The 72,089-nt window shown below is 46.8% G+C and overlaps 2 protein-coding genes and 2 pseudogenes across 3 annotated transcripts; 3 read left to right on the top strand and 1 right to left on the bottom strand.

Annotated features, from left to right (window-relative positions):
• Positions 1–19,212: 19,212 nt before the first annotated feature.
• LOC125554344 (uncharacterized) lies at positions 19,213–22,774 on the top strand. Its single transcript, XM_048717920.2, has 2 exons — positions 19,213–20,608; positions 20,695–22,774. The coding sequence occupies exons 1-2, from the start codon at positions 19,339–19,341 to the stop codon at positions 20,799–20,801; spliced, it is 1,377 nt and encodes a 458-aa protein (XP_048573877.1). The 5' UTR covers positions 19,213–19,338; the 3' UTR covers positions 20,802–22,774.
• A 1,527-nt stretch (positions 22,775–24,301) lies between these two features.
• Positions 24,302–27,732, top strand: LOC147976881 (uncharacterized; annotated as a pseudogene).
• A 2,766-nt stretch (positions 27,733–30,498) lies between these two features.
• On the top strand, positions 30,499–32,869 carry LOC147976880 (uncharacterized; annotated as a pseudogene). The gene is made up of 2 exons (XR_015602184.1): positions 30,499–31,750; positions 31,996–32,869. The product of XR_015602184.1 is annotated as an uncharacterized LOC147976880 (transcript).
• Positions 32,870–35,051: 2,182 nt separating this feature from the next.
• LOC125553004 (putative linoleate 9S-lipoxygenase 3) lies at positions 35,052–39,207 on the bottom strand. The gene is made up of 7 exons (XM_048716733.2): positions 38,981–39,207; positions 38,007–38,308; positions 37,616–37,838; positions 37,164–37,520; positions 36,935–37,020; positions 36,137–36,816; positions 35,052–36,038 (listed from the first exon to the last, which is right to left on the bottom strand). Exons 1-7 carry the CDS (start codon positions 39,171–39,173, stop codon positions 35,267–35,269), a joined length of 2,613 nt encoding a protein of 870 aa, XP_048572690.2. The 5' UTR covers positions 39,174–39,207; the 3' UTR covers positions 35,052–35,266.
• Between the last annotated feature and the right edge of the window lie 32,882 nt (positions 39,208–72,089).

Raw genomic sequence — 72,089 nt, 5'->3', positions numbered from 1 at the left:
AAGCGAGCGAAAGCTTCGCGTCCCAGTAGTGCTTGATAGCGACTTGAGAACGGGACGATATGGAAGGTCAGATTTTCGCGGCGGAGGTTATCGGCAGAGCCGAATGTGACTGTGAGCCGGAGAAAACCCGTACAATGGGTGTCCGGACCAGGTATTACCCCTTGAAAGGAGGTTTTGCTGCGGTGGATTCTTGCTAGGTTTATCCCCATGTGCTGGATTGTATCATGATATATCAGGTTTAGTCCACTGCCGCCGTCCATAAGAACATTTGAAAACTGCAGTCCGCCAATTATTGGATCGAGTATCAAGGCAGTCCAGCCTACATTCTTGATATTCCTAGAATAATCTAGCTGATTGAAGATGATCGGTTTTGACAACCAGTGGCGGGACCCTTTGGGGATGGGCCGTGTGGTGCGTACCTTTACGGGTACCGCACGTTTTGTTATGTGAAGTGAGTTCACTGTTTTTACTTCTTGTGGGAAGTTCTTTTGTTTCCTGGTGCTTTGCTTTTGGGTTCGTCCTCGTCTTCGCTTGGTGTGTCGAGCCCCTTGTGTTCGGCATTGAGTCTGCCGGATTGTTTGAAAACCCAACAGTCTCTGTGGGTATGGTTAGCAGGCTTTCCGGGAGTACTGTGTATCTGACATATCCTGTCCAGGATTTTATTTAGGTTGGATGGATCATCCCTATTATCCTGGGGGGGGGGGGGGCGATTTTTCCTGATTTTTTCGTGAGCCTTTGAATCCGGCATTGACTGCCGTGCTCTTCGGATTTTTGTCCTTAGTCCAGCGACGGTCCTTGTTGCGTCGCGGTTTTCCGTTTCCATCCCTAGTTTCGGATGTACTTGGGTCGCTGGGGCTGCACCTTGCCAACCAGCTGTCCTCTCCTGCACAAAAGCGGGTCATGAGGCTTGTTAGTGCGGCCATTGTTCTTGGCTTTTCTTGGCCGAGGTGTTTGGCGAGCCATTCGTCTCGGACGTTATGCCTAAAAGCTGCTAAGGCTTCGGCGTCCGGACAGTCGACTATCTGATTCTTTTTAGTGAGGAATCTATTCCAGAACTGCCGAGTTGATTCTCCGGGTTGTTGAGTTATGTGACTAAGATCGTCTGCATCCGGAGGGCGGACATAGGTCCCTTGAAAGTTTGCTCGGAAAGCATCCTCGAGCTCTTCCCAGCTTCCAATTGTGTTCTCGGGAAGGCTTTTAAGCCAATGCCGGGCTGGCCCTTTAAGCTTAAGGGGTAGATATTTTATGGCGTGGAGATCATCTCCTCTAGCCATGTGTATGTGGAGGATATAATCCTCGATCCAGACTCCAGGGTCTGTTGTTCCATCATATGCCTCTATGTTTACGGGTTTGAATCCTTCTGGGAATTCATAGTTCAGGACCTCATCAGTGAAACATAGGGGGTGTGCGGCGCCCCTGTATTTGGGTGTGCCAGATTCTGATGATGGCTTCGTAGCGTTGTGTACGAGAGCTTGCTTTCTTGGCCCATAGATGGACCTGACTGGGCCATGATGCGAATCCTTAAGTGGGTCGCATGCCGATTTAGGTGCGGCGCCGCTTGCCGCTTTATGGGGTCGTCTATCCGACCGTGTGGCTTTTTCATTTTTTGAATGCGAGGGCTCTAGGGCCTCTTCATCGAATTCAGGCAGTAGCTTTCTTTTCGGATAGCTTTTAGTGCGGCGACTGTCGCCGTACTTATCTGTGGTATTGATTACTTTGCTCCATCTAATCCGGAGTGCGTCTTTCGCTGTTTTTAGCTTCCGCTTCTGCTTCTTTAGGCTGCGTGCAGTTGCAACGAGCCTCTCGTGGAGATTCTTCTGCGCCATAAGTTTATTCGGCGTGAGGTCGTCTGAAATGCCGTTTTCGCCAGAGGAGGGATGTTCGGTTTCTCTATCCGTGTTTCCTTGTTTGGACGGTTGCTCTAAGGCCTGCTCGTCGTCTACCGGCTCGTCCTGCTCTATGGCTGGGTTTTTGTCAAGGCGGGGCTTGGGTCGGCGTTTACGCCGACGCTTTGATTGCTTTCCGGGGGGTCGATCTCCCGTCCCATCCCCCTTTTCCTCGTTGTCGCTTCCTTTAGGGGTATCCACCATGTATACATCGTGAGATGAGGTGGCTGTCCAATGCCCTATGGGCGTTGGTTCGTCGGTATCTCCTGCATCGTCATCCATGCTGTCGATGTCTCCGGAGTCGAAGTTGAGCACGTCGTTTAAATTGTCGACAGTGGCTACCAAGTGGGTGGTGGGTGGGCTTTGAATTTCTTCATCGTCCGTATCCCACCTTCGCTGACCGTAGTTCGGCCGGGGCTCTCCTGATAAGGTGAGAGACTTGAGAGATTTCAGGATATCGCCACAAGGCGAGTGCTGAAAGATGTCTGCGGCGGTGAACTCCATTATCGGCGCCCAATTGGATTCGATTGGCAGGGGCGCGGGGGGTTCGGAGTCCGGGGAGGAGTCCGGATCCTCGGAGTCACGGGTCGTGCAGAGTGTGGGGCTAGCGTTCGGCTCGATCGCTTTCGGGATCGCAGCCCCCGAGGTGACGTCCAACCGCTCATCCTCAATTGGTGCAATAGGCTCCGCGTTAGGGGTCAGAACCGATGCGTGTGCGGCCTCCAGGACACTGTCCGGGGGCAGAACTATATCATGCCCATCGAGACAGTACGGCGCGCTTGGCTGTGGCTCGGATCCATCGAAGATCAAGTCCCCGTGGATGTCAGCCGTGTAGTTTAGGCTACCAAACCTGACCTGATGGCCAGGGGCGTAGCTTTCGATCTGCTCCAGGTGGCCGAGCGAATTGGCCCGCAGAGCGAAGCCGCCAAAGACGAAGATCGGTCCGGGGAGAAAAGTCTCACCTTGGACCGTATCGTTGTTGATGATCAAAGGAGCCATCGGGCCTAAAGGCGACGACACAGAGGAACTCTCAATGAAAGCACCAATGTCGGTGTCAAAACCGGCGGATCTCGGGTAGGGGGTCCCGAACTGTGCATCAAGGCCGGATGGTAACAGGAGACAAGGGACACGATGTTTTTTACCCAGGTTTGGGCCCTCTTGATGGAGGTAATACCCTACTCCTGCTTGATTAATATTGATGATATGGGTAGTACAAGAGTAGATCTACCACGAGATCAAGGAGGCTAAACCCTAGAAGCTAGCCTATGGTATGATTGTTGTATATGGAGTTGATTGCCTACGGACTACAACCCTCCGGTTTATATAGACACCGGATAGGGTTAGGGTTACATAAAGTCGGTTACAATGGTAGGAGATCTTGAATATCCGCATCGCCAAGCTTGCCTTCCACGCCAAGGAAAGTCCCATCCGGACACGGGACGAAGTCTTCAATCTTGTATCTTCATAGTCCAGGAGTCCGGCTGAAGGTATAGTCCGGCTACCCGAACACCCCCTAATCCAGGACTCCCTCACCCACCATCCTCAGAAGTAATCATCACACACTGAGATTTGCATTCTCTCACAAAATGTCCTCTTCCCTTACAACAACGACAAATAATATCATTTGTGTGCCCTGTTGATGCCATGGAAGAAGAAGAGCTCTGCGCAGGCCCGACAGGTGTGTTCTTGGTAGATAGTGGTGATTGTGCCTGCTTTCTTGTATCACGGCTGGAGGTGGCACCTGATGGAGGTGCTGGTGCAGTGGAAGTAGAGGATGCACGTGGTGTCCATGATGAAGATCGACCTGCAGAAAGGTTAGTTCGCACCAATGCCTGTCGACCCTGCACTTTACGTTCAGCTTTACAAGCAAGATGGAATAAACAAGTGATATTATTATACTCCTTATACTCTAGAATGGTCTGAATCTCTCTATTTAATCCACCCATAAAACGTGCAAGCATAGCTTCATTCTCCTCAACAATACCACATCTAATCATGCCAGTTTGTAATTCCTGATAATATTCTTGTACATAATTTTTTCCTTGTCTTAAATGCTGCAATTTTTGAAGTAATTCACGTTGATAATATGGTGGAACCCAACGAGTACGCATAACAGTTTTCAAAGCAGCCCAAGTAGCTGGAATATGATATAATCTACAATGTTCAGACCACCAAACACATGCAAAACTAGTGAAAGCACAAACAACAGCAGGAACACGTCTCTCCTCGGGATATTGTAAACATGTAAAACGTTGCTCAGTTTCTAACTCTCAAGTAAGATATATATCAGGAACATATCTACCCTCAAATGGTGGAATATTCAACTTCAGTTTAGGAAAAAGGTCATGATCTCATACCTCAGGTGGTGGTGCACCCCTACTGTTGCGATGATATACCTGAGGACGACCTGGTGGTGGTGGTGTTGGTGGTTGCACGTAGTTCTGATTTTGATCAACCTCATCCTCGTAATGGTCCTCCACCTCTGCAATAGCAGAAGGAGCTACCGAAGCATCCACAGCGGCACCAGAATTTTGCCCAGGGTCAATGCAATCTATCTTCTCCATGGCCTTTTCAAATCTGTTTAGCACATTTTCTACTTGTCCACTCATCATTTGCTGAAACTTACCATGTAACTCTTTGTTCGTCATGTTCTCCCAGTCAGTCTTGTCGGCTTGTGATCCTACCATGGTTAGCAGCAATAGAAACACACAAGAATATGATCCTACAGACTACTAATAAGAGGTGGTGGTGGGTGTCACAAATCCGTCAAGCAAATCTCAAATTCTTACCAGTTCTTACCCAGCAGCAGGCGGTGACCGGCAACCGTCGTAGTCAAAACTCTCAAAGCTTGGATAGAGCGATTACCAGGGAGAGTCAAACGCACGACGTAGATGTATGTGGAGTTGGGAAGGCTTATAATATGGTAGCAAAAAGGGTCAGCAATAATTAATTCAGAGATGCAAAGTTGGATAAACGCTCAACGACGGTACTGTGTTGGTCCTAGGTGTTGGGTAATGTTGCAGAAAACAAAAAATTTCCTACGGTTTCACCAAGATCCATCTATGAGTTCATCTAGCAACGAGTGATCGGATTGCATCTACATACCTTTGTAGATCACGCGTGGAAGCGTTCAAAGAACGGGGATGAGGAAGTCGTACTTGACGTGATCCAAATCACCGGAGATCCTAGCACCGAACGGACGGCACCTCCGTGTTCAACACACGTACGGTCAGCGTGACGTCTCCTCCTTCCCGATCCAGCAAGGGGGGGAGGAGATGTTGATGAAGATCCAGCAGCACGACGGTGTGGTGGTGGATGCAGCAGTCACCGCAGCAGGGCTTCGCCGTTCTTCTGCGAGAGGGAGAGGTGTAGCAGGGGAGAGGGAGGCGCCAAGAGTCAAGGGTGCGGCTGCCCCTCCCTCCCTCCCCTTTATATAGGCTCCCCAAGGGGGGGCGCCGGCCCTAGGAGATGGGATCTCCTAGGGGGGGCGGCGGCCAAGGGTGGAGTGGCCCCCAAGGCAAGTGGGGCGCCCCCCCACCCTAGGGTTTCCAACCCTAGGCGCAGGGGGTGGGCCAAGGGGGCACACCAGCCCACTATGGGCTGGTTCCCCTCCCCACTTCAGCCCGTGGGGCCCTCCGGGATGGGTGGTCCCACCCGGTGGACCCCCGGGACCCATCCGGTGGTCCTGGTACAATATCGGTGACCCCCGTAACTCTCCCGATGGCCGAACCTTCACTTCCTATATATAATTCTTCACCTCCGGACCATTCCGGAACTCCTCATGACGTCCGGGATCTCATCCGAGACTCCGGGCAACTTTCGGGTTACTGCATATTCATATCTCTACAACCCTAGCGTCACCGAACCTTAAGTGTGTAGACCCTACGGGTTCGGGAGACATGTAGACATGACCGAGATGGCTCTCCGGTCAATAACCAACAGCGGGATCTGGATACCCATGTTGGCTCCCACATGCTCCTCGATGATCTCATCGGATGAACCACGATGTCGAGGATTCAAGCAACCCCGTATACAATTCCCTTTGTCAATCGGTACGTTACTTGCCCGAGATTCGATCGTCGGTATCCCAATACCTCGTTCAATCTCGTTACTGGCAAGTCACTTTACTCGTACCGTAATGCATGATCCCGTGACCAGACACTTGGTCACTTTGAGCTCATTATGATGATGCATTACCGAGTGGCCCCAGAGATACCTCTCCGTCATACGGAGTGACAAATCCCAGTCTTGATCCGTGTCAACCCAACAGACACTTTCGGAGATACCCGTAGTATACCTTTATAGTCACCCAGTTACGTTGTGACGTTTGGTACACCCAAAGCACTCCTACAGAATCCGGGAGTTACACGATCTCATGGTCTAAGGAAAAGATACTTGACATTGGAAAAACTCTAGCAAATGAACTATACGATCTTGTGCTATGTTTAGGATTGGGTCTTGTCCATCACATCATTCTCCTAATGATGTGATCTCGTTATCAATGACATCCAATGTCCATAGTCAGGAAACCATGACTATCTGTTGATCAACGAGCTAGTCAACTAGAGGCTTACTAGGGACATGTTGGTGTCTATGTATTCACACATGTATTACGATTTCCGGATAACACAATTATAGCATGAATAAAATACAATTATCATGAACAAGGAAATATAATAATAATCCTTTTATTATTGCCTCTAGGGCATATTTCCAATAGTCTCCCACTTGCACTAGAGTCAATAATCTAGTTACATTGTGATGAATCGAACACCCATGGAATTCTGGTGTTGATCATGTTTTGCTCTAGGGAGAGGTTTAGTCAACGGATCTGCTACATTCAGGTCCGTATGTACTTTACAAATATCTATGTCTCCATCTTGAACATTTTCACGAATGGAGTTGAAGCGACGCTTGATGTGCCTGGTCTTCTTGTGAAACCTGGGCTCCTTGGCAAGTGCAATAGCCCCAGTGTTGTCACAGAAGAGTTTGATCGGCCCCGACGCATTGGGTATGACTACTAGGTCGGTGATGAACTCTTTCACCCAAATTGCTTCATGCGCCGCCTCCGAGGCTGCCATGTACTCCGCTTCACATGTAGATCCCGCCACGACGCTCTGCTTGCAACTGCACCAGCTTACTGCCCCACCATTCAAAATATACACGTATCCGGTTTGTGACTTAGAGTCATCCAGATCTGTGTCGAAGCTAGCGTCGACGTAACCCTTTACGACGAGCTCTTCGTCACCTCCATAAACGAGAAACATTTCCTTAGTCCTTTTTAGGTACTTCAGGATATTCTTGACCGCTGTCCAGTGTTCCTTGCCGGGATTACTTTGGTACCTACCTACCAAACTTACGGCAAGGTTTACATTAGGTCTGGTACACAGCATGGCATACATAATAGAACCTATGGCTGAGGCATAGGGGATGACACTCATCTCTTCTATATCTTCTACCGTGGTCGGACATTGAGCTGAGCTCAATTTCACACCTTGCAACACAGGCAAGAACCCCTTCTTAGACTGATCCATATTGAACTTCTTCAATATCTTATCAAGGTATGTGCTTTGTGAAAGACCTATGAGGCGTCTTGATCTATCTCTATAGATCTTGATGCCTAATATATAAGCAGCTTCTCCAAGGCCCTTCATTGAAAAACTCTTATTCAAGTAGGCCTTAATGCTGTCCAAAAGCTCTATATCATTTCCCATCAAAAGTATGTCATCTATATATAATATGAGAAATGCTACAGAGCTCCCACTCACTTTCTTGTAAACGCAGGCTTCTCCATAAGTCTGCATAAACCCAAACGCTTTGATCATCTCATCAAAGCGAATGTTCCAACTCCGAGATGCTTGCACCAGCCCATAAATCGAGCGTTGGAGCTTGCACACCTTGTCAGCATTCTTAGGATCGACAAAACCTTCCGGCTGCATCATATACAATTCTTCCTTAAGGAAACCATTAAGGAATGCCGTCTTGACGTCCATTTGCCATATCTCATAATCATAGTATGCGGCAATTGCTAACATAATTCAGACGGACTTCAGCTTCGCTACGGGAGAGAAAGTCTCATCGTAGTCAACCCCTTGAACTTGCCGATAACCCTTAGCGACAAGTCGAGCTTTATAGATGGTAACATTACCATCCGCGTCCGTCTTCTTCTTAAAGATCCATTTGTTTTCTATCGCTCGCCGATCATCGGGAAAGTCTGTCAAAGTCCATACTTTGTTTTCATACATGGATCCTATCTCGGATTGCATGGCTTCAAGCCATTTGTTGGAATCTGGGCCCGCCATTGCTTCTTCATAGTTTGAAGGTTCACCGTTGTCTAACAACATGATTTCCAAGACAGGGTTGCCGTACCACTCTGGTGCGGAACGTGTCCTTGTGGACCTACGAAGTTCAGTAGAAACTTGATCTGAAGTTTCATGATCATCATCATTAACTTCCTCTCTAGTCGGTACAGGCACCTCAGGAACATTTTCTTGAGTTGCGCCATTTTCCGGTTCAAGAGGTAATACTTCATCAAGTTCTACTTTCCTCCCACTTACTTCTTTTGAGAGAAACTCCTTCTCTAGAAAGGATCCATTCTTGGCAACAAAGATCTTGCCTTCGGATCTGAGGTAGAAGGCATACCCAATAGTTTCTTTAGGGTATACTATGAAGACGCATTTTTCCGACTTGGGTTCGAGATTTTTAGGTTGAAGTTTCTTGACATAAGCATCGCATCCCCAAACTTTTAGAAACGACAGCTTAGGCTTCTTCCCAAACCATAATTCATACGGTGTCGTCTCAACGGATTTCGACGGAGCCCTATTTAAAGTGAATGCGGCAGTCTCTAAAGCATAGCCCCAAAATGATAGCGGTAAATCGATAAGAGACATCATAGATCGCACCATATCTAATAGAGTGCGATTACGATGTTCGGACACACCATTACGCTGAGGTGTTCCAAGCGGCGTGAGTTGTGAAACTATTCCACATTTTCTTAAGTGTGTGCCAAATTCGTGACTCAAGTATTCTCCCCCACGATCTGATCGCAAGAACTTGATTTTCCTGTCACGTTGATTCTCAACCTCACTCTGAAATTCCTTGAACCTTTCAAAGGTCTCAGACTTGTGTTTCATTAAGTAGACATACCCATATCTACTCAAGTCATCAGTGAGGGTGAGAACATAACGATAACCACCGCGAGCCTCAACACTCATTGGACCGCATACATCAGTATGTATGATTTCCAATAAGTTGGTTGCTCGCTCCATTGTTCCTGAGAACGGAGTCTTGGTCATTTTACCCATGAGGCATGGTTCGCATGTGTCAAATGATTCGTAATCAAGAGACTCTAAAAGTCCATCTGCATGGAGCTTCTTCATGCGTTTGACACCTATGTGACCAAGGCGGCAGTGCCACAAGTATGTGGGACTATCATTATCAACCTTACATCTTTTGGTACTCACACTATGAATATGTGTAGCATTACGCTCGAGATTCATTAAGAATAAACCATTCACCATTGGAGCATGACCATAAAACATATCTCTCATATAAATAGAACAACCATTATTCTCGGATTTAAATGAGTAGCCATCTCGTATTAAACGAGATCCTGATACAATGTTCATGCTCAAACTTGGCACTAAATAACAATTATTGAGGTTCAAAACTAATCCCATAGGTAAATGTAGAGGTAGCGTGCCGACGACGATCACATCGACCTTGGAACCACTCCCGACGCGCATCGTCACCTCGTCCTTCGCCAGTCTCCGCTTATTCCGCAGCTCCTGCTTTGAGTTACAAATGTGAGCAACTGCACCGGTATCAAATACCCAGGAGCTACTACGAGTACTGGTAAGATACACATCAATTACATGTATATCACATATACCTTTCGTTTTGCCGGCCTTCTTGTCCGCTAAGTATTTGGGGCAGTTCCGCTTCCAGTGACCACTCTCCTTGCAATAAAAGCACTCAGTCTCGGGCTTGGGTCCATTCTTTGGCTTCTTCCCGGCAGCTTGCTTGCCGGGCGCGGCAACTCCCTTGCCGTCCTTCTTGAAGTTCTTCTTACCCTTGCCTTTCTTGAACTTAGTGGTTTTATTCACCATCAACACTTGATGTTCCTTTTTGACTTCTACATCTGCTGATTTCAGCATTGCAAATACTTCAGGAATGGTCTTTTCCATCCCCTGCATATTGAAGTTCATCACAAAGCTCTTGTAGCTCGGTGGAAGCGACTGAAGGATTCTGTCAATAACCGCGTCATCCGGGAGATTAACTCCCAGCTGAGTCAAGCGGTTATGCAACCCAGACATTTTGAGTATGTGCTCGCTGACAGAACTATTTTCCTCCATCTTACAGCTGAAGAACTTGTCGGAGACTTCATATCTCTCGAACCGGGCATGAGCTTGAAAAACCATTTTCAGCTCTTCAAACATCTCATATGCTCCGTGTCTCCCAAAACGCTTTTGGAGCCCCGGTTCTAAGCTGTAAAGCATGCCGCACTGAACGAGGGAGTAATCATCAGCATGTGTCTGCCAAGCAATCATAACGTCTTGGTTCTGTGGGACGGGTGCGTCACCTAGCGGTGCTTCTAGGACATAATCTTTCTTGGCAGCTATGAGGATGATCCTCAGGTTCCGGACCCAGTCCGTATAGTTGCTGCCATCGTCTTTCAGCTTGGTTTTCTCTAGGAACGCGTTGAAGTTGAGGACAACATGGGCCATTTGATCTACAAGACATATTGTAAAGATTTTAGACTAAGTTCATAATAATTAAGTTCATCTATTTAATGAACTCCCACTCAGATAGACATCCCTCCAGTCATCTAAGTATAACATGATCCGAGTTAACTAGGCCGTGTCCGATCATCATGTGAGACGGACTAGTCAACATCGGTGAACATCTTCATGTTGATCGTATCTTCTATACGACTCATGCTCAACCTTTCGGTCGTCTGTGTTCCGAGGCCATGTCTGTACATGCTAGGCTCTTCAAGTCAACCTAAGTGTTTGCATGTGTAAATCTGTCTTACACCCGTTGTATGTGAACGTTGGAATGTATCACACCTGATCATCACGTGGTGCTTCGAAACAACGAACTGTCGCAATGACACACAGTTAGAGGGAACACTTTCTTGAAATTATTATGAGGGATCATCTTATTTACTACCGTCGTTCTAAGTAAACAAGATGCAAAAACATGATAAACATCACATGCAATCAAATAATAATAGTGACATGATATTGGCAATATCACATAGCTCCTTTGATCTCCATCTTGGGGCTCCATGATCATCTTGTCACCGGCATGACACCATGATCTCCATCATCATGATCTCCATCATCGTGTCTCCATGAAGTTGCTCGCCAACTATTACTTCTACTACTATGGCTAACACGTTTAGCAATAAAGTAAAGTAATTTACATGGCGTTTCTCAATGACACGTAGGTCATACAAAAAATAAAGACAACTCCTATTGCTCCTGCCGGTTGTCATACTCATCGACATGCAAGTCGTGATTCCTATTACAATAGCATGAACATCTCATACATCACATATATATATCATTCATCATTCATCACAACTTTGGCCATATCACATCACAAAACACTTGCTGCAAAAACAAGTTAGACGTCCTCTAATTGTTGTTGCAAGTTTTACGTGGCTGCAATAGGGTTCTAGCAAGAACGTTTTCTTACCTACGTGAAAGCCACAACATGATTTGTCAACTTCTATTTACCCTTCATAAGGACCCTTTTCATCAAATCCGCTCCAACTAAAGTGAGAGAGACAGACACCCGCCAGCCACCTTATGCAACTAGTGCATGCCAGTCGGTGGAACCGGTCTCACGTAAGCGTACGTGTAAGGTTGGTCCGGGCCGCTTCATCCCACAATACTGCTGAAGCAAAATAAGACTAGTAGCGGCAAGAAAGTTGACAACATCTATGCCCACAACAAATTGTGTTCTACTCGTGCAAAAAGAACTATGCATAGACCTAGCTCATGATGCCACTGTTGGGTAACGTTGCAGAAAACAAAAAATTTCCTATGGTTTCACCAAGATCCATCTATGAGTTCATCTAGCAACGAGTGATCGGGTTGCATCTCCATACCTTTGTAGATCACGCGTGGAAGCATTCAAAGAACGGGGATGAGGAAGTCGTACTCGACGTGATCCAAATCACCGGAGATCCTAGCGCCGAACGGACGGCACCTCTGTGTTCAACACACGTACGGTCAGCGTGACGTCTCCTCCTTCTTGATCCAGCAAGGGGGGGAGGAGAGGTTGATGAAGATCCAGCAGCACGACGGCGTGGTGGTGGATGCAGCAGTCACCGCAGCAGGGCTTCGCCATTCTTCTGCGAGAGGGAGAGGTGTAGCAGGGGAGAGGGAGGCGCCAAGAGTCAAGGGTGCGGCTGCCCCTCCCTCCCCCCCTTTATATAGGCTCCCCAAGGGGGGCGCCGTCCCTAGGAGATGGGATCTCCTAGGGGGGCGCCGGCCAAGGGTGGAGTGGCCCCCAAGGCAAGTGGGGCGCCCCCCCACCTTAGGGTTTCCAACCCTAGGCGCAGGGGGTGGGCCAAGGGGGCGCACCAACCCACTATGGGCTGGTTCCCCTCCCCACTTCAGCCCATGGGGCCCTTCGGGATGGGTGGTCCCACCCAGTGGACCCCCGGGACCCATCCGGTGGTCCCGGTACAATATCGGTGACCCTTGTAACTCTCCCGATGGCCGAAACTTCACTTCCTATATATAATTCTTCACCTCCGGACCATTCCGGAACTCCTCGTGACGTCCAAGATCTCATCCAGGACTCCGAACAACTTTTGGGTTACTGCATATTCATATCTCTACAACCCTAGCGTCACCGAACCTTAAGTGTGTAGACCCTACGGGTTCGGGAGACATGTAGACATGACCGAGATGGCTCTCCGGTCAATAACCAACAGCGGGATCTGGATACCCATGTTGGCTCCCACATGCTCCTCGATGATCTCATCGGATGAACCACGATGTCGAGGATTCAAGCAACCCCGTATACAATTCCCTTTGTCAATCGGTACGTTACTTGCCCGAGATTCGATCGTCGGTATCCCAATACCTCGTTCAATCTCGTTACCGGCAAGTCACTTTACTCGTACCGTAATGCATGATCCCGTGACCAGACACTTGGTCACTTTGAGCTCATTATGATGATGCATTACCGAGTGGCCCCAGAGATACCTCTCCGTCATACGGAGTGACAAATCCCAGTCTTGATCCGTGTCAACCCAACAGACACTTTCGGAGATACCCGTAGTATACCTTTATAGTCACCCAGTTACGTTGTGACGTTTGGTACACCCAAAGCACTCCTACGGTATCCGGGAGTTACGCGATCTCATGGTCTAAGGAAAAGATACTTGACATTGGAAAAACTCTAGCAAATGAACTATACGATCTTGTGCTATGTTTAGGATTGGGTCTTGTCCATCACATCATTCTCCTAATGATGTGATCTCGTTATCAATGACATCCAATGTCCATAGTCAGGAAACCATGACTATCTGTTGATCAACGAGCTAGTCAACTAGAGGCTTATTAGGGACATGTTGGTGTCTATGTATTCACACATGTATTACGATTTCCGGATAACACAATTATAGCATGAATAAAAGACAATTATCATGAACAAGGAAATATACTAATAATCCTTTTATTATTGCCTCTAGGGCATATTTCCAACACTAGGCTAGACCCTGCTAGAGACGCGAGCCTAGAACACTAACAAAATCACGACGCTGCACGTAAACAAGGGAGGAGCACACTCTGAATTTTCTCTCTTTTTTTGCACTTTTTTGCACTGCAACAATTTTTTTTCCGAAAAAGTCTACAAATGGTCTAAAAACTTCCTAGCCAGAATTTTTCACACTTGTTTTTTTGAGTTTGGAACTATTTTTCTACTGCGGGTAGCACGGAAGTTGGAGAGTCTGACTTGGTCACGACTCGTACTATCGCGTGATCTGGAACTCGAAAATAAAGGAGCAAATACTGGACTCGGACTAGAACAGATGGCGGAGATGAATCTGGTGGAACTCAGACTGGTGGCGACGATGAATCTGGTGGAACTCGGACTGGTGGCGGATATATGTTGCAGGTGGACTCGGATTGGCGTGATGACGGCGGATAGGTGGTGGCGTATATGGACTCGGATTGGCGGTGAATATGTAGTGGTGGTATATGGTAGCGACGATGAAGTTGGTGCGGTGGTGGTATACGACAGCAGCGATGATGATGATGCGGTGGTGATATATGGCAGCAGCGACGTGACAACCTGTGAACAGAACTCGAAACTCTAATGGACTAGACGCTAAGACCAGCAACTTGACACGATGATGCAACCGCAAATTCAACAAAGCAAATACAGAAAAGATTATGCAAAGGCTCAGATTGGTTCAAATAGGATGAACTAACCCTAATTTTTTTTGCTTTTTCGTGGACTGTAGGTATGACGAACAAACTTGATTTAAACTACGAAAAACTGTAAAATCTCACCGAGGAATCTGGAAATCTGATACCACTTGATAGAGGCAAAGATGTCCCGTCTTTTGATGAGATGGTGGCTATCGTTTTGGAGGAAGTTGACTTTGACGAACCGACTACGAACGTGCGAGGACGCCGCGCCTTAGCAATCGCTAAACCAACTCCGAGAGGTTATTGACCACGCCGGAGCACGATCAACCTGACCATGAATGTCTGTTTCCTGCAGGCAAACGAAGAACAAGCAAGAAACTAAGATTGCAATCTGGATATTGCGAATATAAGAGAAAAGTTTTATTGATCAAAGGTGGGGTTCTGTGACGTCTTGGTCTGGTCGTTGAACACAAACGAAGTACGCGAAGTTGCAGCTATGGCGAACTTTTAATCTAAACAAACCCAAAGTCTAAACGATGCCCTAAGGGCTGTATATATGGAGGAGAGAGGGGGGAATTTCGTGGCCCTTGGAGGAGGGGTCCGAAACCAACCCTAACTCTTGTTTCCCCACACATACGGACTCTAAAAACTACCTATAATTAAGTATTTTGAAATTACATGGGTCTGACCCAAAAATAAGGTGACGCGGCACCTAGAATAGTCTCTGGACGAAATTTATGAAGTGACATCTTGTATATTTCGTCCAAGACTTCATGCACTCATCGCTTCAAAGTTCTGAAATCATCACTTGTAACTCCGTTCTTATTGCCCTTGCGCATGCCATCATCTTCATGCTTGAACTTGCTCCAAGGTTCATCTTTCTTGTCCAAGCTAGGCCCTTCATTTGTAAGCAAAACAAATGTATCCAATTTAGTCAGCATCATATTCTCATGAACATTCGAATCGTTACCAAGAAACGAAAGTACCTGATAATTCAATTGGCGTGCGCGAGCTCTAGTAATTGGTCCAGTATGTATAGTAGCAGGGGCTGTGGGTGTAACAATGATATTGATGTCCTCATCATGACCCCCCTGCTCTTGACCGGTTTACAGGATCCTCCATAAACGACTGAAATCCTCTAGATATAACAGATCGGGGCTTGAATATAGGGAAGCCTGTTTATTGGATATGTTGTTTTACAGAATCTATTCATGGCATTTTTTTAGCTTGTATCATAAATACCAAGGTTTGATCGCTTTTACGGGATTTACTAGAGATGCTCTAAACATGATGGTCCTCGACCACATGTACAACCACGCAGTGGCGGCGAACATGAAGGTGTTCTGCGGCAGCGTGGCTTTGCAGAACTTGTAAATCTGACTACTTCTATGACGGCTTTTACGGAATCCATGACGCCTATGCATCCGGGGATGTGTTTGCACCTACGCGGCGATGCGGGCAGTGGACGACGTGCCCAGTGACAAAAAATTTACCGAGGAACCAAGACAAATCTGACTACTTCTCTAGTTTTCCTTTGAAACAACTTGTAAATAAATCAACTCAGGAGGGAGCCGACTCACAATGAAGTTTTTTCTCTTTGCGCCACTCAGCCTCGCATAAGGATTTAATCATGACATACCCAAACACATATGACAATATACATTTGCTCATTCGTGGATTACATATATAAACCTAATCCTGCCAAAACAAAACTAAGCATCAACTGAAACCATCACTAGTAACACAAGCACTGCCTGATACCTCGATGAAATCTAAGACGATGATGGACTCCTATCTTTATTGTTACTACTAGATCGATGCAAGGAAATAAATTGGCGGCGGACAACCATGAAGGCAGAGCCTTTCATGACGCCATAGTCAGTCATTTCGCACTCATCATCAAGCTCCTTTCCTTTGAGGAACATCCGCTGAAACGCGGCAGGGATTTCCGCTTCGTCCTCCATGAGCTCCTTCAGCCTTTCAACGCTGGTTAACTTATTAACCTCTACGTTGATGTCGCGACGAGCACTCACCTTAACGGTCACATTGAACCTGAACGCCATTGCAATTCGGAGTTGGCTTCCCACCGGTGTGCCAAAGTGGAGGGTGGGCTCAAAGTTGACCGCGGGAAACTGAAGAGGAAAACAACCATTATTACCTCCTAATCATGTTGTCCAAATAAGCTCATTTGCCTAGATTACTATTGTCTGCTAATCCGTCTGTCCAAATAAGCTCAAAATTTGAATCTGTCTCACGACATAGCCATTATCTGCTAATCCGTTTGTACAAATAAGCTCAAAATTTCCCAGGTTACTACCGGGAACATATCATATTTACTGAAATCTTTATGAGCTATAGGAAAAATATCATATTTTGAACCAAAATTTAAGTACGTTTAGCAAATTTTTCATTATCTCCTAATCCTTTTAGTCCAAATATTTTGATTTTCCCTTTGCAAAGCTTGCGATATTTGATTTGACATGAACTGGGACAGGTTCGGGTCACAGGAGGACTGCACGAGTAAAAATTGCGCATATTCATAAATCTGCAACTAAGTAGTATTTGGACATGAAGCTTGTGGTGCTACCGGTGCACGGATCTCACATTGTGCTTTTAAAATGTTTAAAAAATTCTGAAAAAATTTAGCACACTCACTCAACATCAATGTAGGTTGTCACAAAATTTCAAGTGAAAATTCAAAACATAACACGGAAAACAAAAATGACAAATTTAACGCTGAATAGTACATAACACAACTTGGGCTTTAGATTCGGCCCATTATCACATTGATGTCAAATTTGTTATTTTTGTATCTCAAAAAATATTTTAAATTTTTATACGAAATTTTGTGACATCATACATTGATGTTGTGTTAACATGCTAGAATTTTTTCAGAATTTTCAAAATTTTTTATGGCATCTGGTGCACCCGCAGCGGGTGCACCAGATACATTCCCCTGACGAGTGTGCGTGTGTGATACTGATAGGCGTGGTTGGCCTGGGCCGAGAGCTGAGCTAATGGGCTGAGTAAGAATAGCTGGTATTCCTCTGTAAACTAATGTAAGTTCGTTTTCTTCTAAGAAAATGTAAGATCATTTAGATGAAATGATATTATATATTTCTTTACAAAGGAAGTACTAGTAAAAATGTTCACCGGATGATCATGATACAATCAGTTTTGTGAGGGCTATTGATGATATGATGCCGTTGATAGACGAAATTCCTAAATTATAGCACGTTGTTGCGAGAACTGTTAACAAATAATTTAATGTTTGAAAACATGAGAAATTTGTGAAACATGGTATTAGTTGATGATAAAAAAATTTATTTGAAAGAAATATTGTTTATAGTGAGCATTTAGAGAAAATTTAAGAAAAAAAATCCAAAAAACTGTGCGATTTATGCTATGTTAATTTTTATCTTGACATATATCAGCGAGGCGATATGAGACGAAAACAGTGTTGAGTACAAACAGTAGACATCTCTTTTTTTTATCGTTGTTGTTGTTCCTGATCACTGCGAGAGATTCTGCGGCACTATAATAGATGACTTTGTTCTTCTTTTTAAGAAAACGAGTCTAGAATTTACGTACGAGCTCACCCAGCTTCTGCACTATGAGGGTCGGGTCTTTGGCATCCGAGGGCTTAACATAAGTGCCATGGAAAATTTCATGAACTCGGCCTCGAGCGTGGCCCATGAGTCGATCCACCCTAGAGGCAGAGTGTGTAGCCAGTGTCGAGCCGAGCCTACAATCTTAACGGCAACTATTTGATGGAATGTAAATCATCGCCGTTTGCCACGTGGATTGCGAGATATAGTCCTTGATCCAGCGATTCTGGACCGAGGGGTCTGTTGACCCGTCATATTTTTCGACAATGACGATCTTGAAGCCCGTCAGGAAAAAATGAGCCATTACCCTATCGGGAAAGCAGGGTGTATGCGTCGCACAACGGGTACGGGTGGTATCGACGGCGTGACATACATCATGATTACCTACGTCGCCATATTTGGAGTAGGTATGCTGATCTTTGTGTTTGTCATCCAAGTCATCCGTCTTGCTTGTTCGCCGAATGTTCTCCATACTCTTCGTGAGAATCCGTAGTGTACTCCATGCTGCACAGTCTAACGATCTGGCCTGTTGCGAATGTTTCAACTTGCCCCATGTTCGTGATCTTCGAGTAGATAACACCTTACGTCCTGCTTGTGTTTTAATACTTTGGATTGGAGCAGGGACGAAGCTAGAAAAAAAGCTTGATGGGGTCATATCCATAGCAATGGGGTCATCTTTTATAAATCAACAATGATTAGTACTAAGTTAATGAAGGATTTAGTAATTTCATTGAGGTCAATTGACCCCAATACCTACATGCCAGCTCCGTCCCTGGATTGGAGTAAAAAGCACGGATGATCTACTTTGGATTGGAGTAAAAAGTACGGATGATCTATTATGAGATTGTTGTCTGTTCTCTATGAGCCCCACCCGTCAGTTTATATAGATCGGGGGGGGGGGGGGCTAGGGCTAATTGTGTTTTTTTTTGTCTTCATGCACTGGAGAACATTTTCCCTTCAATTTTTTTTTGCTATGTGAGTGATTTCTACGTTGCCTTGGCAAAAAAAATGTCACGGCATTATAGTATTTCCATCATGGCAATTCTTATTTTTTATTAGATTTTTAATTTGTTGGATCATTTTATCATTAAAAACATATTAAAATCTTGTTGGCATATTTTTCTCATGTAGGCACCTTTTTATTTTGTACTCATTTTTTTAGGGGGTTTTGTTTTGTACTAGTTGAGCAGTGGCAATTTTCTGTAGGCCTTTCTTTTTATAGCGTTTATTATCATGCTATAATTTTCTGTGGTTATTTATTTTTGCTTTTCATTGTAGGGGTCACCAAGTGTTCGTACAGAAGCCCAACAGGAAAACCCGAGGCCCACCGAGCTGAACGGTGCCCTGTCGAACCCTAACCCCCAAAATCCAAATCCCCAACCCGATCGATCGATCGATCGGCCGAACCCTAACCCCCACCGCCCAAATCCGCAATCCCGGACGGCGACGATGGCCGCCGGCAACCCCCGCCTCCCCAACTTCATCCTCCTCGACGCGGCCACCCGCATCAGCGATCTCCGCAACGGAACCGCCACCGCGTGGGCCTTGACGACGGCGGGCCTCACCATACAGGTCTCCTTGGTGGTGGCCGCGCCGCCGCGCCTCTCCCACTTCTGCGTCTGCTGCCCCGGCCGCGACGCGACCGCCTTCGCGGACGCGCCCAGGGTCGTCTGCTCCACGGGGGACCACGCCCTCATCCGGGCCGGCTTCACCACCGGCGACTCTCCGCAGCACTTCATCTACCGGGCCAGGGGCCCCGACGGCCGGCCGTCGCTTGACCTGATCCCGGACTTGATTGATTATTACTCCCGGCAAGAGATTTTGAGTCTGCCCCTCGGGTTTGTCTCCAGCCGCGACCACTTGGTCATAGCGGCTCTGAGCTACGGGCCGACGGACTTGCAGTACTATCTCCACACGCTCAGCTCCGAGCCGCGGTCCACCTGGTCCAAGAAGCTGCTGCTGGTGGAGCTCCCCCATGGATTATCCAAGAAACCGTTTGTGATCGATCACAGCAAGGTGATTGCCCTTGGAGGCGGGCTGCTGGGATGGATCGATCTCTGGGAGGGCATCCTGATCTGCGACGTGCTTGACCCTGGGATGGCCCCGTTGCGCTTGGTGCCGATGCCCAAGCTGCTGCCCAGCAACAGACAACTCTGTGACCAGCAATCTTTGGCACGGGCGGTTCGGGACGTCACCTTCAGCCGTGGCTACATCAGATGCGTCGAACTTGAGGAGCTGGTAGAACTCAGAGTCAGAACTGTGCCGCCTCTTCCTGACCCCTCGGACATGGATGAGCTACAAGACTCGGAATGCACCATCGATCCGCCCCAGGAGGATGGGGAAGAATATGTTACCGTTGGTTGGAGGCTCATCACATGGTACAGGGCATTGACTTGGAACTGTTGGCGCAAGGGGATCATGGTTCATTCCGATGAGCTCGGTACTGTCTCCTTGCCTCAGCTAGGAGGTGGTGGTGCCTGTGGTTTAAAACTGCCACTCAAGGACCTCAGAGTAGCTGCTCCTATTCTGTGCAGCGACGGTGATGCTGTTTACCTCGCGTCCGCGCTGCATGAGCGGGACCCACCTGCATGGATTGTCGCTGTTGACACTAGGAGGAAGTCGGTGGAAGAGCTTATGCCATACTCTGCAAAGGGGCTGTATCTTTACGATCCGACCTACATTCCATATGTGCTGACCGAATATCTGAATGATAAAGCAGGTAACTATATATGCTGTCACTGTTATCATATCTATTGAGTAGCAAGTGCTCATGTATCTAATGGTTTTCCGCTCTTTGTGTACTAGATGGAGCTCAGGTACAGACGCAAAATGCTTGTCATCACACTCCACGAAACTTTGATGGGTCCGAGAAGAAGCGGCAGCGACTTTCACATACAGAATATGAAGTCTGAAATGTTGATGATTTCATATACAAAATGCTCATGGACTTCGAGGATTAGTGAAAGCTTCAGATTTCTTGTTTGAGTAACTATCAAACTAGAAGATACAGTTTAGTAATCTTCAATTCATGAGTAAGTTTGGTAGCGTGAGTTACTCTATTCTGAGCCTGACATTTCTAGAATCGCTATAATCAGTCATGAAGTTTCATCATTTGTTGGCTTTTAGATTGATTGAAACTGTTAATTTCATTGTCAAATTCTTAGGCAGGGAACAGCCACATTGATTATTTATACTTTAGTTTGTTCATTGGCTTTCCTTTATATTTCTTTGTTACGTTTGAGCATAGTTTAATGGTTAAGCTTTCTTTGGGATGCCTTTTGGTCTTTGAACTCTGATATAATCCGTCTAATCCATGCATGCTGCACTTACGTTTTTCTAGCTTAATTACCTCTTTTTTTTCTGACAATAAACATGTAATTTTATATTCATCCAATGTGTGCTAAGAGTTCTCCTGCACAACTTATCCTTTTCATAGAATGATCTACAGGTAACACAAAGATGGGGTTGCATGACCTGGTAAGTTGAGTCAGCTGGGTGGTTTTGTACTGGGCAGTGCTGACATCGTAGGAGGATGCTACTAACAATGGGGATTAATTCTGACATTAATTCTGTGTCAACATTTTATTTTCAAAGTTGTGGGGAAGAATATGCTCGTTCTTTTCCTTGTAGCCCAGCAAAACGCAATCATGCCACTGCTGTCTTTGGTGACGCTGATTCTTCTACAGTCTTGGTTGAGTAGTTTGATTTTGCGACATGGACCTGCTTTTGTACTATCTTGTAAACTGGGATCAGCAGTACTCATGTAAATTTTGTTGTGTGCAAAATAATATAGTGGTGTTGCTATGATGAACTGTTGTGCAGTCCAACTACAATTGTTGTGATGAACTCTTGTTGTGATAAACATCTCATTTTTATTCTTATTGTCTAATACTCTAATTGTACAAAGCTTACCCCTGCCTATCTAACAACAATTTTATGTGTGAGGGAATGTAGGGGATTGGTATGGGAGGGAATGTGGAGAATTGTTGAGGTATCGCTTAGCTAGGGGTGGAGTGGTTGTGGATCGAGTTCGGTTTTCAAGCCGGTACTCAGTGCGTTGTAAACTGACCTTTTTTGTACTTTGTTTCCCTAAATAAATGAACACGCAAAGCTTTTTTTTGTTTGAAAATAAATTAGTTTTTTGCAACGTTGTCAAGTTCAGACTTCGTTATCCGAACATGTTTAATTCATGGTTTTATGATTTAGCCCCTTCTATTTAGTTTATTACTCCCTCCGTCTAAAGCTAGTACAAAGTCGAGTCACTTATTTTGGGACGGAGGGAGTACTATTACCCTTGTTTACATAAACATGTGATAATCCAATAAAGGTATTGTCTGATGAGTTTGTAGGCTAATTGCTAACTTTTTCATCTGACAAACAGAAAACTACAAAAATTGACGAAAATCACAGTGTGCATCGTGAAGGAATCTGTACTCCATCGTTCTTTTCCTTTTCCAGCAATGGGGATTATTGTAGCCCAGCAGAACGCAATCATCTTTTGATGGTGTCACTGGTGTATGCCGCCGCAGCCTTCATTGCCTTTGGTGATGCTGATTCTTCTTTCTTTGAGTAGTTTGTTTTTGGGACAGGGACGTGCTTTTTTTTGGTTAGTTCCTGGGAGTGTTTACCTGTTAGTCTCGAACTTCTAGTGTTAATGTTTCTTTGAGAGTATGCTGTTAGCTTTGCACTATCTTGGATCAGCAGTGCTCATGTAAACTCTGTTGTGTTCAAAATAACAGTGGTGTTGCTATGATGAACTGTTGTGCAGTCCAACTACAATTGCTGTGATGAACTCTTGTTGTTGTGAGGTCCTCAAGTTGAAGTCATGTGCTCGGGGCTGCCCTCTACCAATGACTCTAGAAATGGTTGTGAATGATTTCCTCCTTCAGTTTGTGGTCCGTGACCCAACCATTGTTCCTTTGCAGATCGTGGATGTGATTCTTTCTTCGTCTCGCATTGACACGTAGGTGGAAAAACTTAGTGTTGGCATCCTCCTCTTTTATATTATCAATGCGAGCACACTGCTTCTTTATTACTCTCTCCATAACAGCAAGTCTAAGATGCTTTGCTTGAGACACGCACGTGCATGTAGATCTTGCTCATCGGCAAAATGGGCTAAAGATTCCCGAGCGATGTTAAAGAGAGACGGATGGAGGTGCAATTCTGCCTTTGAGAAGAGGCCTCTACTCTATTTGGCAAGGACGCTCCCGTATGCTTGAGCTTATGAAACAGGTTTTGAGACGGACGACTCTGCACGCCAGGATGGCGCCTGCCAAGACGTTGGGACAAGGTCAGAGAATCTTGGAAGGGAAAAAAAATTCTCAAACGTGAAGCTTGTTGGTCTCTTCAGGCCCCTATTGTTGGTGACGAGGAGAGGGCAGTGGTCGGATAATGAAGTAGAAATTGCGTGAAGCACATGAGAATCAATATGCATGTTTTACTCGGCATTACAGAAGTAGGAGTCAAGCTTGCACATCATACGGTTTGCCTGCTCATTGCCCCAATTAAGTGAAGCGGTGATTTTGTAAATAGATCTCTTTGAGCTCGCAAGTGTCCAAGGTGGCCTCAAAATGGTTGATTCTACTTTTGTTCACATTTCTCTTAATTTTTGTCTTAAGCGCGGTATATTAGATTGAAGTCTCACAGAGCTAGCAGAAGTCAATGATGGTGATGTCGGAGATGCAGATAAAATTGTCATACCAAAGCATGAGAATACCACCACGAGTCCTATTAGCCACCATTGCGTGGAAGTACGAAGGCAGTTGAGTTACCAAGAGCCCAAGACCACACACTAAATCAAACGTGCGGCCTGGCTGGCCGGGGTTGGGCCGATCGAGTTGACCTGGGCTAGCCAGATGAGATCGTTAGAGAAGGACGGCTTGACGAAAAGAAGAGATGAAGAGATCAATTGTTCCAGCGATTCGTGTGAACAAATACGAGATCGACCCAGACATGGAGAGATCGATCGTTCCGTTTGGCTGTGATCCGTCCGGTGGGAAAAAAACTTCGATCAAGGCTTGACGAAAGAGGACAGATTACGGGATCAGGGGACACTGCTGTTTTTTAGATATAAATAGATAGGAAAGATTTCAAAAATAAATATTATGTTAATTAACTACTCCCTCAGTCTTCGACAAGTATTAATTAATAGAGACGGTGATTATTATTTTTAGATTGGTGATGAGTTTGAGCACGAAGGGAATAAGGATCATATAAAAAAAATCCAATTAGGTCCGAACTGGGCCGTCTAATTAGAGAAGAAGGGAGGGAGAGGAAACAAACCCCAAAAAAACCCGACCCCGTCCGCCTGTCCGAAGGAAGACGAACCCAAACCCCAAATCGCCAACCTCGATCCATCGATCGGCCAAACCCTAACCCCGACCGCACAAATCCCCAATCCCGGCCGGCGACGATGGCCGACGGCAACCCCTGTTTCCCCGACTTCGCCCTCCTCGACCCGATCACCTGCATCAGCGACCTCCGCAATGGAACCACCGCGTGGGCCCAGCGTTTTGATTTTCGGTTTGAGAGTTTTTTCGTCCCACACCGAGATGGCCGAATTTCGGCCATTTTCAAAAATTTCGGTCAAAATTTGATCAAAATTTAACTGAAATTTGACTAAAATTTGATCAAGTTTTGTCAAATTTGACCAATTTCGGTGAAAGCTAGATTTTGCCCCAGGCCGAGATGGCCGAAATTCGGCCGAAATCCGTTTTTCTCGGCCGAAAATCAAAACAGAGCGTGGGCCTTGACCACGGCGGGCCTCACCATTCAGGTCTCCTTGGCGGCGGCCGCCCCGCCGCGCCTCTCCCACTTCTGCGTCTGCTGCCCCGGCTGCGACAAGACCACCTTCGACGACGCCCCCGACGTCTTCTGCACCGCGGGGGACCACGCTCTCATCCGGGTCGGCTTCACCGCCAGCGACTCGACGGAGCACTTCATCTACCGGGCCAGGGGGCCGGACGGCCGGCCGTCGCTTGACCTGCTCCCGGACTTCGATGATTATTCCGACGCGGAGAGTCTGCTGCTGCCCTACGGTTTCGTCTCCCACCGCAAAAAGCACCTGGTCATTGCGGCCCTGAGCGACGGACCGAGACCGACGGACTGGGAGTACTATCTCCACACCCGCAGCACCGAGCCGCATTCCACGTGGTCCAAGAAGCTGCTGCGGGTGGAGTTCCCCCGTGGAGCAGCCAGGAAATCGGCTATGAACGATCCCGTAAAGGTGATTGCACTTGGAGGTGGGCTGCTAGGTTGGGCCAATCTCATGGAGGGCATCCTGATTTGCGACGTGCTCGATCCCGGGGTGGCCGCGCTGCGCTTCGTCCCGATGCCCAAGCTGCTGTCCAGCAACAATCAACTCTACGACAATGAATCTCGCGCGAGGGCGATTCGTGACGTCACCTTCAGCCGTGGCTACATCAGGTGCGTCGAGTTTGAGTAGCTGGTAGAACACAAACCTATGCCGGCTGTTCCTGATCCCTGGGACATGGATGAGCTCCAAGACTCGGAATCGGCCGATGATCCGCCCGAGGAGGAGGAGGAAGATGTTATCGTTGGTTGGAGGCTCATCACATGGTATAGGACACTGACTTGGAACTGTTGGCGCAAAGGGAACACGGTCCATTCCGATGAGCTCGGCGTTGTCAACTTGCCTCAGATTATTGGAGGTGCTGGTGCCTGTGCTCTAAAAGTGCCACTCAAGGACCTGAAAGCAGCTGCTCCTACTCTGCGTGGCGACGGTGATGTTGTTTACCTCGCGTTCGAACTGCACGAGCAGGACCAATTATGTACATGGATCGTTGCTGTTGACACTAGGAGGAAGTTGGTGGGAGAGCTTTGTTCTGTAGAGGAAGTCTATCTTTACGATCCGAGCTACATTCCATATGTGCTTACCGAATATTATCTAGATGATAGATCAGGTATATACTATCACTGCTATCATATCTAGTGAGTTGCAAGTGCTAATGAATCTAGTCTAATGGTTTTCTGCTCTTTGTGTACTAGGTGGAGCTCAGGCACATACGCTAAATGCTTGTCATCCCACCCCACAAAACTTAGATGGGTCCAAAAAGAAGAGGCAGCGACTTTCACAAACAGAAGAAGTGTTGATAATACAAGTCATGCATGGACTTTTGAGGATCAGTGACGCCGCTTGTTCTGCTGTGTCTGCCGTGGAAACACACACATACATATACATGCATATCTCCAAGACCAGCGTGGAGCCCGGAAGAGTCGAGGAAGCACCTCAAGCAGCCTGGTGTGTTCGGGCATCATCAGACTGCAATAGTGCTCAAGTATGTCCCTACAGGCAGCTATATTAAATCCATAGACACGTGCTAGCTATATATGTGAACTTTGATTGACTGAAAGAACACTTGATTTGATTTAGATGATCACCTGAACCACACTCCTTGGTATGTACCCAACAGTTTCAGGTTAGTGAAGGGGAATTTGGGCTGAGGATTCCTTCCTCTTTTGTTTGAATTTTCTGTAGCATATATCAGCTTACTACAAGAGTAAGGATCAAAAATAGCTTCAGTGTGTGCCAGCAAGTGACAACAGATTCCTTCCTCTAATTGACACTCAAACAAAATTTTAGGTTTTTGATGGTGGCCAGAGAATTTGTTGCAATTCTCCAAGCATTTATCTTTATTTTCTGGGGTATTTTGGACTTCCAAATCAAGTCCCAGCTGTTCCTATTATTTGCTGAGCCTGAAGAGCTAGATGCCTGGGCCTTATCCCTCACTTTGATTTCCTCGGACAGTTTATACGCACTTCTTACAGAGAAAATACCCGTATTTTCATGATGCCAAGCAATGATGTCCGTAGACCTCCTGGTGGGCAGTTTTATCCTACAGATTGCCTCTGCATCGTAAACAGGGAAGATTTGGTGAATGAGTTCTGAATTCCATTCATTGCTGTCCGGTTTAATGAGCTGGTTCACCCAACGAAGGCGTGAATTCCTTGGGGAAGATCGCAACTTGTACCATCTACGGTCAGGAGGATGAAGATGAGTTCCACGCAGTGGTGGCGTGCACAAAAGCTAAAGCTCTCCGGAGTGAGATGAGAAAAGTTTGGGCTTTACCCACAGAGAAAGAATTCAGGTACATAGGGAGGGACTGGCTCCAATGCCTCTTAGCGAAGTGCGATGAAGACACAAGGGAGAAGCTAATGTTACTGTTCTGGAGAGCTTGGTTCCTACGCGATGACTGCGTTCATGGAGAAGGAAAAGCAAGAGTTTCTGTATCGGTTCACTTCTTGGAGAGGTACAAGGAAGAGATCCACCAGTCAATGTGCGAACTGACAGATGACCGAGGGAAAGGTAGTCTGTTCCCTGAAAAATTAAACACTCCCACCCAGACTCCGAAGACGATCTGCAATTGGAACCCCCCTCCTGTCGGAGTTTGGAAACTAAATACAGATGCGTCGTTCGTCGGCAATTCAGAGGATACCTGTCTTGGAACGGTAGTCAGAGATCACAGGGGAGATGTGGTCTTGTCAGTCTGCAGGAAGATCAAGGCAAGTGCAGGCCCTGAAGAAGCAGAAGCAGAGGCAATCAAGTTGGGGATGAGCGAGCTATCAAGCTTGTACCAAGGCAAATTAATCATTGAATCTGACTGCCTAACCATGGTGAATCGACTGAAAGCGGAAGGAGTGGACAAATCACAATTACACCACATTGTCCAAGACATCAGGGATCAGATGGGGCTCTTTGAATCCGTCTCCTGGTCGGCAACCAAACGAGAGGGCAATCAGCTAGCACATTCGCTGGCTGCTTGGGCAAGGAAGAACGGCGGATGCAGAGTCATTGCCGGTGTCCCAAGTCACCAAGTCAATTAGTTGATCTGTTTCTATCTGAATGTAACCCTGTCTAAAGCCATTAGCTTTTGGCTTGCCTAAAAAAAAATTTAGGTGTAAGAATCGCCAGATTACTTTTGTTTGACTTTTATGTTGGATGTACATCTGAATGTTCAGTTGCAGGCTCAAATCTAAAAATGTCGATGAAAAAGGTTATTGGCTTTTGGATTTTTATTTTTGCATTCAACATCTTCTGAAATTCATTTTGTTTTGCTACAAATATAAAGGTCAGGCTTCACTGCACCATCGCAAAAAAAAAGGGCTTCACTGCTCCATAGATGCAACGTTTTCGTTTCTCTTGGCAGATTTGGTGCATATTAAAAAAAAATGCATGGATGGGTTTGAAATGTTGTTTTATGTGTATTTTTCACATACGGCCTGAATAGCATGGCGACAATGTTGCGTGCATAGGAAAAACTAATGATGCCTCACAAAGAATTTTTGTTGAATCAACTTGCCAACATATTGATTTGTATCGAGGGGCTCAACATGAAAAAGGAAAATCCAGCACAAAGTAATATCTTGTTTTCTTCAACTCAACAGCATCAAACAAAAGCAACGAGAGGTCCCATCTTAAAAAAATCAATGAAAAATCATCTGCATACCTCAATGAGAAATGAAAAGGTAACATATATGGCATAAGGAGATATACAAAGGGTAGATCAACCCCGGGGCACCACATTGAAATGTACACCGCGAGATTCCGTTATCATATTTACACTTCTTTAAAGCAAAACAATGTGAAGTGATCCCTATCCTATTGTGTTGTACCAATGTGTAACAAATGAAATGGAAGCAAAATAAACACAACCGAATTTAACTATAGCATTTCATCCAAAAACATACACCTTCAAATAGTGCAAAGAAGATTATTCCACTTTGTATCTATATGAAAGAGCACTAGATAAAAAAATGTAATAACCAAAAGCTTAAAATTAGTTCCCAAATGCAAAAACATAAAACATGGATGCATAAGGAAAATATTTTATTTGAAAGTACATTTTCATAAAAGATGGATGCACAAGGAAAATTCAGGTTTTTGTTTTGTTTTGAATTTTTATATTATGAATGAAAAAATTACTGTTTGCAGCTGGGCACCAAATAGCTGCTCCCGGTTTATTGTCTTCTTTCAGTGGCATTGACCAAGCGGGTACATAGCCTTATGTCAACAAGAATGATGGAATTGGTGCACATAATTGATGTAAATGAATAAAAGATAATTAGTTGTGTCATTTTCTTTATGAAATTATTCCTAGATAGAATCAACATAAGATCTGCTTTTGTAATATCAAGTATCTCCGCATATTTTGTTTTTATGGTTTCAGTCTTTGTGCATGCCAAAAGATTTGCCTCCGGCATTAATGTCCTAGTGAAAGAAAATGAATGGTTCGTCGTATTTAACGTTTGAAGTTGAAGGAGGAGGAAAAATGCATATGCCAATGTAAAATGCCAACACACAAATAAATCAAGATTGATTCATTTTGCAGTTCTGCCAGCTAAGTGTGATGCCTGGTCATTCAACATCAACCATAAGGTTTTTTTTTTCATTGCTGGTAAATCTTTTATATATATGAAATAAAAATTGAGAGATCAAAGCAAGTTCAGTACTTAGATGATATAGCCTTTGATCAAATAGCACCGATGAGACGATAGTCCAAGCAAATTAGCAACGGAAGCTCTTCAGCTAGCAGCAAAAAAGGCGAGTGCGGCCATCCTGCACGCAGCGGCAGATGCACGCAGCGCATCGACGGCCATGCTACGTGAGGTGATCTGTGCAAAGGAAAGCGTCAAAGTCAGTAAAACGGGAATACATAACTGGATACAAGTAAAAACAATGTCAGAACTGACGCAAATGACCAGGCGTGCAGGGCTTTTTTTTACGACGGTTGCGTGTGGGAGCTGTTGTCTGACACACTATTAATGTGCTTTTTGACCACGCGGCCACTGCCAAGAACGGAGGTGGGGGCGGCGAGCGCCATGGGAGTCTCGGACTGGCATGTTGCCGGGGCGGCAGTGGAAGGACGGAGTCGGCGGCAGCATGTGTGGTGGAGTCAGGGGCCGCCATGGACGTCGTTGCTTCCTTGTGGGGTAACATGCCGATTGCAGCCGAGGGCGCCATGGCGAGTGGCGGAGCAGCGGTGGCCGTCACCAAAGGAGCTGGTCGTGGGGCAGCCGCTCGGGCGCAGCCATGGCAGCGGCGGGCGGCGGAGCTGGCATTGCCGCTGTCCGAGGGGGCCGTGCGCGGGCTTCATCCGCCCCCAAACGACATCGAGGCGGCCAACTGCAAGGGGAGCGGAGAGAGCGCGCAACAAGGACGACGGATCTGACCTCGGACGACGCAGGGATGGCCGGGGCTGGGAGATCAGGCCGGCGGCGGCTTCTTGTTTACCGCAAGAGCTCCTACGTGAGCGCAAGAGCACACACTTTCTCTGATCTGACGTTCTGGTCGGTCCGTACGGGCGTGTTTGTCCTCTCGTCTGTGTGCGTACCAGCGTGTCAGATCGTGCTGTCGGTGGGGGTCCTCTGAAATACGCATATACGCAAAAAAAAAGAAATACGCATATACGCTACATATCACTCTCCAAACGTTCGCCTATACTCCAATTAGCACATTCAGCTGTTCGAATCGCGATGGTACGCGCACCGTCGATGCACTGCGTGCAGGGATGCACTTCTCCAAAAAAGGCAGGGAAACCAAGCATCCAACCAGCCGCTCTCACTGTCCTCCCGGCCCCACCTGTCGGAAACCCCACGCAGAGCTGGCTGAACCGAACCGTGAGAGCAACCGCCTTCCTCCACACAACACGGCTCAAAATTTCCCCTCCCGAAATCCTCGCCGCCTCCACCAACCATGCCGCCGCCGGTACCATCGCTGCCGGACGAGCTCCTCGAGGAGATCTTCCTCCGCCTCCCGCCGGGCGAGCCAGAGCACCTCGCGCGCGCCTCCCTCGCCAGCAAGCTCTGGCTCGGCCGCCTCACCGGCCCTTGCTTCCGCGGCCGCTACCGTGAGCGCCATGGACCTCCCCCCATGCTGGGCTTCCTTCATAGTACCTGGCTGGAGGGAAAAGATCTCTTCACACCCACCACGAAATTCAGCGCGCGCGTTTCCGACGAGGACGACTGCGGGAGCGGGTACCACAAGTACGATGCGTGGGACTGCCGCCATGGCCGCGTTCTCCTTGGAGACGAGAACATGTTGCCCATCGCGGTCGTCGTTTGGGACCCCATGACGGGCCGCCGGAAGGACCTGCCGGAGCCCGACCTGGTGCACGACAGCTATGGCGCCGCGGTGCTCTGCGCCGTGCCTGGCTGCGACCACCGCGCGTGTCATGCGGGCCCTTCCAGGTGGTCTTTGTTGGCCTGGGCATGGGTGCAGATTTTGACTGGAATGGTTGCGTTGCGCAGGCCTGCGTGTCCTTGCCGGAGGCCGGTGACTGGAGCAGGCCGTGCCCCGTGTTTGATCACCGTCACTGGGGCGAGCCTTGCTCTGGTCTTCATCTTGAAGACGATGCATTCATCGGCCGAATGCCCCCTGTCCTGGTCAAAGGAGCACTTCACTTCATGCTCGTGTATGCTCGTGATGGCCATGTAGAAATTCTCAAGTACGACTTGAGATGTAGTTGCTTATCACTGGTTGATGTGCCGCTTGTGGGGCCTGGCATACACGGTGCCGCTATCCTCATGGCGATGGAGGATCGTAGTTTGGGGTTTGCACATGTGGATGGGTTAACCCTCCACATCTGGTCAAGAGAAATGGATTTCAACAGAGTTGCGTCATGGAGTCATCGTACAATTATCGATCTCAGGAATCTTCTCCCCATCCAAAATACCGATGAAAGACTTAGACTGATTGGATCCGTTGAGGGCAGTGATACCGTTTTCGTGACCACGGACCTGGGCATCTACGAGATTAATGTCAAGTCACAGCGTTGGAAGGAGATATGGAAGAGCGAGAAATTTCGTGCTTTGATTCCGTACATGAGTTTCTACAATCCACAAGGTATAGTTGTATCTATATTTCTTTTTCATTTTTGTGATTTAGGGAACAAATGTTAATTAATACTCCATATAAGTTTGTGGAACAAACAAAATAATGAATCTCTAATCAGATATAAAGTTGCATTTCAAATTTTCCCGACCAAACTTTGGGTGCTAATACAACTAATTGTGCTTACTTAATTGGCAATTTATATAGTATCATGGCATCACCTTTTTGGAATCACATCGACGATTCTATGTTTGCAGAAAGGGTGATGCCCTGTGACGCGGCGCATTGACAAGGTATGGTTGAATATGCTTAAGGTTAGAAGGCCACTCTCATCAACAAAAAGATGACAAGCTTGGAGGCAATAGGGGTCTTGTGATGAATTAGGTCACTATTCAGTAGCCCTTTTGGTTCAGTGGTCACATTGTTTTTTGGCTTTTGTCAGTGAGCTTGATAGTTTGCCCAGGCGTGCGTAAGTGGGTGAATGGAGTATCTTGTAATGAACCTTCGGTTCTTGCAGCTGCAATAGGAACCATTCTTGAAAATGCATCTGCAGGCAGTACTCAAGAATCGGAGGTTTTTCTGTCCATTTTGAGAATTCTACAGTTTGCTCTCCCAACTCTCTAAATTCATCTCTCAAAAGGAGTACCTTTGAACTTTGAGGAGTTGATAATAATGGCATGTCTAGAGATAGTCGTTTGTCTCGCTCTAGAGAAGTAGACATGATGATGGTTTCTGCAGGCTGGCTCACTAATCTGTCTTAATTAATTTAGTGTTCTCTTTTTAGCAAAGCAATGTTACTGAAGAGTATAAGATGTAAACTGAATCTTGAGCTATATGTTCGGGGAACTACAGATATGGGGCTTTATTGCTGCCTGAAGATCTTGTAAGCTTTTATTTTGCTTAAGTAGCTCCACAAAACTGCAGGGAAGATCTTGAGTAGTTCGTTATTTGTTGCATATGTTTGGCCTACAGTGCACATACTAGTTTTTTGAACAATTTTTTTAAGTGCACATACTAGTTTTTTGAACAATTTTTTTAAGTGCACATACTAGTAGACTGCAATGTCTATGTAGTGAGATGAAGATGTTCATATGCCTGGTCACAGTGCAATGCAACAATGATCATTGCAGCTGTTTTTGATGTATTATAATTTCCGGTTTGATTTCACAGATTTTCCTTCTTAGATAAGATCGTTTACTAAAAATCAAGAACACACATTTCTGTATGTTTTTTTCTGCACCTAAAATACATGAAAGAAGTATGGTTCTATTCCACATGTTTCATAACTAGTTAATCTTGTACATCCTTCATGGGAAAACGAATTATCTTTTAAGTTGGTTGTTTTTCTGCATTCACCCGTCCCTCGTATTCAGATATAATTAGTGCACATTGCTAGATAATTGCTTGCTACACTGGGTATACCTGAGGCTTCTGTAAGATATCATAGCCATTATGGCATAGAGCTGCTAATGCAATTTTTTCTTCAAGTTCTATATCACGCGCATCGACAATGGTTGAGTATGCTGAAGGGTAGGGTGCTCGATATGGATCTGCTTAACCCAAGCTTGCTTGCACAATTTCGAAAATTTGAGAACTGTGTTTTGAAGTTTCAAAATGTTCTAAAAAGAATCAGTCATGACTCATGTACATAGGGTAGTATAGCATTTACGTGCAATTTCTTCTGATAAAGTGTGCTAATTTGTATTTATATACAGAAATACAGAATGCATGTGCATGATTTCTGTCGAGAATTTTGACTTTTGTAAGTTTGGTAATTTACTCGTGTCGTCCTCGTCCGTAAGGGTGATCATATATTTTCATTTTAAAAACCGTATAGTTTGCTCTCCTAGCTTTGGTCCAATCTCTAAAATTCTCTCCCAGAGGAGGTTCGGATGATGAGCAGAATATGAGGGCTTGTCCTGAGCCAGGATTTTCTGCTGCTCAAGAGATGATGATGGCTTGTGCATGGCTTGATTATGCTTAATTATCCTTGTGAACCGAACTAGATTACATGTCAGGTGTTGTTGTTACTGCAGCAAATTAGTATTTTTTGAGCAAAGTAATATTGCTGCAGTATCCTTGCGGTTGTTTTTAGTTGTCATTTTTTTCCCTATTCTAGATTGTTACTGGTACTTGTTGCCAAGATTATGAATGAAATCCATGCTTCTGTAGTAATATAATTTAAACCATCCTTTAATCCATAGCTTTGTTTCAGAAGGAAATCGTTTTCTGGCATCTTTTTGGAAGCTATCTGAACATTAGTACAAGTAGGCATTACGTTTAGAGAAGTGGCTTTCTAAGAAACTGAAACTCTGACCTCGAAACTCCCAACCGAGGAAGGATTGTTCTGGCAGGTACGAGTGGAGAGTTTGCCCCGGTACGTTGATGGTTCTGATCAGTCTTGTTTTGTAAAATAGAAGAGAAGTGGTGCCATCTGGCTGGCAGTTTCTTCAAACCTTCAACTTTAAAGTAACTTTAAAATCTTCTGCAAACTATAGGGATTCTGGCCATCCCCAGCTATGCATTTTTATTACTTGCCTTTTCTCAGAATATGACTCTTATTTGTGATATCTGACTTCTCTCTCCTTGCTTTTGATATGTTACTAGAACTGACATAAATGTTCAGTATGTGGATTTAGATGTTCATATATGCTTTCTAAGTGCTCATAATTTACTGTTTGACAGATTCATGGTGCTGCAATAACTCAAGGCAGAGCATGGCCGAGTTGGCATGTTACTACCATAGAGGTACGCAAATCTGTAGGTGTAGTTTGGTTTTTGTTTCTGATTCAGGTTGTGGCTTTGGCATTGTTCTGCTTCTTACATCTATCACTATCGTATATGTCAAACTTTGGATCAAGCAAATAACTACTCTGCCTTGAGGAACCACAAAATCAAGAAGTGCTTGAAAGCTCCAACTATTGAGTCAAGCTGGCTTCAGAAGTAACACATGCCACCCAAGCCTAAAATTATACAACTTGGACCAGTTCTGAATTCTGATACATGTTTGTGCATCCATGCTTATTCAGTTGGTCTTTGTCTGTCCGGTGAATTAAAACTGTTTCATGAGCATACCGCCGGGCAATAAATTTTATTGAATCTATGAAACTAGATTAGAATCAGACTAAAACCATTTGATCATTACATAGGCAATAGCTTGTTTTGTTTACAGTTGCATATGCTTCTTTTTGTTTACTTGGTCAAGCAAGCACACTGAGAGAGATTATATTTAGTCCCAAAGAGAACCTTCAACCTGAATAAACCTCTTAGTCAGTGATGCCCGCAGATGCATCTCTTTTTGGCAAACAGAGCATCACAACATAGATTTTATTATTGGCCAAAAGAAGGGAAATTTTCTCTAAACAATGATGCATTAACCGGTAGGCAGTAGCCAGCTGCGCTTCCGCGTGTCGATCGGACCCGTCGAGCACGCATTATTGCCTTATTGAGGTCATCCCATGGCAAGCATGCACCGGCAGAACTCCCACACTAGCTAGCTAGTTCCGGTGCAAGCAGAGATGGACCTCCTCAGATGGAGATGCTGTTGGGGATGCCCTTGGCCGAGAGCCCCTCGGCCTCGCCCGTGTGGTCGGAGGTGTTGGGGAAGAGCAGCATGTACGGGAATTTGGCCGGCCCGATGCGGTTCTTTAGCCGCGAATCTTGGTTCCTGGCCTCCACCTGCTTCTCGATGCCCTCCAGTCTGGCCCCGAACCGCTTGAACGCCTCCAGTGCCTTGGCGTCCGACGTCCACGCCGGCGTGTCGTGCTGGCCCAGGTACACCTCGTCAGAGGAGTGCTTGGAGAGGATCTCCATGAGCGAGATGCCCACCAGGGCCTGGAGCAGGCTGGTGATGGTGTGGATGAACGCCCGCTCCGGGTCACGCGCCAGCTCCGCGTACTCCTCGCTGCCCGGCACCGGCATCGGTCGGCGGCTCATGGACGGCTTGTTGGGGTGGTAGCCCGAGTAGGCGTACTGCCCGAAATTGACGGCCGCGTGGAGCGCCGACCCAATCCAGATGATGGTGGCGCATGCCTTGATCAGCTCCGCCACTGTCTGCATCTTGGGCCACCATGCCGCATCCTTGAGGTCGCCGTGCCCGACTTCCCGCACCTCCTTCCACCACGCCTGTAGCTCCACGTCGCCCTGCAGCACGCTATCGTTGGGGTAGTAGATGGTCAGGTAGTCTGCCACCCACTGCTCGATCGCGTGCCAGACGGCGAGCCCGTCCGCGGCGTATGGGTAGTCCTCGATCAGTAGCCGCACCTTGTGCGGGCTCGATGGGTCCTCCACGGCCATGCCCCTGCATCGTCAAGATACGTCAGTTGTCATGGACCGATTCTCGCAAGGGCTTGCAATTAATCGATTTGTCTGTTTCGTCAGTATTCTATTTCTACCCACCTCTTGATTAGATCGTCTGGTAGAGCTTGCTCGGTGAAGTTCCAGTTCTTGTAGACCATGGAAGACATGGGCATAGCATGCTTGCCCGGGAACACGGTCATCTCGATGACGCCGTCGGCGTTGATGAGCATACCCCGAGCTCGCGAGTTGATGTTCATGGTGTCGCGGTAGTGCGGGTGCAGGAGCTTGTGCACCGGGTGGGTCACACTGAGCTGCCTGTTGGTCGCGATGACGAAGGGCTCCATCACCGCGTGCGTGTTGAGCCAGTGGCTGATCAGCTGGTGCCAGCCGTAGTCGTTCACGGCGACGTAGGCCTTGGCGAGCTGCCATACCCAGCCCTCGACGCCGGTGTCCTCCGGCGTGTACACGGTGCTCTCAGCCGTGGTCAGGTCTCCCTGAAGCAGGGGCGAGCTGAGCTCGATGGCGACCGGCGCGAGCGTGCCGTCCCCTTGCAGGAAGAGCAGGGTCCTGGTCGCGTACACGAAGCTGTCCTTGAGGTTGTTGATGTTGATGAGGAACGGCATCAGGTTGTCGTGCTGGTCCACGATGTAGAGCCTGTTGCTGGTGAGCGCCTGGTGCACGGTGAGGCCCTCCAGGCGCTCGCCGATGTGCGCCTCGGTGATGGTGCTGGTGTGGTCGCCGTACTTGCTAGGATCCAGAGTGCTCTTGGGAGGGAACTCCTGCACGCTTCAAACGGTATGAATAGATAGAGCATATATAAATGGATGAATTTGCTCTTGTTAATGGCCGATAGATGGATGGATGGATGGATTGATTGTTCATTGCACTTGCACTCACCGTGAGACGTTTGATCATCATGGGGTTGACGCCGGCCAGCGTCTCCCTCGCGAACTCCTCGTCAGTCATCCATGCTTTCTCGTGCTCTGTGTGATCCCAATTAACATTGCAAATTCGGTTTAATTAACCATTTTTTAGCTACCTAAATACTGGAGGAGTATTAACTATGTTTATTAGATAGGAACCTTAGTTTAAAACAGCGACACCTATTATGAATCGGAGGGAGTACCTTGGATGATGTGCGGCCTGGGGAGCTTGAGCTTGAGGAAGCGAGGGTCGTCGGCCATGGGGGTGATGACGTCCTTGACAAGCTGGAGCTGGAGCTGGGAGCTCTTCCGCACCTTCTCGGGACCGGGGGCCGGGACGTTGGGCACCTTGATGCCGCCCTCGTAGAGCTTGAGAACGTCAGCGAAAGAGTCGAAGTCGCTGGGGGTGTCGTCGTTCTCAAAGTACTCGCGGATGGCCGGTATGATCCCGTGCACCAGCGCCGCGATCGTGTAGGCCCGGAAGTCGGACTCCTTGAGGTGGCCGAACTGCTCATCACGTGGCACGTAGACGGTCTCTCCCCGGCTCTCGTGGTCGGGCTCTGCACCATGCCGCGCCATGCCATGCGGGTCGTCGTCAGACCAAAGTACATGCATGTCGGTCAATATAATTACAAGGAGGAAGGAAGGCACGCACCGTTAGCCGAGGGTTTCCGGCCGGTACGGCCGCGGCGCGGGTAGGGGAGGTCCTCGGAGCCACCGAGGACGTCGCGGGTGTCGCCGAGGTCATTGTAGACGTCGTAGCGGTAGACGCGGTCGTGTTCCTCGTAGGGCCCCTCCTGGTCGTCACCCCGCAGGTTCCGGAGCTCGTCGTCACGGTACGGCTTGAGCGCCGCCGGCATGTGGTGCGGCAGGTATGTCTGCATGCACAACGGACCGGGCCAGTTGCGTAGACAATGAGAATCAAGCAGAATCCTATACAGCTACTTCCTCCGTTCTAAATTATTCGTTGCAAAAATGATCTAGATATATCTATTTTTGCGACGAGTAATTTAAAACGGAAGGAGTACTAGTGAATATATACTCACGTTGTTGGTGAAGAAGATGCGGTCGTAGCTGTACTTGGCATGCGGGTAGACCCAGGAGTTGGCGACGAAGACGACGGCGCCATGGCCGGGCAGATCTTCGAGGGTGATGGTCTTGAGGTAGAACTCGGTGTCACTATTGTTCTTGACGATGATCGCGCCGGGAACGCCCAGCTCCATCGACCAGTTGAACGTCACCTCAGACTTCTCCTCGCCCGTCGGGACGCCCAACAGGCTCTTCTTCAGGAGACATGGCTTCAGGTTTGCCTCCGCGCCCACCTCCCCGCGGCTCGTGTTGCCTGCAGCTGCAGCACACCACACGTACTACTATATTAAGGCGCTCTTTGATTTGTAGGATTCTCAAAACGTGTAGAAAAAGTAAAGGATTAGAGTGGCATATCGACTTGAATCATATAAAATTAGCATAGTGTTTGATGCCATAGGAAAAAAAGAAAATATAAAAAAGGTTGGAGTGGATGCTAGATTTTCAATAAAATGTACTCCCTCCATCACAAAATATAAGAATGTTTTTGACACTATATGCTAATTCTGGGATGAAAGGAGTAGTACACATGATTTTATAGGAAAAATTCCTATAGCATTCGATCCTATGAATCAAACGACCAATGTAGGAAAAATTTCTATGAATTCTGCCCTCCAATAATTCTATAAAATTTCTTCGAATAAAAGGAGCCCTAAATGTCACATGCACTTACACACGTAATTTTTTTGCCCGTCTCTCTCTCAAGCATATATATACTTGGTGTGGAACAAATTAACTACTATTCCCTCCTATTCACAAATATAAGATATTCTTAATATAAAATGTATACAGATCAAAGTGTCTATATTCATCCAAATAAGAAAAATGTTTTAGAACATCTTATAACAGGAAAGGAGGGATTACTTTGCAAATTAAAAAAGAGCGCGTACGTGCACTGTGGCTGTGGGGGAATTAGGGAGTGGTGAGTGCTCACTGCGGCCGCGGAGGGTGGAGCTGATGAGCTGGCAGGTGACTCCGCCGCCGAAGAGCTGGGTGTCGGTGCCGCCGTCCATGGCGGTGCTGTGGAAGTCGTTGAAGTCGAGCACCTTTTTAGGGATGAGGACCAGGGAGCCCTTGAGCCCCCCAGCCCCGGGCAGGTCGCTCACGATGCCACCCGCGCTCAACATCTTCGTTCGAATCAAAAAGGAGACAACGAGAGGGAGGAAGGGTGTGTGAGAGCTCCAAGAGCAACCGGGAGGCTATTTATAGATGCACATCACATGCACTGATGCACGAGAAGGGTGGTGTGAGCAGAGAGAGCACTGGAGACATTGGATTCGATCTGGCTGGGGTCTACAGTGGCCAATTGATTTGAATATCTAGGGGATCAGGAAAAGATCTCAACAAGTTATACTATAAGCATGCATCCTGATGCATGGCATGGGCTGGAGTATTATCGAGACACAAATGCATCAACTGTGTGCATGCATACTACGGAGGCACGTGGGGGATGTCTGGACTCTGGACTCTGGAGTGACCATCGTCACAAAACAAATATTTTTTGCGACGTCCATCCCATGTGGTTTACGCTTCACGTATTGATAGGCTTGGATGGAGAGTAATACAGCACACCACATGACAGCCGCTTTTCAAGCGGGAGGAGATCAGTTTTTAGTTGGAATTTCTTGGCCAGGTCTCGTGGTGCCAAATCTCGATCAGTGGACAGTGGCGGGGGCTCGCCACAATAACACATGGATTAATTCGTACCTCTAGGCACCCAGTGTATGCATACGCTGCCTGAATGTCTCCAACTATGGCAGGAGATCTCCGATCGAGGACCCTCCCCTATTTTGGAACAGAGGAGGTACTAGATAAAGCATGACTAATATAGTAGAGATAAAAAAAATTATGCGTTCTAACAGAGAGAAGGTAAATAGCTTCTGCATATATGAACCGTAGCCTATCATATCTATAGCAGACAGTAGAACTAGTTGCATATATGAGGTAGAACCTAATATATTTAGGGCAAGTACTAGTACGAGAAACTTTGGCAGGATATCTAACAGAAAGAAGAACACATACGAGACAGCAGCAGCAGTAGCACTGGACTTGGGGTCGGTGTCCTCGCCAGCTATGTCGTCGAGGAGGTTGTCGACGTCGGGGAAGAAGTCGTCGTTGGGGAAGTAGTCGTCGGAGTCCGGGGCGTCCGTGACGAAGGAGTCAGTCAGTAGTCGCGCAGAGCGCTCCCCAAAAACCTTATCGCCCTTCTCCCGTAATTCTGGTGCGTCTCTCTGAGAGGAGCGACCTCCCTTTTATATGCGCAAGAGAAGAAGGCGAGAGGCTGCGCCGGGAGCTGAAGGGAACACGGGAGATGAAATGAACAAACAGCAGCCGAAGGGTGCAGCGTTCGTATATAATATTCACTACAGCTCCCGAGTGACCTTTCGTATACCCGTAGTGCGTGGCAAAAATTTAGACATCGGCTCATTCCCGCAACCCGCGGCGCGGCGTGGCGAGGCGTGGCGTGGCGAGGCGGGCGGCGGAGGAGGAGCGCGCGTGGATGTCCCTCTTGTTCTCGTACTCATACAAGTGGGGAAAGAACCTCCCTTATAAGGAGGTCCAACTCCCACTAAACTAGCAATGTGGGACTAAACTTTAGTAGTATCTCTTGCTTTGCACAAATGGGCTAAGTGGGCCTCTAGGATTTATTAGGAATTTCTGAAATAGTTATTGGGCTACCCCCAATATAGACTAAATTCTAACAATCCCCCACCAGATCCCAGAGGCACACAGAGATTTGTCTTTGGTTCCAAAACACTGTTTTATATACCGGTACTGCAGTAGAGACTGTTAATTTGAATTTCCACCTAGAACTCTATGCTACACTAGTAAGCAACTTGAACAGTGGACTGGGCCTTGAACTGCAAGTTTTCTGCGAATCTAGTTTCACATAAAGCCTTGACCGATACGTGGCTACCGTGGGTCTTCCCCGCAGGTGGAGCTTATGCATCATACTCCGAGACCTTTCATGAGTTTACTAGAGAGAACCCTACTCATAGATTGCGACGTTTAACAATCAGACTCATATAGGTGTGTTCTTCAAAAGATGTTCTGCAGGACAACATCTCTGCTTCAAAGAGCCACTTAGAACACATTAAGATATACATCAACCTGCCGTGCAGATTAGGAGAGTATTGCATCTTTATGGAGTGGTATTTTAACAGTAAGGGTACTCTCCTCCCAGTTGACCAACAGCTTGTCTTCCACATCTAATTCACGGGATCTCCGATCACAAAGAATAGGTTACCACTGTGAACAACTCATATTGTGGGTCTCATACCCATCTCTTTCGATGCATTATCTATCACATTACGTGATAGACCCTTAGTAAAAGGATCTGCCAGATTCTTAGACGTTTGGATATAATCCAATGCAATAACTTCGGAGTTTCTCATTTTTCTGACAGACTTTAACCATCTCTGAACGTGTCTTGATGACTTCATTTTATCCTTTGAGCTGCTCACTTTCGTGATCACAGTTTGATTGTTCAACCACGGAGCTTGCTCAACCACGGAGCGCTTTTCAGTCATCCTGTAGTCATAGAATTGCTCCATAATGTACAGCTCAGTGCCAGCATCCGAGACCCCAAACTTGGCCTCGAGTGCATCCCACATATCTTTTCCATTATCAATTGACGCATAAGCATCAACTATGTTCTCACCAAGAACACTCAAGAGAGCAGCCTTAAACAGAGTATCCATTTTCTGACAGGCTTGTGCCTGTTGAGCATCAAGCTCCCCTTCAGGTGTGCCGAGAGTGGTGTCATAGCAACTCATGGTTTGAAATCATAAGACTGCTCTCACGCACCACCTCTTATAGTGGATACCCTCAAACATAGGAGGTCTCATGGAAGCAGCAAAACCACTTGAGGTAAATTGCCTATGATAAGGTTTTTGGATTGTTGGAAATATGAGCAATTTACCAAATGATTTTATTAACAGAAATACTAGATAAATCATGACTAATATAATAGAGATAAAACAAGTCATGTGTTATTTAGGGCAAGTACTAGTACGAGAAATTGTGACAGGATATCTAACAGAAATAAGAACACATACGGGACAGCAGCAGCACTGGATTTGGGGTCGGTGTCCTCGCCAGCCATGTTGTCGAGGAGGTTGTCGACGTCGGGAGATTGAAACCGGTGGCGAGAGGAAGGAGAAATTCTGGTGCGTCTCTTTGAGAGGAGCGACCTCCTTTTATAGACATCGGCTCGGCTCATTCCTGTGGCGAGGCGTGGCGGGCGACGGAGGAGGAGCGCGCGTGGATGTCCCTCGTGTTCTCATGCTCATACAAGTGGGGAAAGAACCTTCCTTATAAGGAGGTCCAACTTCCACTAAACTAGCATTGTGGGACTAAACTTTAGTAGTATCTCTTACTTTGCACAAATGGGTTAAGTAGGCCTCTAGGATTTATTAGGAATTTCTGAAATAGTTATTGGGCTGCCCCCAATATAAACTAAATTCCAGCAGTGGTCTCATCTTTGGATCGTGTGCCAGCTCGAAAAGCCAAGGATCTAGCGGGCCTGATCATTGGTTGGAAAGAAACGTGAGGGTCTTCAACAACAAAGTTGCTTCGGCCAATCTCATGGGAAGCAAGGCGATGGAGGCATTCGGACTTTGGGAGACAGCGCGGCGCTTCAGGTGGCGAGGGGTATATCATAGTGAGAGACCATAATTTGTACCAAGTGTTGTGGTGGATGTACATGGTACATATGGTTGCAATACCCCTTGTAATTCAACTGCTTTTCCCAATCTTAATGAAAATGACAAGCAATACAGGTTGCCTGTTCTTGTTGAGAAAGAAAAAAAATAACAGTGTTAATTTGGTCAGTGCTAGTCCGGCTAAGATTTTGACCGACGTTTAGTCATTGATGGGTGCTAAACCCATCAGTGGAGAGGCTTACATGTTCAGTAGCGTTAATCTCACGCTCTTGATAACCCCGTTTTTCACAGGGTGTTTCCTGCAACAGGAACGGGTTTCATTAGCATTGTGAGATTATGGGCGCTAATTCCCTTCTCCAATGGGGGCTTAACACTACAGGAATCAGCTACTTTGCCGTCTGCCACGGCGGACGGCAAAGGCATGAACGGCGGACGGCAAAGGCCTTTGCCGTCAGCCGCGGACGGCAAAAGGCTCCGGCAAAGTAGGCTACGGTAAACAGCTACTTTGCCGTCTGCTACTGACGGCAAAGTCTTTGCCGTCTGCGGCGGACGGCAAAGAGAGCGGACGGCAATAATTGCGCTGTCAGTCCGTTAAGTGGCTAACGGCAGGCCTTTGCCGTCCGCTGCTGACGGCAAAATTGCTAGGGTCTTTGCCGTCTGCCGTATGATGTCATCTACACGTCACTACATGGCAGGTTCTTTGCCGTCTGCCACTGATGGCAAAGTCTTTGCCGTCTGCCACTGTAGGCGGTTCTTTGCCGTCTGCCACTGATGGCAAAGTCTTTGCCGTCTGCCACTGTAGGCAAACTAACCAAATGGGTCAGCTCCCAGGAAGCACAACTGGATGCCACGTGTCTTCTTTGCCGTCCGCGGCAGACGGCAAAGAGCCCGTTGCCGTCGGTGGCAGACGGCAAAGAGCCTGCATATTGGCTCTTTTATCTATTTTTTATAAATCCAACAATTTTCATCACAAATATATATGACATATATAGATATATTTCAAAAGGCCATTACAGAGCAAACATATAAGATATCCAACACATAACTTCATCGTTCAACATAGAGGCATCCAACCATATATATTACAATAGTTTCATCCAACGATACATGCATAGTTCAACGATACAAAAGAAACAGAGAAAGGGATAAGGAGCACTCCATCATGCAAGCTTTCATCAAGTGAATGAAATCTGCAAAATGAAAAGTAAGAAAGTTAGAACAAGAAGAGTAGACAAGAAGAAGAGTAGAACAAGCAGAAGACTAGAACAAGAAGAGTAGAACAAGAAGAAGAGCAGAACAAGAAGAGTATGTCATTTATGAGCTAACTTACGTGAAATGGATCATATATGAGCTAACTAAGTTGAAATGGGTCGTTTAAGAGCTAGCTAAGGTGAAATGGATTATTTATGAGGTAACTTAGTTGAAATGGGTCGTTTATGAGCTAACTAAGGTCAAATGGATCGTTTTTGAGGTAACTAAGGTGAAATGGATCGTTTTTTAGCTAACTTAGGTGAAATGGATCATTTATGAGCTAACTTAGTTGAAATGGATCGTTTTTGAGCTAACTTAGGTGAAATGGATCATTTATGAGCTAATTTAGTTGAAATGGATCTTTTTGAGCTAACTTAGGTGAAATGGATCATTTAAGAGCTAATTTAGGTGAAATGGATCGTTTTTTAGCTAACTTAGGTGAAATGGATCATTTATGAGCTAACTTAGTTGAAATGGATCATTTTTGAGTTAACTTAGGTGAAATGGATCATTTATGAGCTAATTTAGTTGAAATAGATCTTTTTGAGCTAACTTAGGTGAAATGGATCATTTAAGAGTTAATTTAGGTGAAATGGATCGTTTTTTAGCTAACTTGGTGAAATGGATCGTTTATGAGCTAAATTAGTTGAAATGGGTCGTTTATGAGATAACCTAGGTAAGATTGGTCATTTTGGAGTTAACCTAGGTGAAATGGGTCATTTTAAAGCTAACGTAGGTAAAATGGATCATTTAGGAGCTAATCTAGGTAAAATGGGTCATTTTTGAGCTAACTTGGATGAACTGGATCATTTATAAGCTAACCTAGGTAAAATGGGTCATTTTAGAGCTAACTTAGGTAAAATGGATCGTCTATGAGCTAACTAAGCTAATTATGCAATTTTTGACATAAGTAAGCTAAGTACAGATCGTTTTAGAGCTAACTTAGGTAAAATGGATGGTTTTGGAGGTCAGTAAGCTTATTAAGTCATTTTGGAGGTGAAGAAGCTAAGTCTAGGTCATTATGGTAAGCATTGGAGGAAATAAAGCTAAGTGTAGGTCTTTATGCATGTGTTAAGCAAAACACTAGATAAACTTACCAAGATCCAGGAGGTGTAGGAGCGGGGTGGCTCGTGTCGGTAGCTGGAGAAGGATCGTGCGATGCTTGTCTGGAGTTACGCTGCACCAAAGATCATTTCCAATGTCTTGTTAGCATTGATGACACTCAAATGTTAAGACTAGCAAGTAATGTCCATTCAAATAAAACTCACCGTGGTCCCAGGAGCAATCACTGGCATCGGCGGAGCGGTCTGACCTGTCTTCTCGCACACAGACTGCACATTTGGTTTTGACGACTCAGTCATACTAGTTAGTAATGAGACAAACACTACATGAATATTTTGGCTAATCTGCAGAAGAAACTTACCACAAGGAGCTCGTACATGGCCCTTGCATGCATGTCATTCCGTGCCCTCTCCTCCTCCATCATCTTTGTCGTCCTCTCCTCCAACTCCCGCTGCCTCTCCGCCGCCTCCGCCAGAAGTTTCTCCGTTCTATCTCTCTCACTCTGTATAGCAGCCTGCAACACCACTCACATGACCATTTGTAATCATCGATGGAAGCGCACACAATGTAATGGAGAAAGATAAATGAGTACGTATCACTAACCTTGATGGCGAGTTGCATTGGCCGTTCACGAGGCCTTATCTCAGGAGCGGAGCTCGACTGGTGCGCCTTGATCTCCGGGAGAGTGCTAGGACAACGGATAAGTCCATCTCCAATGGCTATGGAGCCATGGGACCTCCCGCCACCAGATATCATCAATAGCTCTGGATCAATGGGACCCTGGCTCGGGTTAAAGTCCTCCCCTTTCCTCGCCTTCCCCTCATCTCTATATCTCACGAGCTTGTTGTGGGAGGAGATGTTGGTGAAGTTGTTTGCATCATCGAGGTCAGACTGAGAGAAAGCCTTGACTTTCTTGAAAGAGGCAGTGTGGGCTATGGCATACAGGTCGTACACCTCTGGCACCTTATCCGCCTTATTGTAGCGTGCCTGAAAGAGAGAAACAATGAAAATTAGTAATTAAAGGGCTCAAGCTAGCATGATGAATGAATTGCATAAATCATGAAGCAAACCACATACCCAGTTGCGCCCGAACTGGTATAAGTTGGAGCTGCCTTGATGGTTTGGCACACCTTCCATTTGGGCACGTTTGTCCTTGGCCTCATTGTGGAGGGCTAGCCATTGTTTTGAGCACCACTCATTGACCAACACCTCCCAACAATCCATCCGATCCGCACACCATCTCGGAGGCGCCTAAGTTAGCAAATAGAAACTTGAGCGCTACGGCTAAGAATTACTAAATGAAGGAACTTAAGTAGAGAAGGCCTTAAGAATTACCTTCATGTACTGCTCCTTACTCAGGAACTTATCGCGGCACGCCGGCTTGGTCTTCTTGATACCACGCAAGGCGTAGTAGTCTCGAACAGCCTGCACCCGAGCCTCGTGCCGTAAGTTCTGGAGTAGGCGCTTGCAGACGTTCTCGATAACATGTGCCGCGTCCTCCTCGTATCCCTCCTCACACCTGTAGAATGTCTGCAATCAAATGAGACAATATTGATTAGTACAATTAATAACTAGCTAGTTGAAGATTTTTAAATGTGTAAAGGAGAAATTACCCAAAACTTTCTGATCACCATGTCTGCCCTCGTGTCGCACACGACACCGTCGATAATCTCATCCGGCGGGGCCGGGGCAGCCACATAGTGCTCCCAGATCAATCCAAGCTCTGGAAGCCGACCCTCACCAGGCAACGTGACAAACCCTTGGAAGTTTTGCCGGCAAATAACTCCAAGGACGGAGTTGGGCCGGCGGACACTATGATGGTGGTCCCAACCCCTGCAGCATGACAAGGCCAACGCATTAGTTATTTGGAAAAACGTGAATGCACAAGGTACAAAAATATTAAATGCACTTACGTACCTCTCCCCATCAGGGAAAATCAACCACCTCTGCTCGCGGGTCACCGGCACGGACGGGAGCTGTGTAGCACCACGCTGGTAGACAGTGCCCCCCTCCTCCTCAAGATCAGTCGGCTCCCCGCCATCATCAGCATGGCCACTCGGCTCCTCGGGCTGATCCGGCCAGGTACCCCATCCGGACGTGTGCTCCTCCGGGGTCACGTGGGCCGAACTCTCGTGGGCCGAAGGCCAGTCGACCCGAGGCTCGTGGGCCCAAGACCCGTGGACCGGAGGCTCGTGGACCGGAGTCCGTGTAGCCTCCTCCTCGGACGAGTCCACCCTAGCAGTCACGTGCTCGGGTGAAACAACCGGGGGTGGCGGCGAGGAAGGCGCCGTAGCAGTCACCCTACCTCCTCTCCCACGACCACGTGCCCCACCTCCTCTCTTCCTACCTCGAGCTCGTCCCCTACTGGGCACCGCGGTCGACGAAGAAGGGCCCGGCGATGTGGCCATACTATCCAGCAACGCTCGGCGGAGAGGTGCGTCTGGAATGGAAGACCTCAGACCACGCTCCCGACCAGCGCCCACCATCTTTCAACACATGCCATGACAAACAGTAAACGAAATTAGTACAACATAAAAAAAGACCGACATGAATAATAATATGTGTATCACTTAAGTGTATCATCATCAAGTACAACATAAAAAAATGTAATACCTGACACTACTAATAATCTCGATCAGTATCATCAATAAATGCATAATCATCATCATCACTATAATCAATGACGGGCTCATAGGGTTCATTGGCATCAACATGTGCAAGGCCACCTTGACGTAATCGGTCAAGCATTGACAGGTCATCCGCAGCAGTAACCTCTTCTTGTTCCGGCTCTTCTTGTTCCTCCTCTGGGGTGATGTCGGATTCATTGTCGCTGTCTACTTCAATGTTTTGGGGTGAAGTATAGCGGTTCTTGAAACGCTTTTTGGAAAGACGTGTCTCTTGGAAGAATTCTCCTTCATATGTGTCTGGGTTAATGTGAGGTTCATAATCCTCTTCCTTTGGGGGAGAAAGTCTAGCACGGGGCGGCACTTCATAAACGACATCCCAACCTTTCAGATTTGGATTAATTTGGCAGGCCCACGGTAGATAGAATACTTGGGTCACCTGTTGAGCCATAATATAGACATCAGGAACATCTAAATGAGTGCTTTGGTTGATTTCAACTAGCCCTATATGTTCATGAGTCCTTCTAGTCTCCTTCGGCTGAAACCAATAACATTTGAAGACTACGACATTCGGTGGGTTTTCACCATAGAACAGAAGTTCATAAATTGCTTCAACTCTCCCATAATACTCGGTACCTCCTTCGCCGATAGCAGATACACAACAATTTGTAGACTTTCGGTCGGCCATAGATAGCTCTTTGCCATAGGTACGAAAGCGATACCCATTGATGTCGTACTTGTCAAATGAACGGACCTTATAGTCAAAACCATTAGCGACTTGTCTCAATTCGGCGTCCATAGACTCTGAATTAGCCTACAAGTTTAATATGAAAGGATTGTTGCATTATGCACAAATTAGCGAATGAAATGAAATTGTCTAATAGAAATTACCGTTTGTTTGAACCAAGAGATGAAACCGGGATAGCCACCTCCTTGCTTTGCGAGAAGCTCATACTCTTCGACAGAATCCTTTTGGATCTCCGCTCCATACGAGAATATGGTGACGTATCGACTGTATGACATATCCAGGAATAAGAGTAGTTCAAAGGAAATAGAAGTTGCGAAACAATGTATCGAGAACTTACTCGATGTACGGCCGCACTTCTATCAGGTTGTTGAAGATATACAACGAAATGGTCCGCCATTCTTCGTTATCCAAAGATACTGGATGTGAAACACTAGCTGGTGCGAGATTCCCTTTGAATAGGCTGAGGTTGGATCCACCCTTTTTAGGCTCGTCAGCATTGTACCGAGGCTTCGGATTATGCAAATGACGATTTTTGGCTTCGTAGTGCGCTGTTACGAAGTTTGCCGCCTCCTCTGTGATGAATGCCTCAGCCATCGATGCTTCAATTCTACGTTTATTTTTACATTTTTCTCGAAGCGTCTTCTGCATCCTCTCAGTTGGGTAGCACCAACGATTTTGCACGGGCCCCCCCAATCTTGCCTCGGTCAGGAGATGCAAAATCAAATGCTGCATTGGATTAAAGAAGCCCGGTGGAAAGATCTTCTCTAACTTGCAGATCAACTCCGGCGCCAACTCTTCCATTTCTTCTAGCACGCCAGGCGATAGTTCTTTCGCACAAAGAACACAGAAGAAATAGCTGAGTTCTGCCAGTACTAGCCATTCATCCTCAGGGATGAAGCCACGCAACATCACCGGCATTACCCGCTCAATCCATATGTGCCAATCATGACTCTTGAGACCAAATATCTTCAGTTTATCAAGATTCGTTCCCCTCTTTAGATTCGCTGCATACCCATCGGGGAACATCAACTGCTGTTGCACCCACAAGAGAATTTCCCTCATAGCTGGCCTTCCAAGATTGAACCATGCCTTTGGCTTCGTCCAGTTCTGCTTTCCTTTCGGTTCTTTCATGTTTTGTAACGGCCTATCACATAGCGCCTCCAGATCGACTCTAGCCTTAGTATTATCCTTTGACTTCCCATCTATGCCGAACAATGTACCAAAAAGTGCCTCGGCGATATTCTTCTCAGTGTGCATCACGTCGATGTTGTGTGGGCAAAGGAGGTCTTTGAAGTAAGGCAGATCCCATAAGCATGTTTTGTGAGTCCACGCGTGCTTAGTATTATACCCCTTGAAGTACCCTGGACGTTGTGGATCTGGCTCGAGAGCGTTTAACTGATCCAGGGTCTGTTGGCCTGTCAATGCAGGTGGTGCAGAGTTTTTGACAACTCTACCCCTGATGAAGTTCTTCTTGTCTTTCCTGAACTTATGGCGAGGATCCAGAAACTGTCTATGCATGTCGAAGCAAGAAAACTTATGACCGGCCTGAAGCCAACGAAACTCAAGAGCTCCCTTGCATGTGGGGCACGGGAACCTTCCATGCACACACCAGCCAACGAATAGCGCATACGCCGGCAAGTCATGCGTCGAGTACATGTACCAGACATGCATTATGAAGTTCCGTTTGCTAAAGGCGTCGTATGTCTTGAACCCATTATCCCAGGCTTCTTGCAATTCGTCCTTAAGCGGCTGCATGTACACATTCATATTTTTGCCCGGATAGTTGGATCCTGGAATTATCAACGTCAGGAAAATGTTCTTTCTTTGCATAATCTGTCCGGGGGGAGATTGAGTGGAAAGACAAATACGGGCCAACAACTGTATTGGGCTGCCGTCATACCAAACACACTGAACCCATCTGTGCTGATGCCGACTCGAGGATGCCTCGGATATGCCGCTTTGTCAGCATGTAATTCATCAAACTTTTTCCACGCAACACCATCCGATGTGTGTACCATCATTAGATTCCCATCTGCATCTAGTTCGGTTCTTTTGCTTGTTTTGTGCGATGTCATCTGTCTGGCCATCTCTTCGACCATGAAAATACGTTGAAGTCTTGGTACGATTGGCATATACCGAAGAACACTAACGGGGATTTTGGTCTGTGTCTTCTCACCCATACCGTTGTCTACCACAATATACCTGGAAGACTTGCAAATGGGACAATAGTTCAAGTCCGCATAGTCAAGCCTAAATAAGGCACATCCTTTCTCACAGGCATGTATCTTCTCATAGGGCATCTTCAGTGCACGGAGGATTTTGTCCGACTGGTACAGGTTTGCAGGCATTACATGGCCTTTGGGTAGAAAGCGTCCAAATACTGTCATAATTGCGTCATAGCATTCTCTGCCCAAGTTGAACTGAGCCTTCAGAGCCATTACTTGTGAGATGGCATCCAACTGACAAAGCTTAGTGTGCTCGTGGAGCGGACGTTTCGAAGACTCCAATATTTCATTGAAGGCCTTTGCAGATTCCTCCATCTCCTCGTCCGAATCCCGAGCATCATCATAGCCTTGCACCATGTTTTCCATCCCGGTACCATGCTCGTCGGTGCGACGACGATCCACCTCAGCTCGGTCACGTTGGGCAGACTCACCATGAAATGTCCACACCGTATAACCGGGCGTAAAACCACTCTTCTGCAGGTGTTTGCCCATTTCAGCCTCTGTCTTCTTTTCCCAATTGCCGCACCGGAAACAGGGGCACCAGGTTTTCTTTTGGCCATTTGCAAATGCGGCTTGCACAAACCCCTTAGTTTTTGTGAACCATTCAGCGCTCCATTTGTTCTGACCAGTGTGACCGGTATACATCCAAGCACGGTCACTCATCTTGACTTTCAGAGCTACTGGACACACAACAATTATATATGTAATTCACCATGTATATATTCATCAGTTGATCTACTTTGTCAATTTTATTATGTCCATGCAACCTACACTCTAATAGGTAATGATAGGTCCTAATCCCACCCGTGTATGTGTAGATTGGGTTTATTTTCCCATGCTATGCTCCGGATCCGACGCAAAATTTCGGCAGCACCTCCCCGCTGTTCTGCTGATACACGTCTCTGCAATAAACAGAGAGGATGTGTACCCGGAGAACAACAGGGGAGGCACTGACGAAATATATGCGTCGGATCCGGAGCAAAGCATATGGGAAAACGAACCCAATCTACACATACTCGGGCTGTCCATGGATAGCGTTGGACAATTCGAAAGAATCAAGGTTATAAATATGCAAATGCATGCATATTTATAACTATGACGCTTTCGAACGGGAGACACATATTGGTTACGCATACTGATGATTCAAGACACATACATAGCTAGCTATCAAGTTTCATCGAAATAGATCAAATAATTAATGGGGGAGGAGGACTTGTCATTTGTGCTCACCCACGAACGAAGGGGCAGAGCTCGTCAAACGCACGACGAGGTCGTCGAACACCAAACCTCGCAGCGATGAAACAACTGCACATTTAAAACTACACGATCAACACAATTATATATGATGTTTTTCATAACAAAATCGAAAAATATATGACCTAACTAATAATTCACAAATATATGACCCCGTCGGCCTCTGGAAGGCCAAAGAACACCTTTTCGGGAGGTGTCGGTGGTCGGGGTGTCCTGTCGGTGTCGGGGTGCCGTGTCGGGGTGCTGTTTCGAGGTCGGGGGGTCGGGGTGTCGTGTCGATGTCGGGGTAGTGCCGTGTCGGTGTCGGGGTGTTGTTTCGGGGTCGGGGTGTGGTGTCGGGGTCAGGGTGTCGGGTCAGGCTCGGGGTCGGGGTGTCGGGTCAGGCTCGGGGGGTCGGGGTGTCGGGGTCGGGGTCGGGGTGTCGGGTCAGGCTTGGGGGGTCGGGGTGTCGGGGTCGGGGTCGGGGTGTCGGGGTCGGGGTCGGGGTCGGGGTCGGGGTGTCGGGGTCGGGGTCTCGGGGTCGGGGTCGGGGTCTCTGGGTCGGGGTGTCGTGTCGGGGTGCCGGGTCGGGGTCTGGGTACCGTGTCGGGTCGGGGTCGGGGTGTCGGGTCAGGCTTGGGGGGTCGGGGTGTCGGGGTCGGGGTGTCGGGGTCGGGGTCGGGGTCGGGGTCGGAGTCGGGGTGTCGGGGTCGGGGTCTCGGGGTCGGGGTCGGGGTCTCGGGGTCGGGGTGTCGTGTCGGGGTGCCGGGTCGGGGTCAGGGTACCGTGTCGGGTCGGGTTTTTTTCCTTTTCTTCTTCTTCCTCTTTTTCCTTTTCTTCCTTTTTTTCCTTCTTCTTCTTCTTCTTCTTCTTCTTCTTCTTCCTCCTCCTTTCCTTTTTCCTCTTCTTCTTCTCCTCCTCTCCTCTTTTTTCTTCTTCTTCTTCCTCTTCTTCTTTTTTCTTCTCCTCCTCCTCTTCTTCTTCTTCTTCTCCTGATCTCCTCTTTTTCTTCTTTTCTAGAACTAAACTAAACCTAAAACTAAAACTAAAAAAACAGAAAAAGAAAAAAACTAAATCTAAACCTAAAACTAAACTAAAACTAAACCTATAAACCTAAAACTAATCCTAAAACTAAAACTAAATCTAAACTAAACATAAACCTAAAACTAAAAAAACAGAAAAAAGGAAAAAGAAAAAAAGGAAGAAGATCACCTCACCTGCAGGGTGGAGGAGGGGGGCGGGGCGGCCTGGGGCGGCGGCGCCGGGCCCGGCCGGGGCGGCGGGGCACGGAGGTGCCGGGGCGCCGGGGCGTGGCGGCGCCCAGACGGCAGGGCGGTGGGGGCGGCGGGGGCGACGGGGCGGGGGGGCGCCGGGGCGGCGGCGGGGGGCGCTGGGGCGGCGACAGGGGGCGCTGGGGTGGCGGCGGGGCATGGTGCGACGGGGCGGTGGAGGTGGGAGAGAAAGAGAGAGAGAGAGGAGGGTGTGGGGCGCGGCCCCGCTAACGTTACGTGGCGCCTCCCTCTTTGCCGTCCGCCACCCTTTGCCGTCCGCCTTCTTGCTCTTTGCCGTCCGCTAGCGGACGGCAAAGAGGGGGCCCGTTAGGTTTTTTTTGTAGCTCGTCAGTGGGGCCCCTCCCTCTTTGCCGTCCGCTAGCCGACGGCAAAGAATCTTTGCCGTCCGCTAACAGACGGCAAAGAACTGGCTGATGGCAAATTTGGTCTTTGCCATCAGCCAGTTCTTTGCCGTCTGCTTTTTGGAAGTTGATGGCAAAGAGCTTCTTTGCCATCTGCTTTTTGAAAGTTGATGGCAAAGAGCTTCTTGGCCGTCCGCTAGCGGACGGCAAAGAACTGACAGATGGCAAACTAGCTGATTCCAGTAGTGTAATAATGTTTACAACATCCCATTGCATCGCCGCAAAGACTTGTCGGCTCTTTGCATGCTCATTTGGTGGCAGATTTGGAAGGAGAGAAGCAGCAGATTTTTCAATGCAAGTTGAGTGACTTCATCGGAACATGCAATCTGGAATCGAGAGCGTGAGATCGCTGGCGCAGTACAATGTTTCTTAGTTTTTCTCCCCCCTGAAACCCTTTCCTTCATATCTACATTTGTAAAGTTCTTGGCTGGCTGTACTACTTGTCTGCTGCAGTCAGTTTCTTTGTATTTCCTTGATGGATTTTCTATTTAATAAATGAAAATTGTCAAGAAAAAACAGGTCTCCTTTGATTTATAGGATAGAAATAGAATAATCATAAAAAATAAGATGACATGTATCTTTCTGTAGAGAAAGAGATATCATTTGGACAGAAACTTTTTTTATTGGAACTAGGCTAAATGGCTTATATATTCCTATTCTCCGTAATGGTAATTTTTATGTTCGGTAGAAAAATAAATCTATTCCTATAAACCAAAAGGCTTCAAAAAAAATTTCTATAAAATTCCTTTAAACCAAAACAAATGAAAGCCTACAAACCAAAAGGCTTCAAACAAATTTTTTCTATAAATTTTCTATTCTTTAAAATTCCTAAAGAAGGTCTTCAAACCAAAACCAACGAAAGGGGGCCTCGTGCATGATGCATGCATGTGTGAACGGAGCTCGTCCCTTCCCTTGGCGTGCAATCTCCCGCTATCACCGGCGCCACACACCGCGACGGCTCCACACGCGCTCCACGCGCCCAAATATTTTAAGCTCTTCGTACGTGCTGCATGCCACCTGCGGCCGAGCTTCACGGGGGCGAAACACCGGCTCAACTCGTACGTGGCGGTCCGATCGACCGGAGAGCCGGACACCTGCCACATTGGGAGCACGTATGTTTTTTTTTTTTGAGGGTAGGGAGCACGTATGTTAAGCAGCAACTGTGCATGCGAATCCCCCGTACGTATAGTTTTTGAAGATGGCATCTCGCAGAGTACATGACGAAGCGATCATTTTGCTCACCCCTAGGATATATATATATATATATATATATATATATATATATATATATATATATATATGTGTGTGTGTGTGTGTGTATGTATGACATTTCATGTCCCCCACAAGTGCCATGCCATGACGGTAAATTTGACAATTTTAACCTGGAGACGAAATCAAATCACAGAATAAACTGTTCACAAAACTAATTCACACGACTGACCATTTTGTGTGGCGCCCGACACACTGGCGCCATATCCTACGGTGCAGCGCTTAGCTCTGGGGCGTTGCACATCTATCCACCGTGACAGCCCCTGAGCCCACACCCAGCAGTGCAGCGCCTACGAGCTAGGTGCCACACATGTAATGTGCAGCGCCTAATCCTTAGGCGTTGCACTGTCTGTTACTAGTTGGCTGGCTCCCCCTCCCCCACTCCCCCACCCCACACACCCCTACCCCTAAAGCATCCGACCCGAGATTTGCCCCCTCTCTCCTCCTCTCAAATCCTCTCCCAAAATCTTGCAAATTTGAAGATTTTGTCTGTGGATTTCGAACGCAAACCCTCCCTCAAGGTAATCTTCTTTGATCCCCTTGTTTTGATCCAAGTAATATTAACAAATTGCTCATTTGTTGCTAGTTTGGGGAAACCCTAGTTTTGTATGGATATAGAGATTTGCTTGGAGATGTGAGATGTTTGTTTGCCAATTTTCTATGATTAGGCTTGTTAGTATGTTAGGGTTATTCTTATGGGTGTTAGGGTTAGGGTTAGGGTTGTTGTTTCATATGTATTTTAGGGTTTGTATTCCGTGTTAATCCTTGGATTATTACTCATGGAAGCAATGTTACGTTGTGTTGTTTGAATGCTTATAGGGATGGGAAGAACATGTGTGTTTGTTCATCATGGGGACAAAGACGCCTTCTTGAAAGGCAATATTGAACCGGACCCGGATGAGTTTGACATGGTGTTTGATAGTAGTCCTAGCTATGCGGAGCTCTTGCAACAAGTGAGGAAAGAGTTGAATTGGATGGACCCTAGTGATATCGTTGAGTTGGAGGGAAGGCACAATGTTGGTTTTGGAATGCACATCCGTTGAAAGACAATGCGTGTCAACTCGGAACAACGTTGGGTTGCATACAAGGAGACGGTGGCTGAATCACTAGACATGGCTCTTGAGTTATTTACAACGAAGAAGGTTGATTTAAGTTTGCATTTGGACTTGAACTGGAACCCCTCCCCTTTGGTTGCTAGTAGCCCCTCATCCTTGAAGCGAGATGAAATTGTTGAACCTCTTTTGACCCAAGAAGTGAGGCCAACATTGAGCACATTTCCAAACAACCAAAATGAAGCTTTGCAAGAGAAGAATGATGAGTATGCGGACGATGACAATGAAGTTGATCTCCATGACAACAATGTGGGTGATCTCGACAAATATCATTTGCAAGAGACAATGGACCATTCCATCCCTTATTCCCGTGGCTATGCATCGGATTCGGATGACGAAGGTCCCGATGAACAAGTTGATGAGGAGGGGTTCACGGTGAAGGAGGCCGAAGCTTTTGAGAAGGTATTCGGTCATGATCATTGGACTACATTGTTCAAGGATGTTAGTCTCGCGGATGAAACCGTGGTAGATGGTGGCCAAGGTATATCTCTTGGGGTTAGGCCAAGATCTCACCGTGATTTGGATGACGGCAAGAACGGGATTGCTAAAGGGTCTTCGTTCGATACCTTCTTGGAATTGAAGATGTGGTTTGACAACTACTCGTTTACGCATTATCGTCCACACAAGGTGGTGAACTCGGACGTCAATGTGCGCTACACGGTTGCGTGTGCATGTGAAGATGAAATATGTCCATGGATTGTGCGTGCAAGACCATGGAAAGGAGGTCCCACTTGGCACGTAGTGAGTTGTGTGCCAACTCACATGTGCCGATGCAAAAGGGTGGATGGCAAGATTGTGTCCCAAGACCACGGACAACTCACGTCTGAGTTCATCGCTTACAGGCTCTCCAACTCAATATCCACACTTCCAACAATGAGCGTCCAACATGTCATTGACCTTGTGAAAGCCATCTTTCATTATAAGGTGAAGTACGACAAGGCATGGAAGGCGAAGCAAGCCGCATTTAAGATGTTGTATGGTACTTGGGAGGAAGCATACAACCGAATCCCTAGGTTGTTGTTAGCCATGGCCGCCACAAACCCGGGCATGATTCATGTGGTCGAGCCTTATGGGGAAAAACAACGGTTCATGAAGGAAGGGAAGTCCGAGTATTTGGCCATGCTTTGTGGGTGTTTGAGCAATGTGTGAGGGCTTTCGAACATTGTAGGCCGGTCATCGCCATCGATGGCACGTTTTTTACCGGACAATACAAGGACACCTTGTTGGTTGCGATAGCAAGTGATGCCAATAACCGGGTGTTGCCATTGGCATTTGCTTTGGTTGAGGTGGAGAACAATGACAACTGGGAGTGGTTTTTACGTCTTTTGAGGACGAAGGTGTTACCCGCTCAGAGGGAAATTTGTGTCATATCGGATCGGCATCAAGGAATTCTTAACACGGTGGAGATTGACATTCCCGGGCATGCTCCGTTGCACCATCGATGGTGCATGAGGCACTTTTTTCAAACTTCTATAGGACATGTGGCCTTAAGGAGTTAGGCCGATGATCTTCAAGATTGTTGTCTTACTTTCTCCGACAAGCGGTTCACCACTTTGTACAAAAAATTGCTCGCACACAAAAAACTTGATCCCGGTGGTCAAGACTTTCTCAATAGGCACTTTCAATACCGGAACAAGTGGGCACGTGCTTTTGACGAAGATGGCCGGAGATACGGTCAAATGACAAGCAATATGGCTGAATGCTTCAATAGGGTGCTCAAAGGTGCACGTGGATTACCCGTGACGGCAATAGTTCAATACACATTTGACAAGATGAATGCGTACTTTCTAAAGTACTCGATGGAAACGGATGCACAGATAGCGGGTGAGAACAATCGCAAGTACAAGTACAAGTTCCCACCCAAGGTTGATGAATGGTTGGAATTTTAATCACGGAAGGCGAACTCACAAGAAGCTATACTATATGACAACGAAGAGTGGAAGTACGAAGTGAAAGAGCCAGGAGGAACCACAAATGATGGCCGCCAACATGGAGGTCGGGCTTTCAAGGTGTCGCTAACATGTTGTGATTGCTCTTATGGGAGGCCATTGTTGCTTCATCTCCCATGCTCACACTTGTATACTGCCGGTCGCGTTAGGAATGTGGACGTCAATCACCGACTCACCGTGAGGGAGTCAGAGTTCTCAGTCATGACGGTCAAGAAAACATGGGCTCCCCGCTTTTACTTTGACCAATCACAATGGCTGGAGTACCATGGAGTTCAACTATGGCCGGATCCGGAGTTGAAGGTTGTTAAACGGGGTCTACGTAAGACAAAGCGTATTAGAGGCAACATGGACGGATGGGGCCATGGTGGCCGCCGTGAAGTGGGCAACGACCAATTCCAAGAGCCTCGTGAGAGCTCCCGTTGTGGGGGAATGCAAAGGTCATGGCCACAACAAAAGAAAATGTATGAAACCAAGAAAAAGGTCCAAGAGAAATGATGCAAGCACAAGCCAACAAGGAGTTACACAAGGGAGCCAACCAAGTGGTAGCCAACAAGTGCCAAAGGTCTAAGAAAAATGATACAAGTTTTGGGGAACGCGACAGAAAACGAAAATTTTCGGTATAGCGAGCACGCCCAGGACCACTATGGAGACTGCATACAAGGTTTGATCTGTTCCGTACCGACTCGAAGCACAGCGGAAGAAGAGTCGGTGGAGATTGTTGGTGCAGATCCTCGCAGCTAGGATTTACAACCTCCCAACAGCAAGGATGTACTCCCTCACCGGACAGCCCTTCGGGAGGCGGTCGGACAGTCCCCCGGACGATGTCGCGGACAACCCTTCGGGAGGACCCTCGAAACTCGAACGGAGACTCGGACAGCCCTTCGGGAGGACACTCGAACAGCCCCTCGGGCAAAAGACCGAAACTACGACCTCTCTACGGGGTTGCACACATACGGTGCCAGCTATCCGGCAGGGCTTCGCCGTCCAGAACTAGTTCCTGCCGGAACCCAGACAGCCTTACGGCTCTACGAAACTCTTTTCGTGGGAGGGAGAGAAGAAGCCAGATAATGCATGGCATGTGTATGAGAGCAAGGGGATGAGCTTTGGGCTTCCCACTCCTCTATTTATAGGAAAGCCAAGGGGTAGGGATGGCCCACAAAAACCCAAAATGCCCATGCAAATGTCACACATGAAGGGCATAATGGGGAGGGAAGTGGAGCTCCATGGAGCCCCACACATGTGGCCGGCCAACCCCCTTGGGGGCCCCCATGAGGAGCATGCTTGGCCCCCAAGCCCTTCTAGAAGCCTTTTGGAAATATCCCAAAAGGTGACTCACCATAAAATATCCCAAAAAGCACTTTCACTATTCACGACGGCATTTTTCAGCGTCCGTTCGAACTGAAAATATTTATGTGGGCTTAGAACATTTCCAGTACCCACCATAATAATTTTCAACGCGTTCCGAAACAATTCAGTTTTAGTGATTTTCATCTGCGAAACGCATCTGAAGTGGCTCCGGCAGCTCCGGAACATTTCCGGTTTTTATCTCAGAAAATTCCAAAAAGCTTCCAGAATGATTCTGGCACCCTCCAAGAATTATCAGGCATTTGCCGAAACCAATTTGACTTAATGGTATATCCCGAAACAACTTTTTGGTATCATTGAAACTCATCCGATGACCTCTCTCCGCGGTACGATTCCGCTGTCCGAAACTTTTCCGGTGTCCGAAACTTTTTCGGTGATTTTCTCTCAGACTCCCTGTCTAGTATTCAGCAGATAGATGACCCTTAAGCGTGTGACCCTATAGGTTCGGTGAAGTATAGAAATGACCTGGAACCTCTTCCGATCAATGATCAACATCGGAGCCGTGGACACCCGTATTGACCCCTATACCCACACGAATGAATATTCGAGTGAACCTCCAGTTGCCTTGAGCTATTCCTGTTGCTTCGCGATATGTCACAAACACCCGAGGTGAGATTTATTGCATTCCTGTGGATCAACAATTTGTCCACCATGCAAGTTACCTCGTTACCGGTTTTGTTCTCTTTTCTCGTTTCCGTGTTCCGGCATCCCAGTGATCAAATCACAATGTGTCTGGCCAGACGATGATGGATACCGCTACACCGAGAGGGCCCGAGTATATCTCTCCATCGTCGGAGGAGAAAATCCCAATCTTGAGCTATCTCGTTACTTGCCATACTTTTCCGTGAACCCGTAAGCCACCGTAATAGCCACCCAGTTACGGATGACGTTTAACATACCCCAAAGTTCACGAAGCAAGTATGAAGGAACTCGATACTCTCATGGTCTAAGGAATTATGCAAACATTGACTTCTCTGTGTTATTAACCATTAACTTGTGACGAATGTATCTCATAGCATAACATCAAATGGGTCGATACAACACAAGTGTTCTACTAATAATTGTGCCCTCAAAATTGCCGGCATAGTCATGCCCATGATCAGGAAAACAGGATCATCATGCAATACTTGAGCCAGTCATAGAGGCTTGACTAGGAATACATTTTACCGTTTATTATCCCACACATGCACATGAGTTTTCCTCCAAGCCTCGTTTTATTTGCAGACTCGAGAATCATTGCAGTTATAGCATGGAACATAAACCTTCATTACAAACCAGGAGATACAAAATAACTGATATTACTGCCTCTAGGGCATATCTCCTACAGCAAGCACAAGCCAACAAGGAGCTACACAAGGAAGCCAACCAAGTGGTAGCCAACAAGCAGGGGCGGACCCACGTTGGCCCACCGGGTGTCACGGGACACCGGGTAATTTTGTTGCTTACCTTGTATATGTAACCATTGTATCACGATGACACCCGTAAATATTCTGTATGGACACCGGTAAAATTCCTGGATCAGGAACAAGTGACGGAGACGCACCCCAGGCCCATCTAATAGCCCGTGCGGCCAGGGACGTGCACTCGCCCACGGTATGCCCATTCTTTCTGGAAAAAAGAATCGCATGCCCTAGCTAGCTATGCCATCTGATCCATCAGAGCGTTACCTGCGCGGCTGCGCCTACTTCTCGGCCGCCGCCTCCCGCAAACAGCAGACCCGCGCTTGTTCGTCACGACGCCGCCTACTCGCGCACTAAGCATCTAATCGGTGTCGTACCGACTTCCTCGCCTACTCGTAGATCAGGAGTACTGGAGAGGTAAATTGACTATTTCTCCCAAGAGTATGTCTCTTTTTGTCTAGTTCTTGCTTTCTAAATTATACGCCTAGGGTTTATAATTTTAGGTGTTTAGTTGGGAATTAGAATACTGCGTCTTGTCAATTTTTGGGAGCAACTCGCGTATGTTTCGGTTATTCCTTGACGGCTAGACGCACAACAACAAGGTTAAACTCCATGATCAGTTAATCACACAATTCGATCATTATGCTTTATTAGTCAATTTTATCCTCTCATGTGGAAATGTAAATGGTTTAACATTGTACATTTCTTCTAATATAATAGATAATTTTCGGATATGAGCTGCATATTATTGAATGCCACTTGTGGACTTTCACAAAGAAAATACATGATTTGATATCGTGTAAAGAACAAATGCCCATGTATATTTTTTTTTAAATAGAGTTTTATTAAATTGGAATAACAGTTACATGATCTTTAAGGCGGGATAACATATCATTCCGAGGCTTCTGAAACCAGTCATAAGTTGTAGAGAACCTAGCTATGCTCGCAAGCTCATGAGCAATCATATTTGCTTTCCAATTACAATGTTCAAAATTAGTGATAGGAAAGTGCCCATGTATTTGATATTGTGTAACTTTTATGTATTTGCTTATCTAATGTGCATGTGGACACCGGGACATTTTTATCCTGGGTCCGCCCTTGTCAACAAGTGCCAAGGCAACCAGGTAATAGCCAACAAGTGCCAAGCCAACCAAGTGGTAGCCAACAAGTGCCAAGCCAACCAAGTGGTAGCCAAAGAGGATCTAGGCAACAAAGAGGGCGGCAACTAGGACTTACAAGAGGCCGTGGTGGTGGTGGTCTAGGCCGTGCTGGTGGTAGAGCTCGTGCTGGTGGTGTTGGCCATGGTGATGGTCTTGTCCTTGGTGATGGTCTTGGCCTTGTTGGTGTACTTAGCTGTGGTGATGGTCAAGGGCAAGGTCGTTATATAGGAATGTTTGGATACCTCGATGGACCATTTCCGTATGTTGCTCACTAACTATAATGTTCCATATGTTCTTGTTTTTTATATGTTCTTGTTTTTCATATGTTCTTGTTGTCCTTATTCACTAATATGCTGCAATGTACATGTTCTTCCATTTGTTCTTATTGTCATTACTAACTATTATGTTTCACTCATTGTAGGTATGGCGGCTTCTCAACCCAACAAACCAACAATGAAGGAGGGTGGCGAAGATGAGATGACGGGATGGTGGGAAAAGGCTGCGAAGAAGCTGAGAGAGAAGGATGCAGCCGCACTAAAGAAGAAGAAGGAAGAGGAGCTCGAAGAGAAGAGGAAGGAGAGAGAGAAAAATGGACCGTGAGTGTCGCGCTAGGGAGCATGCGTTGAAAACGAAATGTAAGGAGGCACAGAAGAAGCGTCTCAAGGATTTTCAAGAAAGAACCTTGAAACTTTGGGCATTTGAAGATGAAAAAAAGAGAGGGAGAACAAGATATTCATGGAGAGGGTGGTTAAGGAGGCTCATCGCATAAGGAAAAGGGAGGAGGAAGAGGAAGAAGAGAGGAATAAGAAGAAGGGGAAGGGGCCTTGCTCTATGCAATAGAGCTATGTCATCTTCAACTTGCTTGTGGACGATGACCGTGTTATCCTCTAAACTATGCTTTTCGATTTGGTTGACTATGTGTCATTAACTACTATGTATTTTGGAATCCTCCTCGATTTTGTTGTGAACTACTATGTGTTGTGAAGTACTATGTATTTCCTCCTCGATTTGGTTATATGAACTACTCCTCAAGTTGAAGTACTATGTGTTATGAACTACTATGTGTCATGAAGTACTTTGTGCATATGTTGTATTCACAGTTGTTTGCCTACTTTCTATGTATACTATGTGTGCATATGCTATCTTCACAATACTAGGTTTGCCAACAAATTCGCTAAGTCCAAGTGCAGCGCCTAGCTCTTGGGCGTTGCACTGCTTCGTGTGGCGCCTCCAGGCTAGGCGCTGCACCAGCCTGTAATATGCAAACTTTCTGTTGCTCTCTGTTGCACACTTTCTGTTGCTCTCTGGGAGAAAGCAACAAAAAGTTTGCATGTTACAGGCTGGTGCGGCGCCTAGCCTGGAGGCGCCACACGAAGCAGTGCAACGCCAAGCTCTGAGGCGTTGCACGCCTAGAAAGAGCTATCCAGAGAGCAACATAAAGTTTGCATGTTACAGGCTGGTGTGGGCGCTGCACGCCCACACCATCCTGTAACATGCAAACTTTATGTTGCTTCCTGTGAAGAGCTATCCAGAGAGCAACAGAAAGTTTGCATCCCGTTTGTGGCCAAAAAAACGTTAAATGTTTGTGTGGCACCTAGCAGGGAGACACCACACGAAGCAGTGCAACGCCCATGAGCTAGGCGCCGCACTGCTTGGTGTGGCGCCTCCAGGCTAGGTACAGTGCGGCGCCTCCAGGCTAGGTGCCACACCAACACTTAGTGTTTTCATTTCTGGCACATTTTCAAGCACATATATTTGCATCATGAATAAACCTCTTCTACTGTTGGGGATCGTAGCAGAATTTAAAATTTTCTACGCATCATCAAGGTCAATCTATGGAGTAATCTAGCAACGAGGGGAAGGATAGTGCATCTACATACCCTTGTAGATCGCTAAGCAGAAGCGTTCAAGTGAACCGGGTTGATGGAGTCGTACTCGTCGTGATCCAAATCACCGATGATCCTAGTGCCGAACGGACGGCACCTCCGCGTTCAACACACGTACAGCCCGGTGACGTCTCCTACGCCTTGATCCAGCAAGGGGAGAAGGAGAGGTTGGGGAAGACTCCATCCAGCAGCAGCACGACGGCGTGGTGGTGGTGGAGGAGCGCGGGACTCCAGCAGGGCTTCGCCAAGCACTACGAGAGACGAGGAGGGAGAAGGGTAGGGCTGCGCCAACGGGGAAGGAACTTCATCTGTTGGGATGCCCCTTTGCCTCCACTATATATAGGGGGAGAGGGAGGGCTGCGCCCCCACCTAGGGTTTCCACCCTAGGGGTGGCGGCAGCCCCAATCCCCATCTGGGGTGGCGGCCAAGTGGGGGGGAGAGGGAGGCGCACCAGGCATGGGCCTTAGGGCCCATCTGCCCTTAGGGTTTGCCCCCTCTTCCCCTTAGGCGCATGGGCCTTGGTGGGGAGGCGCCCCAGCCCACTTAGGAGCTGGTCCCTTCTCACACTTGGCCCATGTATGCCTCCGGGGCTGGTGGCCCCTCCCGGTGGACCCCCGGACCCCTCCGGTGGTCCCGGTACACTACCGGTGATGCCCGGAACACTTCAGGTGGCCAAAACCATACTTCCTATATATCAATCTTTACCTCTGGATCATTTTGGAACTCCTCGTGATGTCCGGGATCTCATCTGGGACTCCGAACAACATTCGGTAACTGCGTACATACTTTCCCTATAACCCTAGCGTCATCGAACCTTAAGTGTGTAGACCCTACGGGTTCGGGAGTCATGCAGACATGGCCGAGACAACTCTCCGGTCAATAACCAACAGCGGGATCTGGATACCCATGTTGGCTCCCACATGCTCCACGATGATCTCATCGGATGAACCACGATGTCAAGGATTCAATCAATCCCGTATAAAATTCCCTTTGTCTAGCGGTACGATACTTGCCCGAGATTCGATCGTCGGTATCCCGATACCTTGTTCAATCTCGTTACCGGCAAGTCTCTTTACTCGTTCCGTAACACATCATCTCATGATCAACTCCTTGGTCACATTGTGCACATTATGATGATGTCCTACCGAGTGGGCCCAGAGATACCTCTCCGTTTACACGGAGTGACAAATCCCAGTATCGATTCGTGCCAACCCAACAGACACTTTCGGAGATACCTGTAGTGTACCTTTATAGCCACCCAGTTACGTTGTGACGTTTGGCACACCCAAAGCACTCCTACGGCATCCGGGAGTTGCACAATCTCATGGTCTAAGGAAATGATACTTGACATTAGAAAAGCTTTAGCAAACGAACTACATGATCTTGTGCTAGGCTTAGGATTGGGTCTTGTCCATCACATCATTCTCCTAATGATGTGATCCCGTTATCAACGACATCCAATGTCCATGGTCAGGAAACCGTAACCATCTATTGATCAACGAGCTAGTCAACTAGAGGCTTACTAGGGACATGGTGTTGTCTATGTATCCACACATGTATTTGAGTTTCCTATCAATACAATTCTAGCATGGATAATAAATGATTATCATGAACAATGAAATATAATAATAATAACTAATTTATTATTGCCTCTAGGGCATATTTCCAATAGTCTCCCACTTGCACTAGAGTCAATAATCTAGTTCACATCGCCATGTGATTAACACTCACAGGTCACATCGCCATGTGACCAACATTCAAGAGTCTACTAGACTCAATGATCTAGTGCACATCACTATGTGATAAACACTCAAAGAGTTCTGGGTTTGATCATGTTATACTTGTGAGAGAGGTTGTAGTCAACGGGTCTTGCCATATTCAGATCCCTATGTATTTTGCAAAACTTTATGTCATATCGTAGATGCTGCTACCACGTTCCACTTGGAGCTATTCCAAATTATTGCTCCATTATACGTATCCGGTATCTCTACTCAGAGCTATCTGGATAGGTGTTAAGCTTGCATCGACGTAACTCTTTACGTCGAACTCTTTATCACCTCCATAACCGAGAAACATTTCCTTATTCCTCTAAGGACAATTTTGACTGCTATCTGGTGATCCACTCCTAGATCACCTTTGTACCCTCTTGCCAGACATGTGGCAAGGCACACATCAGGTGCGGTACTCAGCATGGCATACCGTATAGAGCCTATGACAAAAGCATAGGGGACGACCTTCGTCCTTCCTCTTTCTTCTGCCGTGGTCAAGCTTTGAGTCTTACTCAGCTTCACACCTTACAACTCAGGCAAGAACCCCTTCTTTGACTGATCTATTTTGAACTCCTTCAAAAACATGTTAAGGTGTGCGTTCTTTGAAAGTGTCATCAGGCGTCTTGATCTATCTCTATAGATCTTGATGCCCAATATGTAAGCAGCTTTATCGAGGTCTTCCTTTGAAAAACACTCTTCAAACAACCGTTTATGCTTTCCAGAAATTCTACGTCATTTCGAATCAACAATATGTCATCCACATATACTTATCAGAAATGTTGTAGTGCTCCCACTCACTTTCTTGTAAATACAAGTTTCTAGCAAACATTGTATAAACCTAAAAGCTTTGGTCAATCCATCAAAGCATATATTCCGATTCCAAGATGCCTGCTCTAGTCCATAGAAGGATTGCTGGAGCTAGCATACCTTTTAGCATACTTAGGATCGTCAAAACCTTTTATTGTATCACATACAACTTTTCTTACGAAAACTGGTAAGAAAACTTGTTTTGACATCCATCTGTAAGATTTCATAATCGAAAAATACAGCTAATGCTAACATGATTCCGACGGACTTAAGCATCGCTACGGGTGAGAAATTCTCATCGTAGTCAACTCCTTGAACTTGTGAAAAGACTCTTTCCCACAAGTCGAGCTTCATAGACGGTAACATTACCGCACACGTCCGTCTTCTTCTTAAAGATCCATTTATCTCAATGGCTTGCCGATCAACGGGCAAGTCCACCAAAGTCCACACTTTGTTCTGATACATGGATCCTATCTCGGATTTCATGGCTTCTAACCATTTGTCGGAATACGGGCCCACCATCGCTTCTCCATAGTTCATAGGTTCATTGTTGTCCAACAACATGACATCTAAGACAGGATCACCATACCACTCAGGAGTAGTACATATCCTTGTCGACCTACGAGGTTCGATATCAACTTGATCCAAAACTTCATGATCACTATCATTAGTCTCCTCTTCAACAGTCGTAGGTTCCACAGAAACATCTTTCTGTGTTGCACTACTCTCCGATTGAAGTGAGGGTTCGACAACCTCATCAAGTTCTATCTTCCTCCCACTCAATTCTTTCGAGAGAAACTCCTTCTCGAGAAAGGACCCGTTCTTAGCGACAAACAATTTGCCATCGGATCTGAGATAGAAGGTATATCCAACTGTCACCTTTGGGTATCCTATGAAGATGTGTTTGTCCGCTTTTGGGTTCGAGCTTCTCTGGCTAAAGCCTTAAGCATCGCAGCCCCAAACATTAAGAAACGACAACTTTGGTTTCTTGCCAAACCAATGTTCATACGACGTCGTCTCAACGGACTTAGATGGTGTCCTATCTAAAGTGAATGCAGCTGTCTCTAACGCATAACCTCAAAATGAAAACGGTAGATCGGTAAGAGACATCATAGATCGCACCATATCTCATAGGGTTCGATTACGACGTCTGGACACACCATTACCTTGTGGTGTTCCAGGTGGCTTCAACTGTGAAACAATTCCACAATCTCTTAAGTGATTGCCAAACTCATAACTCGGAAAATCCCCTTTTGGTCAGATCGTAGGAACACGATCTTATTGTTATGATGATTCTTAACTTCACTCTGAAATCGCTTGAACTTTTCAAACGTTTCAGACTTGTGCTTCATTAAGTAAATATACCTATATCTACTCAAATCGTCAGTGAAGATGAGAAAATAGCGATATCCACCGCACGCTTCAATTCTCATTGGATCACACGCATCAGCATGTATGATTTCCAACAAGTCACTTGCCTGTTTCATTGTACCTGAAAACGGGGTCTTAGTCATCCTGCCCATGAGGCATGGCTTGCATGTGTCAAGCAATTCAAAATCAAGTGACTCCAAACATCCATCGATATGGAGTTTCTTCATGCATCTTACGCCAATATGACCTAAGCGGCAGTGCCACAAGAAAGTGGTACCATCATTATTAACTCTACATCTTTTGGCGTGAACATGTGTATCACCACGACCGAGATTCAATGAACCATTCACATAGGGTGCATGACCATGAAAGGTATCATTCATGTAAACAGAATAACCATTATTCTCTAACTTAAATGAATGACCGTATTGCAATGAACATGATCTAATCATATTCATGCTCAACGTAGACACCTGATAACATTTATCTAGGTTCAATATTAATCCCGAAGGCAGATGGAGCGTGCGATGGTGATCTCATCAACTTCGGAAACACTTCCAACACACATCGTCACCTCACCCTTAGCTAGTCTCCGTTTAGTCAGTAGCTTTTGTTTCAAGTCACCAATAATAGTAACTGAACCGGTATCCAATACCCAGGTGCTACCAGGAGTACTAGTTAGGTACACATTAATAACACGTATAAATTTTGTTGAAGTTGCCAGCCTTCTTATCTACCATGCATTTGGGGTAATTCCGCTACCAGTGACCGTTCCCCTTACAATAGAAGCACTTAGTCTCGGGTTTGGGTTCAACCTTGGGTTCCTTCACTGGAGCGGCAACTGGTTTGCCATCCATGTAGTTTCCCTTCTAGCCCTTGCCCTTCTTGAAACCAGTGGTCTTGTTAAACCATCAACACTTGATGCTCCTTCTTGATTTCTACCTTTTGCGGTCTTAAGCACCGCGAACAGCTCCGGGATCAACTCCATCCCTTGCATGTCATAGTTCATCACGAAGATCTAGTAGCTTAGTGATAGTGGCTAGAGAACTCTATCAATCACTATCTTATCTGGAAGTTTTAACTCCCATTTGATTTAAGTGATTGTAGCACCCAAACATTCTGAGCACATGCTCACTAGCTGAGCTATTCTCCTCCATCTTGTTGGCAAAAGAACTTGTCAGAGGTCTCATACCTCTCAACACGGGCATGAGCCTGAAATCCCAATTTCAGCTCTTGGAACATCTCATATGTCTTATGGCGTTCAAAACGTCATTGGAATCCTGATTCTAAGCCGTAAAGTATGGTGCATTAAACTATTAAGTAGTCATCAGGATGTGTCTGTCAGGTGTTCACAATATCCACAGACGACGTTGTAGGGGTTTGCACATCGAGCGGTGCATCAAAGACGTAAGCCTTCTGTGTAGCAGTGAGGACACTCCTCAGACTACGGACCTAGTCCGCATCATTGCTTACAATATCTTTCAACTTAATCTTTCTCTAGGAATGTATTGAATCAGGGAGCTACAACGTGAGCTATTTATCTACAACATATTTGCAAAGACAATTTAGACTATGTTCATGATAATTGAGTTCATCTAATCAAATTACTTAATGAACTCCCACTCAGATAGACATCCCTCTAGTCATCTAAGTGAAACATGATCCGAATCGACTAGGCCGTGTCCGATCATCACGTGAGACGGACTAGTCATCAACGGTGAACATCTTCATGTTGATCGTATCTTCTATACGACTCATGCTCGACCTTTCGGTCTTCCGTGTTCCAAGGCCATGTATGTACATGCTAGGCTCGTCAAGTCAACCTAAGTGTATTGCGTGTGTAAATCTGGCTTACACCCGTTGTATTCGAACGTTAGAATCTATCATACCCGATCATCACGTGGTGCTTCGAAACGACGAACCTTCGCAACGGTGCACAGTTAGGAGGAACACTTTTCTTGAAATTTTAGTGAGGGATCATCTAATTTAAGCTACCGTCATTCTAAGCAAATAAGATGTAAAACATGATAAACATCACATGCAATCAAATAGAGACATGATATGGCCAATATCATTCTGCTCCTTTTAATCTCCATCTTCGGGGCTCCATGATCATCGTTGTCACCGGCATGACACCATGATCTCCATCATCGTGTCTTCTTGAAGTTGTCTCGTCATCTATTACTTCTACTATTATGGCTAACGCTTTAGCAATAAAGTAAAGTAATTACATGACGTTTATGTTGACACGTAGGTCATAAATTAAGACAACTCCTATGGCTCCTTCCGGTTGTCATACTCATCGACATGCAAGTCGTGATTCCTATTACAAGAACATGATCAATCTCATACATCACATATATCATTCATCACATCCTTTTGGCCATATCACATCACAAGGCATATGCTGCAAAAACAAGTTAGACGTCCTCTAATTGTTGTTGCAAGTTTTTACGTGGCTGCTATAGGTTTCTAGCAAGAACGTTTCTTACCTACGCGAAAACCACAACGTGATATGCCAATTTCTATTTACCCTTCATAAGGACCCTTTTCATCGAATCCGATCCGACTAAAGTGGGATAGACAGACACCCGCTAGCCACCTTATGCAACTAGTGCATGTCAGTCGGTGAAACCAGTCTCACGTAAGAGTACGTGTAAGGTCGGTCCGGGCCGCTTCATCCCACGATGCCGCCGAATCAAGATAAGACTAGTAATGGCAAGTAAATTGACAATATCGACGCCCACAACTGCTTTGTGTTCTACTCGTGCATAGAAACTACGCATAGACCTAGCTCATGATGCCACTGTTGGGGATCGTAGCAGAATTTAAAATTTTCTACGCATCACCAAGATCAATCTATGGAGTAATCTAGCAATGAGGGGAAGGAGAGTGCATCTACATACCCTTGTAGATCGCTAAGCGGAAGCGTTCAAGTGAACGGGGTTGATGGAGTCGTACTCGCGTGATCCAAATCACCGATGATCCTAGTGCCGAACGGACGGCACCTCCACGTTCAACACACGTACATCCCGGTGACGTCTCCTACGCCTTGATCCAGCAAGGGGAGAAGGAGAGGTTGGGGAAGACTCCATCCAGCAGCAGCACGACGGCGTGGTGGTGGTGGAGGAGCGCGGACTCCAGCAGGGCTTTGCCAAGCACTACGAGAGACGAGGAGGGAGAGGGGTAGGGCTGCGCCAACGGGGAAGGAACTTCATCTGTTGGGATGCCCCTTTGCCTCCACTATATATAGGGGGAGAGGGAGGGCTGCGCCCCCACCTAGGGTTTCCACCCTAGGGGTGGTGGCAGCCCCAATCCCCATCTGGGGTGGCGGCCAAGTGGGGGGGAGAGGGAGGCGCACCAGGCATGGGCCTTAGGGCCCATCTGCCCTTAGGGTTTGCCCCCTCTTCCCCTTAGGCGCATGGGCCTTGGTGGGGAGGCGCCCCAGCCCACTTAGGGGCTGGTCCCTTCTCACACTTGGCCCATGTATGCCTCCGGGGCTGGTGGCCCCTCCCGGTGGACCCCCGGACCCCTCCGGTGGTCCCGGTACACTACCGGTGATGCCCGGAACACTTCCGGTGGCCAAAACCATACTTCCTATATATCAATCTTTACCTCCGGACCATTCCGGAACTCCCCGTGACGTCCAGGATCTCATCCGGGACCCCGAACAACATTCGGTAACCGCGTACATACTTTCCCTATAACCCTAGCGTCATCGAACCTTAAGTGTGTAGACCCTACGGGTTCAGGGGTCATGCAGACATGGCCGAGACAACTCTCCGGTCAATTACCAACAGCGGGATCTGGATACCCATGTTGGCTCCCACATGCTCCACGATGATCTCATCGGATGAACCACGATGTCAAGGATTCAATCAATCCCGTATACAATTCCCTTTGTCTAGCGGTACGATACTTGCCCGAGATTCGATCGTCGGTATCCCGATACCTTGTTCAATCTCGTTACCGGCAAGTCTCTTTACTCGTTCCGTAACACATCATCTCATGATCAACTCCTTGGTCACATTGTGCACATTATGATGATGTCCTACCGAGTGGGCCCAGAGATACCTCTCCGTTTACACGGAGTGACAAATCCCAGTATCGATTCGTGCCAACCCAACAGACACTTTCGGAGATACCTGTAGTGTACCTTTATAGCCACCCAGTTACGTTGTGACGTTTGGCACACCCAAAGCACTCCTACGGCATCCGGGAGTTGCACAATCTCATGGTCTAAGGAAATGATACTTGACATTAGAAAAGCTTTAGCAAACGAACTACATGATCTTGTGCTAGGCTTAGGATTGGGTCTTGTCCATCACATCATTCTCCTAATGATGTGATCCCGTTATCAACGACATCCAATGTCCATGGTCAGGAAACCGTAACCATCTATTGATCAACGAGCTAGTCAACTAGAGGCTTACTAGGGACATGGTGTTGTCTATG

The sequence above is a fragment of the Triticum urartu genome, chromosome 4A (genome assembly GCF_056163025.1).
Source record: "Triticum urartu cultivar PI428250 chromosome 4A, HENAU_Tu73, whole genome shotgun sequence".
In the NCBI taxonomy this organism is placed as follows: Eukaryota; Viridiplantae; Streptophyta; class Magnoliopsida; order Poales; family Poaceae; genus Triticum; species Triticum urartu.
This window is presented reverse-complemented; position numbering and strand designations above follow the sequence as displayed.

Bases quoted from the DNA above. Each gene is read 5' to 3' on its own strand.
- LOC125554344 (XM_048717920.2), top strand. From the start codon at position 19,339: ATGGCCGCCGGCAACCCCCGCCTCCCCAACTTCATCCTCCTCGACGCG. The intron at 20,609-20,694 runs GTAACTATATAT...TTTGTGTACTAG, and splicing joins ATATCTGAATGATAAAGCAG to ATGGAGCTCAGGTACAGACG.
- LOC125553004 (XM_048716733.2), bottom strand. From the start codon at position 39,173: ATGTTGAGCGCGGGTGGCATCGTGAGCGACCTGCCCGGGGCTGGGGGG. The intron at 37,839-38,006 runs GTGAGTATATAT...TTGTGCATGCAG, and splicing joins GCATCTTCTTCACCAACAAC to ACATACCTGCCGCACCACAT. The intron at 37,521-37,615 runs GTGCGTGCCTTC...GGCATGGTGCAG, and splicing joins CCGGAAACCCTCGGCTAACG to AGCCCGACCACGAGAGCCGG.